A 58,563-nucleotide genomic window follows, 5' to 3' on the forward strand; every position below is an offset into this window, starting at 1 on the left:
AGGCAACTGCTGGACCATTCCAGGTAACTGAGGTTTCACAGATCAACTCCTTTCTCTGGAGTCTGCTATGTTCTGTCCCTAATATAACCACACTTTTAATTTTGTCCATTTAAAATGTTTCTTTAAAGTTGCAAAATTAAAATCAGATTGTTAATTCATCCTTAACTTTGTTTGATTTGTACCTTGTTTAAAAGCAGCACAAGAAGTTTTTTTCCAAGATGAGAATGTTTTCTATCTCATCTAAGCACCAATTTTGATTAATTACAGGTCTGGTGAAAACACCATTCCTTTTTTGCAGCTGGCAGCAGGGTTTCAGAAGAGAGGCAGTGATGTTTCCCTCTGAAGAACACAGATGTGAGAAGGGCTGGTCCCAGCTGCACACAACTGTCCTGATGCTCAGAGCCCCTTAAGGCTTTTTCTTCCTTGGGGCAGAGAATGAGAAAACACTGATGCTTTTTTCCTAAATTTGATCCACAGTTTGGCTTTCTCTCTAAGTCCTGAGACTTCAGTTATCTGAATTTTACATTTTCCTTCACCTGTGCTGCCTTAGCAAATAGGGGGAGCAGGAGCAGAGCAGAGCAGAGCAGAGCAGGAGCAGCAAGGCTGGAGCAGGAGAACACGAGCACTTTGCCTGTCCTGCAGGAATTGCTTTGGCTGCTCTGTATCTTTAAGGGGCTGACCCTATCCCACGGGGAGCCGCTATAAAGGCAGGTAGGCAGCAGTGCCCTGCTCAGGGAGCTGGAGCCAAGCAGGGGCAGCTCCCAAAATGACTGGCCACCACAGTTGGGGATATGGGCAGGCTGACGGTAGGTTATGGCATTTCCGTGCTGCATCTCTCTGTCTTCCCCCACTCGTTTTCTTTCTAGAGCTGTTGCCTGAGCCCTGCAGAGCTGCCTGCATTTTGATGTCTGCAAGAATCAAGTATATGCAGCAGGTAATTAATTACTTTATTGATAATCAATAGCACCCAGAAAGTGGCACCAAAAGATGTGCAAGTTTACATCTGCTGCCTTTCAGTGTTGCAATCAACATTCCTAAACTGAGGGAAGCAGTTTGAACGATTTGGTTTTTTTTCCAGGCTGCAGATATTACAGATGGGTCCCTTTCCAAAATGCTGTTATAAAAAAAGATTACCTGTGTCTCTCTCCGAAAGCAATTCTGTTAGGTAAAGACAGTTTAGTAGAGCAGTAATAGATCTCCTGGTTCTGTGCAGTTGCTGAAATGTGATATCTAGACTTTCATAAAAGTGAATAAAATAAGCTATATGTTATGTATGTCTAGTATATCAATAAATTGTACAGATCAGTATCAGATCTCTTACAGAACAAGTTATGCTTTCTGATTTGACAGTTTTTAATTTAGTCCTCCTCCTTTGCTTCCCACCTCCAAGGCTGCGTGTCACAGCGCAGGGGGGATGTGCAGCTCCTGAAGGATTGTCACAGTAGTGTGGTGTAGTGCCTGGATCCTTTACAGACACCGGGGATAAGTGGCTGGTGCTGGCCAATGAGACAATTGCATAACTTGCAGGAGTCTCTCTCCTTGCAGCAATTATTTTAGCTGCTGAGTGTCCAACAAGAGTCTTTTGTATAACCTTCAGGGGCCATTCTCTTCCTTAACAGCAATTCCTTTAGTTTCTGTGAGTCTGAAAGCAAGTTTGAATACCAAGCAAAGCTGGTTAGTGCTAGTATGTAACGTTATGTATGTGTGCTTGTAGCTAGGAGTAATAAAGGTGCGGGTACTCTTATGAAACTTGTGAGAGCCAAGTGATATTGCCTTAGCTTGTGTAAGAGCATTTAATTCCTAGATCTGCTTTCTAGGCAGGATGAGAAAAGATGATTTTATAAGCTAAGCAGAAAGTGTCACAGCCAAGTAACAGTGTAATAGATCACTGTCGTGTTATGTAAACTCAAGGACGCTAAATACCTGTGCTTGGTTTAAAAAAAAAAGCTTCCCCTTGTGAAAGTAAGTGAGAATACTGCAATTAAAAATGTGCTTCTTGAGAATCCCGAAGTACAATTGTTACTGTTATGCTTCATGCAGAGAAGCAGCAGAGGAATTTAATTGCTGCTTTCACTACCACAACAAAGTAGAAAATGAGCAATAAGAAACAGGAATTCTTAGATATGGATAAGCTTTTGTTATCTCAAATGGCTTAAGAATCTTCCAGTTCTGGCAGCAGAGTTCTGCTATTAAACTGGGCTTTTTCCCTCTCTCTATTGAGGTCAGGAAGTCCCAAAGTATTAATTATCATCCTGTATCCTTCACTCAGGTTAGAGAGATACCATAAGGGGCATGAGTGAAGAATGGAGCTGTCTCAAAGATTTACTGCAGTCATAAAATTATTTTAAAAATAACTGCATAGTCAGTAGCTAAGAGATTGAGTCATCTGCATCTAATTTGAATTGCTGGAGCTTTTACACTCTCTTTCCCAGGGAGAATTAAATGCTTTTTCTTTGGGAAGTGTGTTTGTGCATGTAAGTGTTTACACCTGTACCCACCTTGGAACACCCTATCAAGGTAACTACAGGCTCTGCAGACAGAGTGGCACAAGTGACTGGGGGTACAGCAGTATCTGCCATGATCTCCTTAGTGTGTTCTGGCCAAAATATTTGAATCCCCATCTTGTTGCAGCCTGCTTGTGCTAATAAAACCACACCAGCCTAGAATTTAAATTAATTTCTCACATTCCAAACATTAGAGTCACTCTTGCTGAGCAAGCTTTATTTCAAGCCTCCTGCAAACCCATAATGACCATTCTGTGTATGGTGGGAAGGAAATAATGCTGCTTTGCTTTGCTTGCTGTTGAAGGCCCTTCTGAGTGGCACAAAGCTTACCCCATTGCCCAGGGGAACCGCCAGTCCCCCATCGACATTGACTCTGCACGGGCAGTGTACGACCCCAGCCTGCAGCCCCTCGTCATCTCCTACGAGTCCTGCACCTCCCTCAGCATCTCCAACACCGGCCACTCCGTCATGGTGGAGTTTGAGGACACTGATGACAGGACAGGTGAGACTAGCACAGCCAGCTAACTCAGAACACCAGCTTGAGACTTAGTGGGGGAAGTAATTACGTACATTGTGTATGGAGTAAATTCTACAATGTATAATTTCAGCTTAGAACAAGGCATGTGACTGCAGCCGTTTATATTTTGTCTTCACTTGGAGCCTCTCTAGCAATGCAATATCACAGATCAATAAGTGTTTCTTCCTTAGGAAAAGCTCTTGCCTCATGAAAATGAGACATTTGATTGCAGTCCTTTTCTTTTAGATGAGCATTGAATTTTGCTAGGCATCTCTCCAGCACTGCCAGACCACATCCAGCACCCAGAGCAGGGATGTAAGCTCCTCAGGGCCCTGGTTTGTGATCACCCCAATCAAAGATGCCAACTCATGTGCCAGCTCTGGCTCAGGGCCAAGCTCCCATCCACAGGGAAGAGAAGAGGATAAGCAGAGCTGGGTCATGCAGCACAGTCATCATAATCACTGCACCAATTTGTACCTGGACAGGTTGCTGTTACCTTGCATTTTCTTTTTTCCTCTCTGACTTGTAGCACTCTGGTTTCTTCAGAAATTAGAAAATCTTCAGTTCATCCTGGGTTCTGAGTTGGTAGCAGCTGACTTTGGATGTTGGACTGTCTGCAGTTGTACATTATTCTTGTCTCAGCCCTTGGCAGAGAATGTAAATTCTTTAAGTGATTGATTTCTTCTTTAGGCCTGTTTCCATGGTGGACTGTGCTTTTACATCTGGGGATAGGTGAAGAGCATTCAAATGGAGAAAATAAAGCAGCTGATAAATGGGAAGAGTGCATTAAAAAAAAACCAAAAAAACAAAAAGAACTGGAACAATTTGTAAGCCTATCAGCTGATTTCATCTTCCTTTTGGGTGTGCTGATTGATGCAAGCTAAATAGGACACCTTGATTTTGGAAACAAATTGCTTTTTCTGTGAAGTGGCTTGTCTGCCCTTCTAAATTAGGGGTGAAGGTTAATATTCTGGACATCTTGTTTTAAAATTTCTCTTCTGGAATGAATTTAAGAACCTGTCCAATGGGATGGTCAAGTTTTTAAGCATCTTATCTTTACTGAATTTGCAAAGAAGACTGGGTGAGCATTTTCCACTTTTACTGCACAGATCTCTTCAGAATGCCACCTTATAAACAGAATTTGTAAAACCTCTCTGGAAGTATTATGTTAGCTTGCTAGCTACTTTAATGCAATTTTCAGCTGAAGTGAAACAGTGAACTTTATTCAGCTTTAGAAGTTTAAGAACATGTATTACTCTGCACTCAGTGACACAGACTCAGAGCACCTGCCAGGAATGAGACCCTTTCTACACTAAGCGTGTCTTGTTTCAATAACAATTTTTCAGGGAAGATGACTGCTAGGAGTGGGAAACATGGTTTAAACTGCTCTTAGTTGTGTTGAAATAGATCTAGTGACTCAAAGCTCTGCATAAATGACACAACACAATTTTGACAGTAATCCATAATAGCTAAATTTCTTAAAGTATTAGGGACAGGTGATGCATTCTTTTGCTAAATTTAGAAAAAAGTACTAGGAGTATTTATATCCTTAATTAATATTAAAACCTTTGCTTTGGCAAGGCCAGTTTCCTGCTTAAAGGCCAGCTGGAAGCATGCACATGTGGTAGCACCGTGCAAGTCCCATCTTTTACTCTTTAAATAAAATGTTATGAACTGCACTGAGGATACAAGATTTACAGATATGAAAAGTAATTTTAATTTTCTTAATGTGAGATTCTGATCAGGTCTTGAGGTCTGTTGGGCAAAGTGTATTAGATGTGGTGGCATATAAAATTACAGGATTACTGATGCTGTGATAAAATATCTTCTATAGGTGGCATCTTAAACATTTATCTGTGCATAGGTGTTACTTCTAAATGATGTATGAAGTGTCTCTGCAATGTCTGTACCTTTAGAAGGTGATTTGAGGTTGAGTGGTGTCATGTGAAGTACCAGCTATTACATTTCCTCTTTTATGGGATCAGGTATTTAAGGGAAATGGAATATAGATAACCTCCACTGAAAGTAAAGATACTGTAAGAAGAAAATACTTACCTGATGTTCAGGGTGTAAGGTTTCCTTGGAGCCCTCTCCTCTCCAGGTGAACAATCCCAGCTGTGCCAGCCTTTCCTCCCAGCAGAGCTGCTCCATCCCTCTGCTCATCCTGGTGCCTCCTCTGGGCTCTCTGCAGCAGCTCCAGCTCCTTGCTGTGCTGGGCCCAGGGCTGGGGCAGCTCTGCAGGTGGGGTCTCACCTGAGGGGCAGAATCCCCTCCCCTGCTGCCCATGCTGGGCTCAGCCCAGGATAGGGGGGTTCAGGGCTGGGCCAGGGCCAGCTCTCACCCACAGCACCCCCAGATCCCTCCCCCAGGGCTGCTCCACCTGTTCCACTTGTATTTATTGTGTTTAACAGGAAAGGCATAACCATAAGGGTGGTTACCACAACTTCGTGTGTCAAATATGCTCTTTCTTGAAAGTTACAAATTCTGTACAGGTAGCCATGGAGTGGTTTTAATTTACATTTTTTCAAATGAGTTTTGATGCTGTCTGTTAAAAAATCCATTCTTCGTAAATGCCTGGATGATGCATCTTTTCCATGCTGGCAGCTTGGAGAGGCTGCTGCCTTTTTTCCACTGTTGTGCCAACAGTGGTTAGTTTTTCTAGCAAGAAGTTAAAAAGGCAGAATGTTTAAGCTTTCTTCTCCTGGTTGTTGTTTTTTTTTTTTTTTTTTTTTTTTTTTTTTTTTTTTTTCTGCCCAGCAATCAGTGGAGGGCCCTTTCAGAATCCATTCCGGCTAAAGCAGTTCCACTTCCACTGGGGCACCACTCACAGCCAGGGATCAGAGCATACCATTGATGGAAAACCCTTTCCCTGTGAGGTAAGGACGTGTTTTCACAGATGGCATTATTTTATGCAATAATGCTGTCACATGACTTTGTCTGCAGTGGGGCAGGATTAGGATTCTGATTCCTTGCTCACCATAGGTACGTCGGCCATCCTCAGCTGAATGGGGAGAGGAGAGATAAGGAGATAAGGAAAGGCTTGTAAGTCGGGATAAGGGCAGGAAGAGCTCCCTCACCAGTTAATGACACAGCAAAACAAAAAAATCTATTAACAACCAAATCAGAGTAGGATAATGGCAAATAAAAACTAAATCTTAAAACAGCTTCTCCTCACCCCTCCTTTCTTCCTGGGTTTAACTTTACTCCCAGCTTTCTCCACCTCTCCCTGAGTGGTGCAGGGGGATGGGGAATGGGGGCTGTGCTCAGCTCATCCCAGGTTGTCTCTGCTGCTCCCTCCTCCTCAGGGGAAGGGCTCCTCACATCTTCCTGTGCTCCAGTGTGGGGTCCCTCCAAAAGGGGACAGTGAGCTCCTTGAGCTTCTGCAGGCTGAGAGCTTCCCATGGGTGCAGTCAGTCCTTCAGGAGCTGCCCCAGCCTGGTCCTTCCCATGGGTGCAGTCAGTCCTTCAGGAGCTGCCCCAGCCTGGTCCTTCCCATGGGTGCAGTCAGTCCTTCAGGAGCTGCCCTGGTCCTTCCAGGTGAGTCAGTCTTCGAGCTCCAGCCTGGTCCTTCCCATGGGTGCAGTCAGTCCTTCAGGAGCTGTTCCAGCCTGGTCCTTCCCATGGGTGCAGTCAGTCCTTCAGGAGCTGTTTCAGCCTGGTCCCTTCCTTGTGATCACGAGCTGGGGAAGCTTCTGGCAGTTTCTCACAGAAGCCACCCCTGTATCCTCCCACTCCCAAAGCCTGGCCATGCCACCCCCGTGTGGGCTGTTACAGAAAACTTGCTGGGTTCCTGCCCACACTCATGGACCTGTCCAAAGGATTGCACTTCTTCATGTTTCCAGCAATGCCTTTGACACAAAACTGTTCTGTTATGGACAGCTGTTAGTGCTATCAATGAGAAACCACGTTCATAACTTTGATCACTAATTTAATTCTTATTTGTTATTTTTCTTTAAAGCTCCACTTAGTACATTGGAATGCCAGAAAATATGCAACATTTGGAGAGGCAGCAGCAGCTCCAGATGGCTTGGCAGTAGTTGGTGTTTTCTTGGAGGTAAGAATTGCAAAAATAGCATGTTTACATGATAAAAAGCATTATGCTGTAAAGTGTTTGAGGACTATGTCACATATTTAAGAAGTGCTTAAGGAAAACAGATGACTTACTGGAAGCATTAATGCATTGCAAATTGCTGAAAACTTTGGTAGGAATGTTAAGATTTGAGTAAGAAAGCAACCCCTAATTAAAGCATAGTTATAGTCCTTCTTATTTAACCTGTCTATTCCATTCTTTTAGATTGGAAAAGAACATGCCAGTATGAACAGACTCACTGATGCTTTGTACATGGTAAAATTTAAAGTAAGTTCTAAGCTCTTTAAATTTGCTTCTGGGATATCCTTTAAAAATCATGCTCATGTACATCTTTGAGACAAAAATGAAAAATCACCCGCCCACAGATCCTCCCATAACTAGAACATAACTGTAGTTGTAGCTTCTTTTCCCCCTCCAAAGTTCGTATTCTTTTCCTAATCTCAGGTGCCTCACAAGGCCATGCTGACGCCACTGGTCATCCAGAGGTTCTGCCTTACCCTAGAAGTCTAAAATCCCCAGCTCCCTGACCCTTGAGACTCAGCTCTTAGACTCAGCAAAATAATCCTTTTCCATTGAGCCTCGGCTGGCACAAGTAGAAGCTGCCTGTTTGTCTTTGCTGCAGAGCTCTGGCAGGGATGATTTCACTGAGGTCCAGAGTTTGTTCCTGAGGTGTTTTCTGAGTGACTGAGACCCTTTTGGATGCTCCTACAGCCTGAAGAATGTTGCTCTAGACTGTGGTACTGAAGGCAATCACTACTTTAGGCAGCACCCCCTTCTATTTCTACTAATCTTTTGGTTGATGTATCCCTTCCTCTAATTTTAGACTCTAAGGTTTGATTTTTTTTTTTTAAGCCAGTATTTACCATGGCAGACAATAATGATAGTATTTAAATTTTCCAACAAAAATAGATGAGAAAGTAATGAAACAAGGAACTCTGCCATGATATTATCTATACTCACACTGAACACTATATGCAGAACACACTTCTTGCATTATTTTTGGGCCTGCTGTGACAAGAGCTGAATTTTGGTAGAGACAATGGTGCAAGACCTCAAAGTCCAGTAAGCCAGCATTAGACATCACACTTGCCATCTACTTTTGGCTGACAGTTATAAGGCAGCCAAACCTTTACAGAATTTTCCTTTCCCCTATTTTTAAAGTTAGTTTAACATTTTCTTCTCTTTCAAAAAAGTTATTTTACCTGGTCTTAAAAGTAAAAGGATAAATTTCAAGTCTGTTTTCTTTTCCCAGGGAACAAAAGCTCAGTTTAGAGGCTTCAACCCTAAATGTCTCCTGCCCACAAGTCTAGATTATTGGACATACCTCGGTTCTCTGACAACCCCACCCCTTAATGAGAGTGTGACATGGATAGTGCTGAAAGAACCCATAAGAATCTCTGTAAAACAGGTAAATTTCTAATACTCTGTCATTGTAGCATTCAGTGCTGGATAAGCAGGCAAAGACTTTTGATTTGCAATTAGGCTAAGTTAAATGTCTCTGAATATTTGGCCTGTTCAGTCCTCAGGGCTTCTGTTAATTTCCGTTAATACTCTCTAGGAGCTTTGTTTGAACCTGTTCCATTAAAGGATTAAAATATATTGAATATTTCCCTTTAGTCCTTTTTAAAAAAACATTACTGTTGATTGCCCCCTTGAGCAGTGAATTGTTTCCCCTGAACTTCCAGCTGGAGAAATTCCGCATGCTGCTCTTCACTGGTGAGGAAGACCAGAGGATCCAAATGGCCAATAATTTTCGCCCCCCTCAGCCTCTGAAGGGGAGAATTGTTCGAGCTTCCTTCAAGGCCTGAAGAAAACTGACAATGGCCCTGAGATATCCAAGAGCTTCCACATGTGACATACTCTAAACAGAAACTCTGGTCTACAGACCACTCATGGAACACACAAGACAGACATTTCCATGAACCCTCTGCTTGGAAGGGGACAATCTTCTGGCTTTCTATTTTATTTGAAGTGCTCATTCTTTGGAGAAATGGCATCTTTTTAACCAGCACTATTTAATATTAGGGATAGCTGAGTGAACTAGGTTGCTATACAAGACCTGAAAGTTTTTAAAATTAAAATGACATTAAAATCCAACTTGATATCAAGGAGAAATTGTGTAGTGACCTACTAGTGCTGATGGCCACAACTTCTACTTGTCTCATTTAATACATGAGGAAACAGTAATCAAGAATTTTGGATAAACTGGACTTAAATTTTCCTTACTGATCTTTTGATTACCATTTGCTGAGCTCTGATTTAAAGATTGCTTTCACTGTACTGCTTCCTGATGACACAGTGTGTATGAGCAGCACAAGAAAAAAAGTTCTTTACTTGCCTCAAGCAGGCTCTGGTATGAAAATTAAATCTATATTTAAAATCTACTGTTCTAAGATGCTACCTTACAATGTAATGCTGTGTTGAAAAGCAGTTTACTGCAATGTAATTTAGGTATTTGTCTTTTCAGCCCATGCAGAACACAGGACCACAGTGCCCTGCTCAGGGTCAGTTTGGTTGAAGAGTTCCTCTGTAGTGATCCAGGTGTGTTTTGTGTTCCTCAGTTGCTCAGATTCTACCTCAGCTCAGTGCTATGCTCTGCAATATGATCTCCTTTGGTGTCTGCCCTACAGAGACCAGGTATTTTGTTTCCTTTAGGGACCTAACATGTCTGCCCTGGGTGAGCAGGGCTGCCTGCTCCAGGGCTGCCTGGCAGGAATGCTCCCTGCACACATGAGGCTTCAGCACTCCTGAGTCCTTTTACCTCTGCAAAAGTTGCTTTAGAACAGCCACGTGTTGGTTCTGCAACTTAGGGACAAAATTCTGACTCTGGTACTCGATACTGTGATGTTCTCTGTGACTGCCCACAGTGAGTTCCCAGCTCCTTGAGTTCTGGGCCCCACATGGCCTGTTCTGTCTGTGTAGTTCAGGTAGAAATTGCTGATGTTGATCACTCTGCATCAGCTGAGATGGAGAAATCAGGATGTACAAGGCCAAGGCAAGTGGGGAGAAGGGAGAAGAGTGGCTGCTCCCCTTTCTCCAGGGAAGGATGACACAAGGTGTGGAGCACAGTACAAGGAGTGAAAGACTGGAATTCTGCTCCTCAAATCTCCATGGTTTTTCTAGTACACTGACCTAAAACTTTGTTTCTCAGTTTCCTCTTATGTAGAAAGAGGGTACCACTGACCTCTACCTCACAGGGCTGTTGTGAGGGCTAATTCAGCATTGTTTTAGATGTGAGATTCTTATCCAGGAGATGCTAAAGGCAATGGAAAATACTTACAAAATGCAATGGTTTTAGCTATTATGAATGTATTATGAACTTTGCTAGTAATGCAAACTGGTATTGTAGAAATTCTATTTAATGTATCTTAATTTCTTTAACGAATTAAATAAATGAGACTTTAAAATCAGATGTGCATATCTTCATCCTTCTTTTTGAGAAGACCCATCTCTCCATACTTACAGCATCATTTTTCTTGGATTTTCATTAACAGAAATTGTTTGTTTTCAACAGTTGCATCTCTTTTGGATCAAGGAATGCTTTGACTGTTTGTCTTCAGTTCCACAGAAACCTTGCCTAAGCTACTGTGGAATTATCTAAGGGATAAGAGTTATCCCTCTCAAGTTTGTGGACATGTTTTTAAATTCTAGAAATTATTTCTGACACCTCTTTTTAGTCTATATCACAGTTCTTACCATCTTCTAGGATTAACACTTTCTGTTTCAGCTTAATCCTTTTACTTAAGTTCTAACATACTGTGTACCTTGAATGGCTTCCTGCCCAGAGTTAAATTATTATCATTAATCTTATGTTGCTGTTTAAATTTACATTAAGAGATGCATTCTAAAATGTAAAAAGTATTTTAAGACACCTTACATTTTGATAGCAAAAAAAAAAAAATTATTGGGGCAAATTTAAAATATTTTAATAATAAAATATAATTTATTTACCATATGTACCATAATCAAGCTATCCCAGCACTGCTGCATTAATATTAGCACAGGTGTTCACAGAGCAGCGCTTTCAAGATCAGCACTTTCAGTGTTTTTCTCTCATTTTAGGCATAAGCAGAGGTTTCTGCTCCCTGTCTCTCACAGGAGGTAAGGAGGGCTTGTGTGCTGAAACTTTGTCCAGTTTTCCCCAGTTCCAACCCCTCAATCTTAAAAAAAGTTTATTTATGCCCAGGATGTGCCTGCTGTGACCTTGCACACTACTTAAGCTTCTTTGAGGGTGGTTTATCCATGAACAGCAGAAGGATAATGTTTAGCTTACACAGTTATTGTAAAAGCTCAGCCATTGCAAAGAGCTTTAAATGCTGCATTACCCCAGGGTGTTCAGTTCCAGGGAGAAGCTGAACTGTACCTTCCTGCAGAAATAAATTTGATTTTGCTTACAGGATATTTTGGTTGTCTGGGTTGGGTTTTTTTTTTTTTTTCAGTTGTTGGAAGCAAGAACATAATTTTACTACAGGGAAGTAAAATATTAAAGAAATACTTTTATATCCTTTGCTGTTTCTTGAGACTGATCATCCAATAAAAGCCACAAATATTGCATTGGATAAATACCTATTCAATGTACTTAATTTATTTTGAGGCTGAACAATTCTAAAACATGAGCTATCCTTACCTTTTACCAAGTTGTTCTGTTGAAGAAAAGATGGCAGTTGACTGTAATTATTCCAGCAAGAGTTCCCTTACCTTCTCCTGGGATTGCAACCATCCTGATGGAGAGAACAGAGACCTCACGTTTAGGACAGCAACTGAACTTGCACAGTGGTAAAAGCTGGATTAAAAATGCCATCTAGTGGCTCTCCTTCCCTTTCTTGCCACAATGCTTAAAACAATTGTTAAGGCCCATTCAATCAGAACACAACAGATGAGAGAATTTAACTCTGACCATAATAATTTGTAAAGATATGAGTGATTGCCATTGAAAACCCCTTGCTGGCTCTGTATATGTAGTCATTGAAACTCCTTCCTCAGATAAAGATCAGTCTGACAAAAGAAACTCCATAAACCAGTTACAATTTTTTGTTCCTCATTTCACTGCTGAGCAGAGAGATCCTCTGCTTGTTGAGCTACACACCTTCTTAACTTTAGCTTTTAAACTTTAATAGCTGTAGTTACAGTTTAATTTTGGGATTTTCCCCCCAATCTCTTGCAAGCAGAGATTTTTAGGCAGTTGCTATGAAGTAGGAGATTTATAATGGTATGTTTCACGATGAGGGTAAATGAATCCAAATACAAAAATTAGGGAAGGGTTTTGCAAGGTACCTGAACACCAGATGGTGCTTTTGGCAGGGTTCAAAGGTCAGAAAGATAAAAAAGCGAGCATTTCAGGAAAAAACAGAGATAAGCCTCAAGAAAAGGGGGTGTTATCTTATATCTCAGTGTAGCTGCTTTCCTCTCTGAATTCCTCTGCACGCAGAAGTGACCATTTAGTAACAGCACCAAGTATCAAAGGATTGTCTCTGCTCTGCCTGGGAGAGTGGGGGTCTTACACTTTTTCTCACTTACCCTGAGGAAAGCACAGCAGAGGACAGAACCTTGCACAGAACTATTTCCAGCTTGCTCAGCTGTAAGGCAGGGAACTTTCATTCCTTGGGGTTCCATTTATGCGCTACCTACCTGCAGGGCATTTGACATTTAGTAAAATTTCAGCATGTTGCTACAGGTTGTGAACGGCAACATAGTAATGCAAATCATTTAATTTCATATTGACACAGTGGAATATTAAATAAAATATAGGAGCCAGCTCACCCTGTTTGTCTGTTGGAGGAGCAGAAGGTGGAAGGAGGAGAGAGAGGAAAGGAATATAATCACTTTTTTACACATGAGCACTTCTTCCCAAGACACAAGACTTTCCTGGACTCAAAAGCTCACTCCAAGAAACGTAAATTTACATTTATAGTGGCACAGAACCTTAATGAACATTTGTTTGTTTAACTGAAACCATTTAAAGCAACATCCAATAAAAATGATCCATGTGGCATTCAGATCCCATTACAGCAACTGGGAAGACCTTTGTACCAGTGCAATTACATTGACTTAAACTGGGTCTTCAGATTAACCCCTGCAACTGCAGACACTGCTGAGCCTCTGCTGCAAGGAGAGCTGCAATGGCACCTTTCCTACAATTGTTCATGGCGTTTACCTCTGTTCATCGATGTTTCTTGCAGCCTGCCTTCTTTCCTAGCATTTGAGTGTTTGGTTTAACACTCCTAGATAACTTAGGAAGACCAGACAGGAAACAGCTGCAATCAAACTAGAAAGTGCAGTTGCTCTAACAGACCTAGAGTCTCCTTCATTTCTCCATTTGTTTGTGGGTTTTGTGTGTTTATAATAAGAGATTTCTGCATCTGTGGTACCAATTTGCCTTTTGTGAAAATCCAAAATGTCACATACAGCAGATGAAATGTCATTATTCACAGGGCAAGATACAGCCAGCAAATGGGACATTCTTAAAGGTGCTCAGCAAGAAGGTGTTTTGTGGGCTGGTGCTGTTTCCTTTCCAAAAGCTGGTTATTAGACTGTAGAGTTTTTTGTGCAAAAAGCACAAAACTCAGTCTGTGTTCACTGAGATGGGCCAGAGAGAGTTTGTTCAAAGGAGCCACTTTCCTTTGCATGCTCACAAGTTTCCAAAGGGTTTGGATATATTGCTGTTTTCTAATCTGTATCACTAGGCTGAGTCTCTTTATTGCAGAAAAACTTCTGAAAACTAGGAAACTACTTTTAGTAGTAGTTTACCACTTTTTTTTTTTTTTTAATTCAAACTTTTTGCTGCTGGTCAGCTTTTTGACAAAAGAATTAGCTATTTATTAGAAATATTAGTCCAATTTTTACCTGGCTTTCTTAGGTATATCTGGCTTATTTGGTGTTTCTGACCTTTGTGTGTCCCCATAACAAGAAATGTTTACAAAGCATCAGGAGTCACAGATTTTTCATGAATATCAATGAAATCACAGAAAATCATCCATGCTAGCACCTGCTGTGAAGGCAGTGTGGATGAGGGGCATCTGTTTGCAGCCTCTGGAAGCAGAATATGTTTAAATTGCACCAAAGTAGCCACAGCCAGTTTTCCAAATGAACAAGCAGGGAGAAAAATAATATTCTCTGGGAAAGAAGGAAACCCCAAACAGTGCAGTCTGGCCTAAACAAGAACACAGAAATGAGTTCAAAGATGCATTTCCACAGAAAACCAGAGTTGCTGACTGTACAAGTCAGCAGATAAGACTGTTCCTTGAAAAAAGTCTAAATATAGGATCTGCTATATTTTAACATATAGCTGCGCCTCAACACAATATCTGGAATTAGACTCATTTTCTTATAAATACAGGTAAAGATTTTCTTCTGGCACAGGACTAAACATTGCTCACCTGTAATCAGCAAAGTCAAAACCAAATCTGAGCTTTTTTAAAAGAAACTAGAGTTCTAATTTTTTCAATGCAAATTAAGAACATAGAGCACTATGGCAACCAAGCATCGTTGCTACAGAAATTTGCCTTTTTTTTTTTGATATTCCTAAAGGCAAAACCACTGCAAGCCTGAGCAATACAATTTCTTTCCTCAGATGATATTAGAGAGTAGCATTTCTACTATTTATTCCTTTAATTATATATCACTTTAGTTCATCAGCATAATCAAACACTCCAAAGCAGAATCTAAATCTCAATTCAAGTTGATATTCAGCCTGGTCAAGTACCTTCAATATGGTATTCCTTCTTGTGTTTATAAAGTGTGGAGTGAAAGGGACATCTCCTGCAGGACTGTCAATTGTTTCACCCTCATTTACGTGGTTCCTAAGTCACTTCAGCTTTATGCATATGAATTTATGAAATTACTTCACATGTGAGCAATAAGTTACAGTTTTCAGTTGAAGAGAAGTATTTAACCACGGTGGGAGCACAGGAAACATACAGCAGTCAGGCTTGTTTCCAGGCTGCTGTGTGAGGCTTTGTCAGTTTTGCAAACGGTACAAAAGCTGAAAATTGGTAGGGCAGAAGAACGAATCATTAAATTATGGAGTATCCTGAGTTGGAAGAGCCACAAGGGTGATTGAGTCCAGCTCCTGGCCCTGCACAGACCCCCCAACAACCCGAGCCTGTGCATGCCTGCAGCGGGGCCCAAAGGCTCCAGGAGCTCCCGCAGCCTCGGGGCTGTGCCCATTCCCTGGGGAGATCCCAAGCTGCTGTTGCTGTATCCGAGCACTGCACAGAGCTGAGAGATGCAGGTAAGGGCTGCTGTGGGTGTCCTCTTTCAGCTCAGATTTGTCAGGCAGATAAAATAATTACGTCAAACTTAAGGTGGTTTGATTTTTTTGATGGGTTTTGGGTTTTTTTTTTTTTTGCATGTGCTGTAATATTGTTCTGAATTTTTTTTGTTAAAAAGACCTACTTTTGTGTATGTTCTTCCATGCAACATAAAACTATTGTTTCATTGTTTTAATAAAAACAAGAAACAAGAGAAAGCTCAGAGTCATTGAAGATGATCGGCATTTTTCCACGAGATAACCTGGGAGCACCCTCATCTCATCTAGGATACTTGCACCACATAATTGAACTAAAATTCCTTCAACACAAGAAGCCAGGCGAATTTAAAAATACACTGATAGTATCAAAGCCTCTTGTGACTTGCGAGCCTCTGTTTTTGCGAAAATGATTGTTAGGGGTTTTAAAGCAGGGACCACGTAGTAACCACTGCGTTAACATCAGTAACTACTGATTAACCTCCATGCACTTTGGGCCCATTCCTTCCCCTCGTTACACCGGGCTTAGAACCGCTCAGTGGAAATGTTAACCGAGACAAGCAGTCATATGAAACCAAAATACCAGGGCGTCAGCAAAATGAGCCCTTTTGTTCTCCACAATTTATATGGCGAGTTAATTACGAAAGAGCTTTGCGATTTTGAGCCCCTTCAGCCTGTGTCCTCAGCGCTGAAAGGTGTGGAATCGTAGTGAAAATAAACCGGAAAAGCCGAGGGGTCCTCGCTCAAGGAAATAGCGTGGTTTTGAACGTTATAAATGAGGAAGAAACCCCTGCTGGTGTTTTTTCTTCCTAACACGTGTCACTCGCTTCCTTTTTGCTCTCGTTATTGGGCTGCCCAGGGCGGCGCCCGGTGCTCCCTCAGCGCCTCAGGGGCGGCGGGTGCGGGGCGGCGCCGGGAGCGAGGGGGGCCGGGGCCCCTCAGCCGGGCGGCCGCGCCCGCCGCGTGCAACATGGCGGAGGGGCGGGGCTGCGCTCACCCCGCTGTGTCCTGACGGGAACCCGCGGCTGGGCGGTTTGGGCGGCGGGGCTGTCGGTCAGCGCCGTCCCTCAGCCCCGCCGGGGCCAGCGCGTGGCCGGCGGGCTCGACTGGTGGCTGCTCGGCCGGTGGGTGCGCCGGGGGCGGGGGATGGGGCGGGCAGAGAGCGGCCGCGGCCGGGGCAGCCGTGCCGGGGCACAGGGAGTGGAGCCGGGCCTGGCGCGACGACCGTGCGGAAGCGGGGAGGTGGGAGTTGTGCGGGGCACGGGCTGCTGCGGCGGCGGTGGTGGTGAGGGGTGTGTGCGCGGGGTGAAGAGTGTGTGTGCGGAGCACAGGGCGTGTTTCGTGCGGGGCAGGGTGGGTATGTGTGCGGGGACGGGCTGTGTGCAGGGTGCGGTGCGGGTGTGCGGGAGCAGAGGGGCGTGTGCGTGACAGGGGTCTGGGGGCACGGGGCGTTGGGGAGCAGAGGGGGGGTCTGTGTGTCGGTGCGTGGGGCTGGGGCAGTGCGGAGGTGGCGCGGCAGGGATCGGTGCGTGTCGGATATGTGTGGGATGAGGGGTGGGTGTGGGCAGCGTCAGGAGGGTGAGTGAGGGGAATGTGGGGATCTCAGAGGGGCTGTAAATCCAAATGTAACGGGTATCTGTTATTTCACTGGGAAAAGCGGGCGCTGCTGCGCTGTGCGGTCCGGCAGCTGAGGACCATGCTGGGGTGGCCGGGCTCAGCCCGGGCCCCGCTGGGACACCGCGTCCCCGGGGAGGCAATGCCGGTGCTGGAGCGAGTTTATGTAATAATTGGCTCTTACATAATGGTGTTTAGCACACCGCTTTAATTAGCACCGCTCCCGGGGGCGTCCTGGGCAGCAGCGTCTGCACACTGCGTCTGGGGAGGACCCCGAGGATGGGAGCGCAGAGAGCAGGGCTGGCACACTGGAGCTCCAGGGCTCGTCAGCGGTACCTGACCTTAGCAAGCGCAGGGTTAACCGGTGTTAGTACTCTGCTGCTGGGCGGAAAACCATACCGGCCTCACACTGTCAGCCAGCCGGGGGACGTTTCTTTAAACACTGTTTCAATCGGGTTTTTTATCAAGTATTCGAAAGTCATTCTTTTTTCAGTGTCATGACTGAGAGGGGCAGGAAGAGAATAAAGGAAAAATAGAATAGGTGAATGGGCTGAAAAAGGTTGGCAAACCTTGTCTTGTCCTGTGCTATAGGTGCTTTTTGGGTTTAGCTGTTGCTAAACCCAAAAGGAGTTGGTAGTGCCAGCTGTCTTCCTATTATTTTGGTTGCATTCTTTTGGTAGGACAGCAAAAGGCATTGTGTGTGTTGGGAGATGCAGTGTCCCAGGAGACTGCAGGCGAGCCTTGGACAGGGAGCTGGCACTGCCTTTTCCATGTCCTCTCCTGACATTAGCAGTGAAATCATGCTGTGTCTTTGCCTGTTCTCACCAGAATCATAGTGGTGGGGTCTGTTGGAGTGCTTGTCTTTTTTGCATTAAGTATGGGTAGCACACTTCAGAAATGTTTTGTAACATGTTGCTTTGGGTTCCAAACAGGATTTTAGCAGTTCTTGGGTTGTATCAGTAGGCCTTCTGTTTAGAATAGCTCAAGGTGACTTTTACTTCCTGCTGATTTCTTGGAAACATTTCCACTCATCTGATCTGGCTGGTTTGTTGTTATTTCTTGTGAAGCGTGCTGCTAAAAAACTGGTGTTGTGGCAGCATGTAGTGTCTTTAGCCTGAGGGGGTGGTGTCACAGGCCACCTCAAAGTGTTTGAAAGCTCACAGAGAACTCTCTTGTTCTCAGTGGCTGCTAGTGGCATCTTTTGGGAGTAATTGTACCTGCAGTGCTGCATACACTGAGTTTCTTAAATCCATGGGGCAAAATTCTGTTAGAGTGAACATCTGGTTGTACTTAGCACTATCCCACAGCTGGAATACCTTATTGAAAGCAGGAGACAATGTGAGGACCTCCCCCATGGCAACTGAAGAGCTTCAGCTGCTGAAGTGCCCGAGGTTTCAGTGCTGTTGGCAGCAGAGGTCTTCCCTGCAGCTTGTTCTAATTGCCTTCCAAATGAACAAGCCAAATTGTGAATCTGTAAAAGTTGTCAATGTCTTATACCTTTCACTGCACCAGAGTGCACAATGCTTTAAAAAAAGCATTCATTAACCAGCAGTAGAATTTGCCTTCAGCTGTGTAGAAGATCCTGCCTGCCTGAGGGTTGGTTAAGACCTTGAAGGTAAAAAAAAGAACAGCTGAGCTTATAAGCTGTAACAGAATTGGAAAGGTAGACTGGCTTGTTCTAGCTGTGAGGATCATGGTAATTCACATAAATCATTAACTGGCCACATCTCTCAGTCTTTCCACAGGGTTTAAGTACTTATCTTCTTTTGGGTTTGAAGTTTTGGGTCTATTAATAGAGTTGTACTCTAGCAGGCTTTTTTGAGAGTTGTGCAATAATTGTCACTTTAAGTCCCAATTCTCAAGCTCGTTGGATCTCTTTGTTCTGCGTTATGTTAGACGAGGCTGTTTGTTGTGCAGTTTCCAATAACATTTCTTGTAATGTTGCCATTTCTTTTTATTCTTGCCACAATGAGGAAAAAAGGCCTGTCTGGAAGGTAAAAAATTATCTTTTCTGATGAGTTAAAAGGAGCAGTCATATTCCTGGTTATAATTAAGTGACAGAAATGGTATAATCTTAACGTGCCTTTCTCCATAGCAATCTCTTTTGGAAAGAAGTTCTGAATGTTTCTAGGAGCTCTAGATATGGTTTTGAACTTCTATATGGAAAGCTTCTTATGAACTTTCTAATTATTTTCCCTTTCCTCCATTTATATTCCAGGCTGCGAGGACATTCCGTGTTGCTGAAGGAAGGTGCTCCATTTTTGGAGTGACTTATGATGTCAAGAACTGTATCATCCTGGATTTTAAGCTCAGCCAGAAGCAGCATTATTTTACAAGGGAAAGGACGTTGGTACTCCATCTGTATCCCAAATAGAAACAAGATCAAGTGGAAGCTCGTTTTCTCCAAAACATGTCCCTACCCTGCTGGGAGCTGCAGCTTAGACAGAACTTTCTCCTTTTCCAAAGCATTCCGGCACACTTCCACCGAAGAAGAACACTTTTCTTTCCAACTGTCTCCATCACAAATCAATGACATACTCAGAGCGGGTGAGCTATCCCACAGAACGCTGGATTTGAAAGGCAAGAATGCAAATTCTGTGCTGAGGTTTGAAAGCAACCAGCTGGCCTCCAACAGCCCCATAGAGGACCGGCGGAGCGCGGCCACGTGCCTGCAGACGGCGGGGATGATGTTCGGCGTGTTCGACGGCCACGCGGGCGCCGCCTGCGCCCAGGCCGTGAGCGAGAGGCTGCTGCACTACATCGCCGTGTCCCTCATGCCCCGCCAGAACCTGGAGGAGATTGAGCTGGCCGTGGAGGCCATGAAACCAGTGCGGCCCATCCTGCAGTGGCACAGGCATCCCAACGATGTGAAGTACCAGGAAATCACCTCGCAGTACTTTGAGAACCTCCGGGTTTACTGGCAGCACTTGCTGGACCTGGACACTGAGCCAGGGTTTAGTTTGGAAGAAGCCATGATTTGTGCATTCAAAAGGTTAGACTCAGACATATCACTGGAAGTTCAGGCTCCTCAGGAAAATGAGTTGATGAGAAACATCGCCCTGCAAGTGGCGTTTTCTGGTGCAACAGCCTGTGTAGCTCACATTGATGGTGTTCACCTACATGTGGCAAACACCGGTGATTGCAGAGCGGTTTTAGGGGTCCGTGAAGAAGATGGAACATGGTCTACTCTCCCTCTAACCCGAGATCACAATGCCTATGATGAATTTGAAATTAGAAGATTGAAGCGAGAGCATCCTAGATCTGAGGAGAAAACCCTATTTGTGAATGACAGATTACTGGGGATTCTCATGCCCTCCAGAGCTTTTGGAGATGTGCAATTAAAATGGAGCAAAGAATTGCAGCACAGCATTCTCGAGAACAGCTGTGATGTTGAGGCTCTAAACATTTATCAGTACGTTCCTCCAAACTACCATACCCCCCCTTATTTAACTGCAGAGCCTGAAGTCACATACCACAAGTTAAGAAGCAAGGATAAGTTTCTCGTTATTGCTTCAGATGGGCTATGGGAGATGCTGAGTAACGAGAAGGTTGTAAAACTTGTTGCCGGACACCTTACAGAGCTCAACATGCAGAAACCACCCCTGACTTTTAAGAAACCAGTTAATTTGGGTTACATGCACAACTTGTTGCTGCAGAGGAAGAGCAAAGGCCTGGCCTCCCTGGACCAGAACACGGCCACCCATCTGATCCGACACGCGATCGGCAGCAATGAGTACGGCGAGGTGGACCCAGAGAAGCTGGCTGCCATGCTGACCCTGCCCGAGGACCTGGCCAGGATGTACAGGGACGACATCACCGTCACCGTGGTGCACTTCAACTCAGAAACTATTGAAGATTACTACAGGAGCCACGAGTAGAGCCTTGCACTGCTGCAGTTCAGTACCACTAGGGAACTTCGATCCTGAACCATTCCTCTCCCTCTCTGCTAGTCCAGAGAGGACTACCAGTCCTGAAGAGCTGCTACCAGTGCCTGCAAGTTCCTAAATCTTTTTGTTACTTACTGGCTTTGAAAATAACTTTCTAAAAGGTGAAATTACCCTGGGTTTCCAGGTTTCTATACACTGAAGAAAAATGTTTTCATAAAACCTCACTGAAATGTGATTGAACTAAAGATTGTGGACCATTTCTGATTCCATGAGAACCTCTGGTAAAACTTCCCGATGAACAAAAAAGGCAAATTTCACTGAGACTGGTTCAATTTAATAGAAATGGATAATAGGTGTAGCTGCATGGAGTGTCAGGCTCTGCTCTTGTGGAGAGTGCGTAGCATCCTGTTGAAGCACTGTAACTGAATTAAATAAATTAACTACCAAATCTTTTTTGGACGTGTCAGATATTTTAACAAATTGCTCCATATTTATAAAATGACATGAAAGAAGGCTGTTCAAAGAGCCCTGGGATTTTCAGATGTCTTTCCTGATTCTCTTCCATATGCAAGGGAAAAATTGTATCTTCTTGTGCAGTTCTTTTCAAGTGGGAATTCATATTCTCTTAACTCTGTGTGGACTTATGTGACAGCTTAGAGTTCAAACACATGAGGGCCTTCACAGTTCACTGTTCAGGATTTAACAGTACTAGACTTAAGCATTTGAGTCTTTTGCTTAAACAATGTACTCTTTATTAAAGTATTGATAACAGAAATTGTTTGTCAGATCTAGAAGTTCAAAAATTCACCTAAAAGTAAAAACAGCAAAAGAGAGCACCTTTCTCTCCAGATTTAACTTACAAGAGATAACAGTGCTGATACTTCTCCAAAACAGGTTTAATCTTTCGTTCTTGCTTCTCCTTATAGGTACGGAGTTATTTTTCCTAATAAATGTATGTTGTAGTCTCTGAACATACACAAAAGTGTATTTTACAATGGTTTTCCTTTATACTGAGCTTTCCAGAGTGCCGTCCAAGCTTGCAAATAAGCTTTTACATATGGTGTTCTCTGGTGCCTCTTCCTTGTTTACACTCCACAGGAGCTGTTTCCCACAAGGATATACACGCTGGGAATATAGACCTGTTTACTGTTCTTGCTGCTGAGTAAGAACCCATGTGGGTGCAGAAGAGCAAATAAAAATATTACTTTTTTTTCTTAAATTCACTTAAAAACATTATTCTCCTACAGTTTAGCAGATTAAAAAGTTATTTTTTTTCCTCAAGATCTTTAGTAGACAAGGTCTTGGGGCTTAAACTGGTAGCATTTTTTGATTTGGGGCTCTTTGAGTATTTTTCCTTATACATAAAATTTCTTAGTACTTCTTTCAGGCATTTAATAATCTGTTTTGAAGATGGGATTAGAGGGAGAAGGAAGCTAAAACTGTTATTAAAGATATTCATGATTTTGACTTGTCAGGATTGACTAAAATTAAGTGCTACAATTGCAGTCACTAAATGCATCCCTAAAAAAAAACACCTTCTGAATTTACCGGTGGTTTTTTTTTTTTGTCTAGTACATTTTAGAATACATCCAGCCATTCAACCTGAAGGCAGATTCAATGAGTAGGTCTGCTCCCCTTGATACCAGCAAACCAGGATTTACCTCAGGAAATCTGCCCCTGATCTGGGTGATAAGGGCTGCAGGCAGACTTTGCATTTGTGCCAGATGCTGCAGAGGTCGCTCTGAGTTCTTGGTGCTGGGGTCCAGCTTGCTTTAAAGGGTGCCCTGCTCTCATCCCCTGGGCTGGTGCTGTGGGGACTGAGATTCCTCTGCCAGGAAAGGCAGCCAGGGATGCTCAGGAAGGGGCTGCTCTGCTTGCAGGGCAAGGGCTGAGGAGGGGAGAGCTCCTCAGCAGCATCCCTGAACCCTTCTGGCTTCACTGGGCTTTGTTTGCTCTTAAAATCCTCTCGTGGGATCAGTTACAGGCTTCACTGCCTGAAATTTAGCCATAAAGTAGTGAAAAAGCATTTCTCAGATAGTTCTTAATTGAGAAATTACTTAGCAGTGTAGCCAGAGGCACAAAGGTGCTAAACCATTATCAAAGGGATGTGAACTGAGACTTGTCTTATGAAGGTAGTGTAGAAAACATTTGATGTAGAGCCAATCTGCTGCTGCAAGAGTAGTGTAGCAAAGCAGCAAGTGTCTAGTCATAAAATAAACAGAAAGTTCTGTTCCTTTCACCATCCAGTGGTGAAATCCTGGTCATCTCTTGAAAGAGTCACTGTGGCATTTTTCATCAAGTCTAAGTCCTGGAGACATTGTGTGTAGGTTGTAACTGCACCTGCAAATTGGTGGTGATTGTTTTGGGAAGCGTGTCCAAAACTCAGAAAGTTATTTCCTGTTTCACAGTAGGTTTGTTCAGTTTTGATATGCAGCACTATAATCATCTGTGATGAAAAAGGATGATGTTAAACTACTTAAAAGTTTGATCTAGTTTGGTTGGTTAGTTTTTCTAAATAAAAATCATGGATTCAGCTGCATATTCCCTGGAATTTGTTGCTGTCAGTGAAGGTAATCCATCCATACTTAGAATCATTTAGGTTGAAAAAGATCTCTAAGATTGAATCAAGCTGTTAACCCAGCAGTGCCAAGGCCACCACTGAACCGTGTCCCTAAGCACCACATGGCTTCAAATGTCTCCAGGGGTGGTGACTCCACCACTGCTCTTGGCAAGCACTCAGGGAATTTGCCAGAAACTCCTCCCCTGCCACAAAATGAGTGTGAACTAGGACTAATTAGGATGAGAGAGCCCCATCGTGAAAGGTCCACCCATGTAGAAGTGTGTGAGAGCTCTGGAAACCCAAAGCTGATTCTCTGAGATGCCAAGCACGTGGCGAAGACAACCTTCAGGTAAGCAAGGTGTTATTCTGCATTCTTATCAGAGCACTGAGTTTTGTACTCTCAGGTGATACCCCAGGACTGTGAGATGACAGAGCTGTGGATTCTTCCCACAGAGCTCCTGCTCATCCACTCTGCCACTGTAGCTGTCACAGGTGACAGGAGCAGCCAGCTGCTGTGGCACCCGGGCTGTGTCATTCATCCCACCAAAGAGCTGAGCAGCTGGAGCCACACAAGCACTGGGATTCATTTCTACTTCCATGCTCACATAAGAACAAGGTGACAATAGTGTCACCCCTCCTTTTGTGGTCTCTGACAGCTGGTTCCAGGTGATCCAAAAGAACTGCACCTGATCAAAATGAGGGGGATTCTCTCAACAAGCCTGAGGGATCTTCAGTTCTGAAGAGCTGCTCAAACAGAATAAAGTATACACTGTGCTGAAATACTGCATTCTCTTGCAATTCCTTTCAGTCTCAATTCTCTGCTGTATTAGGTGTGCATATTTACTCAGGAAATAATCACATTTTAAAGTCACTGCAGAAATGAAAGGTTGTTCTGAGCTGTGGCAGTGTATACACAGCAAAATGATTTGTGATGAATTCACCCACTGCAAGCATGGTAACTTGCATGAGTTCAACAACTTACTGCACCCTGAAATTGCCTGAATTGACAGCAATTCAATTGGGTCTTCTCTCCAATGTATTTTAACAAAGTGCCAGATTCAGCCACTCTAAATTCTCAGTAATGTGTACACCATACGCTTGTGCTGAGGAAAATTGTACCCATTTGAACTGGATCGTAGGTATTTTCATCTCTTAATTGCTTCATTAATTAGTGCAATCAGAGCTAACTGGCACTAATAAAAATAGTGTTTTGTGACTTGGAGAGCCAAAAATTTGTAGAAATTAGGGAGTTAGTTTTAGAAAACTAACTGCCTTAACCTGCTCCTGCAAGCTTGATGATGTGAAGATTTATGAGAACATTTAGATGCAACTCCTGCAAGATTGACAATCTGTTGGAATGAACATCTTTGCAGGCAGGCTGGTTTGGGTTAGATGGTTCTTCTTGCCTTTTGTGTTCTTCATTTCAGCAGCAATAAGAGATGTAATAGTCAACAGTAGTCACACAAATTCTGTCCTAAAGTTGCAGGCATTATGACTTTTAAATACAAGACCTGAGGTTAAGCATGGATGTAAATACTAAGAAACATATTATTTTCTTCCCTAAAACTTACACCTTGTGCTCAAATACACCTTTGTCACTCTGTTTCTTCAGAACTCTTAAATTATTATGCTTATTTATATTCAAGTATTCAGACCTCCATAATAGGAGGAGAGGGTCTTTTTCTTTTGTAACTTTTTTGTAGCTGGCGAGGGGGAATCACTGTTTCTGTAAGTTAAAATACTCCTTTCACACTTAAAGCTTGTCTTTGTTAAATGGATGAAAGGCAGTGTTTTGGTTGCTGCACTGGAATGCAGCTCCTAGGGAAATATGCCAGGTTCCAGGTCAGAAAGCACAAATGTTCAACCTGGGGTAGAAGTAAACAGCTTGAGTTTGCTGAAGTGTTTGTAGCTCTGGGGGTTTTCCACAACAAAAACAACCCTTAATAAATGAAAGTAAAGACATCTTGAGACCATTGAAGTTCCATTAAATTAACCAGGTAGCATCGGGGACATGAGTTCACCAGCTAAAATATCCAAACTGGGCTTTAGTTAATTTGACACTTTCAGAAAGTTATTTTAATTTTGATATGTATGTGTTCATCAGCATTTAAGCATCACTGTAACATTCAAAATGTGGTTGTAATTGTCTTAAAATAATGCAAAACCCTCCTACAACAAAACAGTAGGAGGGTTTTGCATTATTTTAAGACAATTACAACCACAATAACAAAAACAATAACTCCTTGAATTGCAATCGGCCAGTAGCAAGGCCTAGTTCATGTACTTAGTCTCTGAGGCTTAACTTTATTCCCTTTAACTCCAAGTATTTATCTGTTCTTGGAGAGGTAAAAAGAAAAGGAAATTGTTTGGGGATGATTTCTTCCAGATGAAGATACTTGTCTCAAATTGAGGAAGAGTTTTTTGGTACAAAGTTGAGCAGAGTTCAGAGCTGTAGCTGTAAGGAGAGCCAGAGGCAGAGCTGTGCACACCTGGGGGCTTTGTCAGGTGTCAGTTTGTCACCCTGCTGGTGTGTGCTCTGTACTGCCACAGGCTGAGGACTTCCACAGCAAGCAGAAAGGGAAGAATCCCAGGTGTCAGCTTCTCTTGGGGTTACAAAGCATGGTGTGACATGAAAAAATGTTTTCCCTTCTCGTATCTGCAGTGGGGACATTGACTTTCCAGTTGTCACTGTCCAGTAGAGCACTTGCCATTTTAGCAGATGCTTGTGTTTATCCTGAAGGACTGGCTCACACTGCTCCTGCTGGATCTCTGCACTGGGTGAGATCATTGCTGTGCTGGTGGCTCAGGGACATCAGCCTGGCCTGGGCCAGCAGCACAGGGCACACAGGGCACCTCTGCTGGAGCTGGGCCTCAGCACTGGGGATGCTCTAGGCAAAGCTCTTTAACATCCCCAAGGAAAAAGGTGACTAGGAGGCAGCAGTTGGGGCAGAGAAAAATAATTATGGATTTTATTTGGGTTGAGGGAACTTATCTGACATTTTTCTTAAAAAGATAAAACCTGCATGCCTTGATGAGGTTTTTTGAATTAAGCAGTGCAGAAGGGGAAACTGTGGTCAGCAGGCAATGTTTAACATTATATGGGCAGCAGATGAGTGGGTCATAAAGCACACTTCCCCTGCCTCCCTGCTGACATTTTGGAGCCAATCCTATAGAGACCTGTTCTGGGGTGGGTAGATGAGCCCAGATCCTGGCTTTGTACTTCTCCCAGACCAGCCCAGAGGTTCTCCCTGTGGAAGTTCTTCCCACCTGCAGGTGACTGCAGTGCTTTAGGAGCCAGTGTCCCGCTGCCAGTGCAGGGGGTTCTGAGCTCCCAGGGTGGAGCCTTGGGCATGGCCCTTCCTGTTTGTGCTCCCTTGCTTTTGTTTGTCCCATCTGAAATGCACTTGGTTGCTTTGAGGTGGCTCTCACAGCCCAACTTCACACTCCATAGTTCTGTGCTGATTTTCTCGAGGAGCCGAATTCCGTGCATTACTGGATAATCCCTGCTTGGTACCTGCAGAGCCGGGCTTGGCCAGACGATGTCACCTGAGTTTTGCAAAAGCATTGCTGTTCTGTGACCAGTCTCTCCTTGCTCTTAATTTTCTTAACATAAATTTCAAATGCTCTTGAAAATAGAGAAAAAAATCAACAACCACCTAGACACATCTTAAAAATTCTGTGTGATTTATTAGTTCTTCAAACTTATGAACGGGGTAATCTGAGCAAGAGTTTGATTAACTTTAATTCTTTTTCAAGACCAAGTTTGAATGGCCCGAGTACCCTAAGGGGTTAAGCTTTGTCTCCTTGTCCTGGCACTGAGGTACAAGAACACCTGGACACAAGGACACACCTGCCTGAGCTTCCTGGGGTGGCTGCAGTTGCACAAGAGGAAAAGATGCTTCCGGAGCTGGGGGAATGTTTGCTCAGCCACAACCCCGGTGTCTCCTCCTGCTGCTGTGCAGCTTCAGCTGCTGCCCCAGAGCCACGCTGTGGCTTAGGTTAAAACATTTTCATTTGGACAAATGTCTAGTCTGGGAATTGCATTGGAATGCTCCTGGAGGAATGGGTATGCATTGTTAGTCCGGGTGTTCAGAGATGTTTTGCTCCAGCCTCTTTGTCACCTGGCACTCCTGAGTAAAATGAGGGTTCCCCACCCTTTACCCTTTTATCTCCAGTTCTGTTTTTCTGGACATAGCTGCCTGCACTGGGTGCAACTTACCAAAACTTGCATTTTCTGTGTATTCTTGCTGTCACATTTCCCACATCCCTCTCCCCCTCCTGTTCCTGTTACTCCACGGTATTACATTTTCTGGTTATTGTTCCGAGCAACTACATCTGGAAAAAGGGACAACATTGTCATTTTAGAGCAATATGAAAAGGGAGACAGGACTTTCTTCCACAGAGGAGGGTGAGGAAATTCCACAGTGCAACCAGATGTAATTTCAGCCATGTGCACAGCTGAAAAATCCACAATTCCATAGAAAAGCTTCTCCCATTTGCTGGTCTCACAGGAATGCAGAATTAACACAGCAAGTAACCCCCATCTGAAGGGCTGGGGGACAGAGGAATAACTTTGTCCTCATTGTTATTTGATAAAAGTAATGCTTCATCCTCTTAGACCAACTTTACCTTTCGTGTAATCCCAAACTTCAGCCTGGGATTTGTTTGAGTCTGTTTCTAACCACTTACCATGAAAATAAAATAACCAGACAATGAGTGGAACTCAATAGAAGGATTAGGATGCTGGGCAGTGGTGGAGCAGGGCAAAGTTTTGGGTTCTGGTCTCAAACCCATTTGGAGTCTTTACTAACCAGATTTTTCTGTGCTCTCACTCTATCAGAAGTGAAATCCAGTCATTTGGCCAGATTTTCAGAGGAAATAATAGGTCATGATTAAAATTTTCCAGAGTTGGGGCTCATGATGCTTCATTCTATTAAAAAAAAAAATTGGAATAGTTACTTCTGACTGGAAGCATATGTAAAGCAAATAAAATCAGTACAGCCAGCCCTAATTCTGATGTGCCATGCATTCAGGAACCTGCTCTTTGCCAGGGCTTTCCTCTGCTGTGAAATTCCCTGTGAATTCCCAAAGCAGGCACATTTGCAGAGTTCAGTTCATGAATAAGAGACAATTGCTGTATTATTGAAACTACATAGTAGTAAAACCCTAACACTGCTGAAAAAGGGATCTATTTATTTTTATTATGACTTTGTGGTGAGCCCTGTGTCTGAAATCTTTGGCCAATAGTCTGAGTTTCTGTGGTGAAAACCCCAAAACCTGTGAATCCCACAGAAACAATGGGACATTGTTGCCCTCCTATGACCATGTGACATAAAGGAAAAGGGGCTTCAATTTCATTTTGGCTTCAATTTTGTTTTGACTTCAATGTGTGTGTGGTTTTTTTAATCACATGGTGTGCTTGCTTATCGGGTTATCTTTGTTTCCTTTTCTGGAGTGAGAGTTAATTGTTAAATGGCTTTTTCATTAATTTTTTTTTCCCCCAGTCAGGCTTTTAGAGGCATTCTAGTGTCATTCTCAGTGCATGCTAGTAATAAATATTTCTACTTGATTCACCTGCCAACTCATCTTTTATTCATCCTGCTGATGAAAACAATCTCCCACAAAACTTCTGTTGCTGAGAGAGTTCAAAAACTTTCCAGTTATGGATGTAATTGATCTCCTTTCCAGCCTAGTGAAAGAACCTTCTACTGCTTTTTTACACATTTTTGAAGAGGTCAGGAATTGTAAAGTTCTGATGTTGATTGGAGTGAGAAGAAGAATGTAACCCAGGAAATGTAGCAAGAGGTGAACCTGTTCTTCTTTTATGTCTTTATTGCAAAATACCCACGTGATAACCAGCCAACAACAGCTGAAATCAAAGAGCTCTCCCCCAGCTGTATTTTGCAATTATGTTTTGTGAAAACTGCAAATTGTGGCAGGAGCCTACATATGTAGTTAAAATGTTACAAAAGGACCAAATAAATTTGAACAGGTTGTTCTATTCACCAGACCACGTGATTTCTGCAGCTCTATATTTATTATTTTGGTGTAAGTGTGGCTAAGCACATCACTTGATCTACAGAGGAAGAACAAGACCTGGAGGCAGGCTGGGATCCTGGGCAGCCATGAGCACCAGGATCTTCCTGCTTTAAATAGATTTTTGTGATACAAATATGATTTTTATGTTCTGTGAAGAAAAAGGAGAGTTATGAGTATGCATCCATTTGAATTTTCTTTTTGCCAAAGGAGGTTTTCTTGACTAGATGACATTTCAGCTGCTCTAAGGACTTTGCCATGAGCTGAGAGGCAGGGCTGTATTTCTGACATTTCCTTAGGAGCACAGCAAAGGCTGGCTCTGGTTCCCAGGGTGGTGTTGAATTAAAACCAAATGATGTAGGCATTGCACAGAAGTCAGACCTCGTGGTCAATAGGGCAACTCTACTGGGAAAGTAGAAGGAAAGCAAATGTCCACCTCCAAAAAATCACAGGATTTTTGATTCCTTGGCCTAGAGCAGGAAATGCAGTGTTGTGCTCTCCCTTGAGCTCACATAAATTTTCACTACCATGACACCCTGGGACTGTCCAGAGTCAATTGACCTCTCCTTGGAAAACTTGGGAGGAGTAAGAGAGGGACCCCCTGGATGTGCACAGTGTACCTGCACTCTAAGTCTGAGATACTCATGATGCTTAAGGGTCTCTGGTTTTATGGCTGATCTCTATTTTGGCTATCAGCTGATGGAGTACACTTTTGTTTATTGCTGACCACTTTGTGAACTTTGGTCTCTCTCTCTCTCTTTTTTTTTTTTTTTTGTAGCAGAAATAGATTGGATCAATAACCTATTAATAACCTATTCAAGCCCCAAGTTCTATTCATCTGCACTTTCCAAACAAGAGATATTTCCATTGTTCATTATTACGTGCCACTTCCATTTCAACCCTGAACTCATAAATCATAAATGAGCTTGAAGTATTCATTTCCCTCTTTCAGCACTACCTTCATCTGCTATTTGCTGACATGGCTCATTATAAGTTATTTTTGAGCACAGTCCGACCTTGTTTTCTGAACAGATGAATTCATTGTTGGAAAATACTCTATAAATAGAATTTAGGGGCCCCCAAAATGAGAAAGTCTAGCTCATTAGGATCACAGCTGGAACAATGTGATCAGATATACAGACATTTTGAGCTGGTGAAATGAAAGCAAAGTCTTAGCTAATTGGTTCTGAAGCTTTAAACAACACAAGGGTGATAGAAACCATCTGGAAAAGGAGATTCAAGGCAGCATATACTGCTTGAAGGAGAGAAGAAAGGAAAAACGAGGGCAGTTAATGCTAAGGAAAATAAATTAAGTGTATACAGTGGGATAAACAAATTATTTCTGGTATCTTCTGCTATTCTGAGCTATTTCCACGTGAGGCTTGCATGAAATTAAAGTCTTATCAACCACTGCCAGTCTTCCTCATATGTAAGAGGCAGATATGTCTCCTGTATCAACACTTAGTGCTGGAGTGGTGAGGCAAATTTATGGATGAGTGACTCCACTTCACTGTCTCGAGCAGTATTGCTATTGGAAAATGCATAAATCCTCTGAACTATCTACCCTCAAGGAAGAGTAAAGACTCACTGCATCAGGCCACAACTAATTCCTGTGGGAGCTGCTAACTCTGGGCACACAGAGCTGGAGCTCTGGAGCTGGGCATGCATGGAGACTTTGCTCTACTTCCTCCCCTATTGGCACATTTCAAACACGGCTGGATGTCAAACCAGACAGTTTTATTATCATCAAATAATACCCTAGGGAATGTCTTGATTTCTTCTTTCCTCACAGAGGAACAAAGCTCACTGTGCAGGGTGAGCACCCTGAGACCCACCAGGCAATGAGGGGGAGCTGGAGGACATTTTTCTAAGACATGACATTTGATATTTAGGAATTCCATTATCATAAAATCCCAGAAGGGTTTGGGTTGGAGGGACCTTAAATCCCATCCAGTGCCACCCCTGCCATGGCAGGGACACCTCCCACTGTCCCAGGCTGCTCCCAGCCCCAGTGTCCAGCCTGGCCTGGGGCACTGCCAGGGATCCAGGGGCAGCCCCAGCTGCTCTGGGCACCCTGTGCCAGGGCCTGCCCACCCTGCCAGGGAACAATTCCTCATTCCCAATATCCCACCCAGCCCTGCCCTCTGGCACTGGGAGCCATTCCCTGGGTCCTGTCCCTCCAGCCCTTGGCAATTGTCTCTCTCCATCTTTCCTGCAGCTCCTCCAGGCCCTGCAAGACCACACTGAGCTCACCCCAAAGCTTCTCCTCTCCAGGCTGAGCAATCCCAATTTTCTCATCTCTTTTCAGGCAAAACCTACAAGAAAATACACATCTTGTAAATGCCTGAGAGGGAATAAAGGGCAGAAAGGGTACCCAGTGGAGTGAGGAAGTTTGCTGAGATCAGACCATGCTGGAAACAGATAAAACCTGTGAGCCCTGGCAGTGCCCAGCTCTGAGCTCAGCCACAGGGCATGAGCAGGTCTTGGGAAAGTCCTGCTTCCCCCTCCTCACTATGGAAGAGTGAAATGTCTTTGACATGAGGTGTTTTCTTGTTCACACCCAGCACTGTACAATTCATCTAGTTCTGCCCAGAATTCGATCTTTTGAGAGGGCTGTTGCAAGAGATACTTTCAATTTTGAAAAATTGTGTCAGCTACAATTTTTTTTTTTTTTAAATAAAGCATCTAATATTTGTGTCTGGAAGATAAAGAAGACTTTTCTGTGTTCACAGTACTGCATTAAGAAAAGAAGTAGTGATAATGGCAAGACAGGTGTTTGATTTCCCCAACTGTTTCTCGCCTGGCTTTTGGGTGATCAGAGCACCTGCTGGATTTAGACAAAACTGCAAATGCTTTTTTAGTCTCACTTATACCACCCTAATGGGAAGGACACAGGCAGTACCTAAAATTACTTTTTTTGGTGGTGTTTCTTGTGCCTGTCATTTCTACTGTTAATGTGCATAACTTGCCTGACTTCAAGGGGATGTCTGTCTTTCCTCCTGTGTTTTTTGAAACTTATTTTAGAAATCATTCTTTCACTTCCCTAAAACTGGAAATTTTTGAAGTACCTACGTAGTTGAATTTTGTGGCAAAATTAGACTATCTAAACTAGAGTATTCTGAAGTCAAAAAAGGAACGCTGAAGCTCAAAATCACTGAAATCCTTTGAATTGTGACTTATTACAATTTCTTCTCCAAAAACTAAAAATACCCCCAAACCCTCAACCTCCATGGGAACAAACACCATTCCCTCAAAACCAAGCAAGTGTGAATGGGCAGTCTGTCCAAGCAGATTTTTTGTATTCATGAAGCTCAGAAGACTTGGAGACTATGGCAAACATCCCGTGCACACAGTTCAAAACCACCACCTCACATTCAGCTGGCTTGCTGTGTGTGTAGGATCCGAGCTGAGAGCACAAACTGTCTTCTAGAAATCTATTCCAATTTTAGATTAAATTAGTGATCTCAATTACTCTATGGGTAGTGTAAACTAGGACTGATTAAGGAAAAGAAAGTAAAGGAAAATCATGCACTGACCTGAAAAGTAAATTTGTCGTGCTTGTTTGAAAAATTACTGAAGTGCTTCTTGCATGCTGGTCTTTTTCCTTTGGTCTCTGAGGATTTGCAAACTTTTTTTCCCTCTGGCAAAGGATGTGTTGATTTACATCATACACAATGCTTATAAAAATAGGAGGTTAAAAATAATACATAGCCTAAATCCTTTAGGCATACACACACAAAGCTGATAAAGACAAGTCTCAGCAAAAGCAGTGAGGAAAGAATGTAAAATACTCAGGAAGTACAAAACACTGGCAAGCAGAAGTAAATTTGGTTTATTCTAAATGAAAGTCTCCATGGTGTATCTTGCTTTCTCATGGTTTGAATGCAGTAATAGCCATCCATAAAACACAGATGCTGTGCTTGGAGTGGCTTTCTCTGATCCAAGCTGCCTGTGACCATTAGCTCACTGAATTTCTCCAGGAGCTGGTGCTGCCCTGCCCAGCACCAGCGTGGGCTGCTCCCTCTGCTCACCCCGTGTTGGATTGATACTGGCAGGGGAGGGAATAGTTTCACACAAATTACAAACTGGTGGGGAATGCTGTGCTGAAGGAGGCCCTTCTGCTCCATGGCAATGTCCCTGGAGGTGTTTAAGGAAGCCTGGATGTGGCACTCAGTGCCATGGTGGCCTTGGGTCACAGGCTGGACTTGGTGCTCTCAAAGGTCTTTTCCAGCCTGGGTGACTCTGTCCTCCAAGACTCTGGAGTTCTGTGATGTTACCCAGCCCAGGTGACAGCAGGGGACATTCCCACTCTGAGGGTGTGGCCTTGGGAGGGGCAGTTCCAAGCTGCACATCAGGGTAATTTTGGGACATTGGAAAAAACTCCAATGGCTCTCCACCATCTCAGCCATGCTAGAGCAGAGCAGCCAAGCTCAGGAGCCAATTTTAAGGAGCTGTTACATTTCCCCATTTAAAATCTTTTAAAGATGATGATTCACAATCTTTATTCATTAATGGACAGCTGATTCATTGCTGGTTATAGGGGAAATAGATTTTTATCTTGCAGCATAATTGCTCAGATTGCTTTATAAAGACCATGCAATCACTTCTGTGATTGATGTCTGCTTGGAAGGTCTACAAGTCGTCTGCAAAGCCTACAACCTGCCAAGTCACAGCATTAGGGCAATCACTAAAGTGATATAAAGTGGTAAGTTTTAATTTATGAAAAGGTTTTTCTTAAAAATAACAAAAAAAAAAGTTTTAAAGCATTCACAGCTTTTTCAATGGCCTATAAAGCTCCAATTTTAATTTAAAAATGAGATGTACAATAATTTTCTGTTGGTTTAAACAAATTGGATTGTTCAGTCACACATTTTACAGTCTTACATGCTGATTTTCACAGGATAAAAACTGGAATGTTTGGAGGTCATCAGCAAAATATTAGAGGAAAATAAACCCTGCAATAAATTTCCCCCCCCTCAGGGTAGGGATGAAAAATCCTAATTTTGTATGAAAAGTCAATTCAGAATTTCCATCAGCACTTTTAAAATGCCTTATTCAGGATCAGCTTCTATAAAACCAGGTATAATTTTAAAAGTTTCTCTGTCTAAGAAGGCTGACAGAGCAGGCTGATTCAGTGCCATGACAGTGCCATTGGCTCTCAAGGGCACATTTACTTCATCTTCCCTTGGGAAGAAACTCCTGCCATGGCTGGGTTGGGAACGTGCTGCTTCCTGCACAGCACAGACAGGGCTCATTCCTTAGGGAGAGCTTTACCAACCCCTTTGGGAATGGCCACTGGCCACAGGCTGACTTCTCTTAGTGGCTGAGTGATGTTTTGGGGTTTGGTTTTTTTGGTGTTACAGCACATTTCCCTAATTTCCCTGGTAATTCCAAGGAGTTACCATACTGCAGGGAGAGCTGAGCTGACCAATGGCACCAGGCTGTTCCTGTTTTTTGTGTTTTAAGATTAAAGAAACTGGCTCATTTGGGGATACTTTCATTCATCATTCATTCACCACCATCATAATTATAATATAAAAAATATAAAACATTATCATCATTATCATTATTATTCCTCCAATAATTTGCCCCAAATACTTTGTTGGGCTTTCAGCAAGCCTTTGGCCAGCAGTAACTCTAAGTTGTCTCTCACTGTGGGTGTCTGCAGAGGCTGAGACTGCTGAGCCAGGGTGTTCACAGATCTGGGTGTTGTGAGCTGAGGGAGTTTATGCCAGTGATACTGTGAAATAGTTATCTGAGAACAGATTTGTCCTGGTAACAAGGACAGAAGGCTTTCCCTGTTGTTAGGAGGTGATTGCTAGGAATCACTGCTCCTTCTGAGTTCCAGCATGCGTGGGGAGTGGGTGAGAACACAAACTGGAATTCTGTGGGAAAAAGGAAACCCACGAGAAGTGTTCAGACAGCCTGTCTTCAAAATCTGTTGGTGTCCAAAGGCCAGACAGTCCAGCTTAAAAAATGCTAACTGTAAACTTGTAGAAAATGGAGAAATCTTGAAGCCAACTGATTCTTTGTGTGATTCTGATCTCCCTTTTCAAATACAAAATCTCTGTGTAAGACTGAGTGTAACTGAAATATAACAGCTCTCTCTGCAACACTGAAAACTCCAAGTAGCTGAGTGAAATCCACTTGTGTCAAGGCAAGGATTGATGGTCTGCAGCTGATGGTTGGTGTGGAAGCTTTATCTCTGTCCCCTTTGATAGGTTCTCCTTAAAGTTTCCATCTCTGGCATTTAACCCTCATGTCGATTTTCATAATGTATTTTTTACAGTTTTGATGACAACTCTATTTCTGTTTCATGGGTTGCTCTTTACTCTCCAGCGCTTCTTACTTCTATCCCATTATTGTAATTCGAATTTTGTGAGAAGAGAGTTCACCCAGTGAGAAGGAATTTTTTTGGTGGTAAAAGCCCAAAATGGGGAGCCATGAGCTATACTCAGGAGATGTGACTGACTAAAACTTTGTTTATGTGAGTAGAAAGCAGCCGAACCTCTGAACATCCAAAATGCCACAGTGGCTCTTCAATAAAAGGCTCTTCCTTTTATTGGAGCCCTGAAAATTTCCACTGTCCAGCTTTGCAGAATTCCTATTACTTTAATAATAAGTGTGGAGGTGTAGTTTGTGTAATTCTGACTTTCATCACAATCCTCTTTGCATTTCTTATTTCATATTAATACAATCAATTGATATAAAATGTCTTACTTTTTTTGTTGTCTTCTGAACTAAGAACTGATATCAAAATGACAGTATAAGGAGGGTGGGGAGGAAATATCTGCATAAAAGATAAATTAAAGTGTGTTTATGTAGATAAACAGATATATTTCATAAATACAACAGTAAGAGAGCTTAAATTATATCTGCTTTTTTTGTTGTTGTTGTATTTCTTTGAATTGGGAAAAATTCAAAGAAATACAACAAATTGTGCTCTTTTTTGTCACAATTTTTTCTGAGGCTCTGAGGACTGTGAATTGTTTAGGGGCAAAGTTAAAGGGTAACAGCAGTGAATGAAACCTGAGTTTTCTACCACACTTCAGACTGCTCAAAAAGAACTGTTTTCATACGTGAGTCTAGGTGGGAGATACAGAATGTGAAGATCCCTAATTCAAATTTGTGCTTTTTCGGAAGCTTTGGCAGCATCCACAGCTTTGCTCTGATGCTCTGGTGTCAGATATCTCTTTTCAACCCCTTTATTTCTGGTTCTTCTGTCTGGCGTTTCACCTCCTGGGAGGGAGCACAACAGGATTAATGAGATAATCTTACCTGCTACAAGGCATTGGAAATGGCACAGAATGGGATGTATTAATACTGCCTTTAGCCTAATGTACAAAGGAGTTTAAATTAATTCTGTGGTAGGGTTTGCCTTGCTGCAGTTAACTCAAAATGCAGATTCAAGCCAACAGTTGTGCAGAAAGAGAAATGGAACAAGAGGAACATCCCTGGGTCACAGCTCAGAAGGGAAGGGTTCAGCTAAAGGGTGCCTCTGAACTCTGTTAATCCACAGCTGTCAAACAACTGCAGTGCCAGGGACTGCAGTGCCAGTGACTGCAGTGCCCTTGAGTGCAGTGCCAAGGACTGCAGTGCCAGGGACTGCAGTGCCAATGATTGCAGTGCCAGTGAATGCAGTGCCAATGATTGCAGTGCCCTTTAGTGCAGTGCCAGGGACTGCAGTGCCAATGATTGCAGTGCCAGTGAATGCAGTGCCAATGACTGCAGTGCCAGTGACTGCAGTGCCAGGGACTGCAGTGCCAGCAGTGCCCAGCTGTGCTCCGGGGCTGTGCTGCTGCTCTTTGTGCACTGCTGGTGCAGGTGGGATCACTGCTGGGATCAGAGCTGGAGTCAGTGCTGGGATCAGGAGGGATCATTGCTAGGATCAGGTGGGATCTCTGCTTTGGGCTGCTGGGATCTTCACCCCAGCTCTGCTGACAGTGTCCTGAGGGAGGTTTGCCCATTTTTATTGAAGGGGAAGGCATTACCTTCAGCTCAGAGCATCTTTGTGCACTGGTTTGCTCTCAGGAAACCAGCCCTCCTGTGAGCTCTCCTGGCCCACAGGAGGCTGTGGAACAGCTAATCAGCAATATTTGCTTACCCTGACTTGCTGGTCCTGCTGTGGAGAGCCTGGAGTCACTCCTCAGCAGACACCCCACACTAGAAATGTTCAGCAAAAGAGCTTCTTGCCCTTTCATTTCCTGTCAGATTTTATAACACTAATAAATTGAGAGAAAGGTGGTTTATGACAATGCAGCTCCTCTCTGATTATGGAGGCATCTCTCTTGAGCTTTCATATTTACCAGTATTTTAGTACATTTTCTGACAAATGGCAGGATTAAAAACCACTTCTGAATTTCTAAGGGAAGGGAAGGGAAGGGAACTTTCTCCCACCCAAATCAACTCATTGTGTTACTATATATCTTTCTGATGCCTGTGCTCTGGTTGACAGTGTGAGTTATGACTTAATTTTAGTTTGGCCTATTTTCTGTTGTTTTCCCAAATAAAGCCATTTTGGCAGATACAGCACAACAAGATAGATAATCTTCAGTGGGCTTTCCCTGGAGCCAGACCAGACTGTGGAGACCTGGAAAAGGTAAAGAAGAAATCTGCTAAAGCATAGGGATACCCATACACAGATATATGGATACTCTTTGTAGATCAGCTTTTAAAATAAAAAGCAATTTTGCCCCCCTTACCTTAACCTTAAGTGTAGTAAACCTTTCTACACTTAGAAAAGGTGTAGAATCCTTTCAATCCTTTTGTTTTCATTTATTCTTTTCATTTTAGTGCTTTCATTGAAGGTCACAGTCCCTCTTCCAGGATTTGAAATGGTCAAATGCTAAAGGAGAGGGAGATTATGTGCAGAGGAACAATTTCCTAGTTGGATTAACATCCATGAGTAAATCCATTAGAGTGCCTTAGGGGAGAAGGACTGAGTTTTCCTTGATGACCAGGGGATTTCACCATCAGGGAACAGCTGAGACCCAGAGGTATGTGAAGATACTCAACTACAGCAATTGCTGCCCAGGCTTTGAATCTAATCTGGTCAGGTTTTTAATCCTTCCAAAGTAATTGGGAAATGAATTGCATTCTGTAGTCTTAAAGCATACCTTGGGTATCCTCTGGTAAAATAGGACAAGTTGGAATCACCCTGCTTCCAGCCTTAAGCAGCCTTAATGCACTGGTATGTAGGACCAGGCCTTATTCATAGACTTCTTGTGAAATTAAATTAACTTTTAGATTATTTCAAATATTGTGGGTTTGTTTTTTTTTTTTTTTTGCTTGTGCATTTGTTGCCTAGATTTGCTATAAAGTCATATTGAAAGGTAACATGAGCAAGAAGCTTCAATGAGAAGTTCTAAAGTACAGATGGGGACCTGTTCCAGCTGTTCTGGTGCTGAGCCATGGATTTGTTTTTGCTGTATTTCTGTGTCTGTCCTGGACCATACAGAGGCTGCTCTCTGTTCTGTGAGTGGGGCCAGGTGCAGGCAGCAGAGACTTTCTGAGCTGGAGCCATTGGACAGCAGCAAATCCCACCCTGGACACAGAATTCCAGATGTGGCAGCTTACAAGACCTCTTCTCTCTTTTAAATGTGTCTCTCCAAAGTGTCTGCTTGTTCCTGTCTCTCCTGGTGTCATGTTTTCCTGGGTAAAAGTTGATTTATTAAGTTGATTTATTAAGTATTTAATCTGCTGCAGATGACGTGGTTGTCATGGAAATAGCAATCTTCCTTTGAAAAATCTTACCAGTGGTGCTAAGATTTGTATGTACTGTGGTAGACTAGGTCTGATCTGGCCATCTTTGCTCAAGCTACAGAACATTGACCATCTATACACCTTTCCCTGAGATTTGGCTCCCACTACAATGGTAAAGATCAGAAACACAGTTCCATAGGATGTTGGTAGTAATGACTAAAGCAGGTGGTGCTGCCAAAATGTTCCTGTTCTGTCACCCTGCTGCACTGAACTGATGTGAGGTAGCACAGCAAGGGCTCTGCCCACACAGGAGATCCTAGAGCTCTTTAGGGCTGCTAGATAGAGTTGTACCACAGGTACATTCTGTTTTTAAAAATGTGTTGGGAAAAGGACATCTGCACTATGAATAAATAGTGAACTTCTGTCTGCCAGAAGGGTGAACTGAACATCAGCCATTAGTGCCCCATCCCCTTCTCTTACTAATATATATATATATATATATATATATATATATATATATATGTGTGTGTGTGTGTGTGTGTGTATCTATATCCCCTCCTGGCCATTAAATGAGGATATACATCAAAGTCATCCCATGGTTACATTTCACTTTTAGTTAGCTCAATTCAAAATTATTCTTTTCAGTTAGTTAGAGTGTCAAACCATCAGACATCTTAGGACTTCTTGAAGTGACAAGTCCTTTAGACCCCAGCAACAATTTGGAAAACCTCATGTGATAGCACAGCCTCCATTTTCTAGGTTAGTTATCCCTCTGTGAGTACAAATGTCCAATGGGATAAAAATATTCCATATCTTCAAGAGGAGCCACGACAGCACCTGTGTGCAAAAGCAGTCATGCAAGCTAAAGATCATGAATGTTTCCCCAAGCCTGTGTGCCCAGAATAGCCCAGGTTTGGTATCTGCAGTCAAAGGGCTGCTATAAAAAGCTGCCTGGGTGCCTGTGCAGCATCCCTGCCATCCGTCAGGGGATATTTCTGGCCCGAGCGCTGACACTGCCACTCAGGGCCAGGGGGGCACGGAGCCCTGAGCTCCCGTGAGCACAGCCAGGCCAGGCTCTGACCCAGGCAGTGGGGATTATATAACTGTGCCATTCCTGGGGGAGCCTCCCAAGGCCTGCATTCCCAGGGCAGCTCCAGCCCCGTGGCTGCTGCCCCTTCCCCTGCCCTGGGCCAGGAGGCTGCGCTGTCATCGGCCACAGGGCTGGGCAAGTGTCACCAGAAATGTTCATTGCCCGCAGCACAGCTGGGAGGCTCTCTCTTATCACAACCCTCACACTTGAACTCTGCTGCAGTTGAGGGTTTTTTGTTTGCTTGCTTTTTGTTTTTTTTTTTTTAATAAGTGAAGTAGAAAGATGTGTTTCCAAAAAAGTTTGTCTGCTTTTCTCATCATCAACACCGTTGTATTTGGGGCTGTGCAATCTCATCCTCAAGAACCCCTGGAAATGTTTTTCAGGCAGCAAACTGAGACCCAGACGAGCCAATCACTTGTTCAAGGTCACAGAGGCAGACGTGAGAGTTCCCACAGTGTGGCTGCTCTCTGCAGGACTGCCAGCCTCTGACAGAAGCTGTCTGTCCTGTGCTGGAAGCCTTGGCTGGGACACACAGGCTGGGAGGGTTTATTTTGCTGGGCTTCTGGAATGGGATTTTACCCCAATCCCATCTCCTGGCCAGGATGTTCTGCAAATCCAGGGTGCCATTCCAGCATGGTGGTGATGAAGGATGTCAGAGTGGGAGCAGAGCTCTGCTGCCTGCTGGAGCTGCTCTGCCTGCCTGGGGCTGATCCCTGGGCTCAGACTGCACAGGGCTGGTCCAAGGCAGGGTCTAGGCCTTCTCCTAGGGACCAATGAACTATCCATCTCCACATTCCAGTTTCTGGCTGAGGCTGAGGAAGTTGAGGAGGAGCCTCAGTGCATAACAAATGGGCAAACCCCAGCTGATGATGCCATAGCAAATATTTTATATTGCTTATGGGATGTGGATATTCTCCTTTCAGGGTACTGAGTTAAAGGCAGTGTTTTTAAAGATCCATAATAGATTTTTGTACACATTCTTGCATTCTCAGAGTGGTCTGAACCCCCTCAGCCATTTATTGAGTCTCATATATATTCAGCTTTTGCTGGTGATGATCACTCTAATCCTGCTCTTCTTTTCTGTCCTCTTAATAAGTTTTTCTAGAAGAGACTCTTCCCTAAAACAAGGCTTTCCTCAGAAGCCAGCATGTTGCATCTTTTTCCACTGGATGCATTGTGATGAGCTCTTTACTCCACCTCGTGAGGCCACAGTGTGGTCTGGCTGGGAGCAGGGTGTGAGGAGCCCCTGTGCTTGCAGAGATGGTCTGGGAGCTCTGGGGGACCACCAGTGGTCACTTGTGCCCCACTTGCACCTCTCTGCTCCTGGCAACGTGCCCGGCACACACAGACACTTCCCACTGAGAATGTGGGAAAAATGACAAGAAGCAAAGTCTGGGGGGGATTCCCTCCTTCCCACAGGTTTTTAGGCAGACAGACACAGGGTTCTGACCAAGTCCTGTCCTTCTGCAGGGCTCTGTTTTCATTTGAGCCACACTTCTGTCGCTTCTGTGCCTCTGGTTGACGTTAGATCCTCTGTGGACATGGAAAATTGCATCCAGCCCTTGCACTGTGTATCACTCTGTGTTTGCCTCCAGCCTCACTGTTATCACCTTTAAAATGATGTAAAAAATTTAGTTTTAGTTTTCTCCCTTATGAAATTATTAAATAGACTAAAATAAATCTTAGTGGTGTAAATGCAGCATGCTTCTAGTACAAACGTGAAGCAACTCTACCAAAATTGGTCAATTAAATGGATTCCAAATCAATTTAATGAGAGCAAAATTAGACTTTGAAAGCTGCAGACAACAAATTTTCTGTTATAGGTTGGTCATGCAAATCTCTTTCTGCACAAACACTGAGAAATTTAAATAAGTCTCAAACAAATGCCATTAATTTGCGCCTGAATTCTTGTAAAAGGAAACCCCTGCCAAGTTTCCAGGGAATGTGTTTGATAAGGAGGAGGCATCCTTGTGACCTTACTAAATACTCTCCTAGTGTGGGAATAGATCTTGCACGCCGTGCCCAGTGAGAATAGCAACGCTGCTAACTCTGTCCCAGAGAGCTAAAAATGGGCTGCTCACACCCTGGGCAGTCACTGCAGAGCCCCAGGGCCAGCGGGGAGAGGGAGGCTGGGCTCAAAAATGAAGGGTCAGGGAAGGAAGGCTCAACCAACCACTCCTGGGTAATTAAAACTGCCTAATCTGGCTCCTTTCTGCCTCTGGAGTCACTCCTGAGGGTTCACAGACAGCCCAGCCCATGGGTGATGGGTCACTGGCTGACAGAAAAATGGCATTTCCCAGATGAAACCTGAGTGACACCAAAGGTGCAGGTGACACTGCTGAACAAAAATACCACAGAAACCCCTTCCACGTTATGCTGGGGTCTAGAAACCACCTCCTTTCCTCTCCCCTCTTCCCAATTATGTCCTGTTTTTAATGGACTGAACTCCAGAACCTGCCATGTAGGCACAGAGGTCTGGGTGCTGCATTCAGTAACAGGTTGGTAAGAAACTGTCAACTCCCAGTGTCTAAATCAAGCACAGATGTTGGGTTTTTTAATTCTAGTTGTACCAACTCTGCTTTGTAGCACATTTAAGACATCAAATGAAATGTTACAGTCCAGCCCAGGTGTAATCCTCAGTGAGCCTGTTATTGAAGATAACTCTGCAGACTGTAGCTGCATTTATTGTTAGACTACAAAGTTCACTTCCTACTGAAGAGTACAGTTTGTTCTTGGGTAGACTAGCTAACCAGCAAACCAGTGAACAGAGTTTCACTGTCTAAAATAGATTGGGACACCCCATCAATAATCCACTCCTGAAATTAATGAATGCACTGGCATGAAAATTATCTCTGTTGGTTATATTTTTGAGCAGACTTGACCCAAACTTGTGTCTGTATTTGATGTTTCAGTGAAAGCCTGTGATGGCTCAATGATAATAAACTTTCTAATAGAATTATTAATCTATTTTGCTTTTGACAAAACAAATTTTCACAATGGGTCTTCTTGAGCCTGACTTCCAGCTATTCCTGCTTCAGTGACAAACCATTTAAAAATTAAGAATAAGATGGCTCTGCCAACTGACTGATTTCAAAGCATAAGAGTACTTAAAATTTACATAGTGCAAGAGTTGGGAGAAAATAAATAGATGCAGGTGTTTGCAGTGGGTTTCCATTGAAAACATGGAATACGTATTTTAGAGTGAAATATGTATTTTACTTTTATATCCATGTGGCTCTGCTACTAAGTTGCTTTTCTTGGGGATTATTAGGTTTTTAAATATCACTGAAATATTTTATGTGCCAGATTTATTATTTGGTATTTTCAACATGGAAGTGTAAGAAGTTTGTGACGTTTGCAAGGCAAAACAAGATTTCACTGAAATTTCCCATCCCAGGGCTGAATGGAAAGCAAGGTACTGCATTTTTTCAGAAATTTGAAAGCACATTGGCATTGAAATATTGAAATTCAGGTATTCTTGTCCAAATTATTCACATTCTCTCACACTTTCTAAAATATACTGTCTTAAACATCTGAAAGATCTCACTTTTCAATCAAATGAGCCATTTGTGTTGGGCTTTCAGGCTTTTTTAAATGCAACTAACATTTTGGGTTTTTTTTAAAGATAGAAATTATCAAAATTACCTGGCAAACAAAAGAAAATTTACTTCTTTATTGTATGGAATCTATCCAAATTTACCTCAGCTTTTCTGTAGCTTTAACTGCAAGAAGCTCATTCTGCTAACAACGGGCTTTAAAAAATATTGCTTGATATACTCCAGGCTGTGCAGATAGAATTTCCAACTGGAAATTGTGTTCTGGGAATCCTTGCACAATCTGGCAGTGCCTGTAAATAGCTGAAGCCCTGGGTGGCAGGGACGTGGGACTCGTTCAAGTCACCGAGTGCTCGCCACAGCCCGGCTCCCCGTGCTGCCAGGGACTGCCAGGGGCTGCCAGGGGCTGCCAGGGACCCCCAGCCAGGGCAGCAGGGCAGGAGGGAGGGTCCCAGCCACTGGTGCCAGTCCCTTTCCCGGGCTGTTGGTGCCTCCAGTGTGGGATATCCCACGGTGGGACCCAGGAGGGGCTGCAGGGCTGCCCTCAGCTGCAGCCCTTGTCATGGGACAGCTGAGCCTTTGCCACTCAGAGGGTGATGGGGACATCATTCATGAGCCATTGTACCTTCACCCTGCTCCTGGGGGCTGCTCACAGCCCCTGAGTGGCAGGAGGAGGGTTGGGCCAGGCAGGAGCCACACAGAGACGCCCCAGGCGCCGGTGCCCAAGGGAAGGCACAGCTCCCAGAAGGAGCATCCTGTTCTTTTCCAGGTTTCTCAACCCAGTTCTGCCAGACCTGGAGGCAGGAACAGGGAGAGGAGACAACAGCAATGCAAGAAGCAGCAGTGGAGTCCAGATCTCTGTCTGGCTGATGGCTTGCTTGCTTCCTCTGTATTTGTTAGGTGCCAATGTTTGAAGGGCATTTTGGAGGAAGAAGGTGGCTCTTTTTGACCTTCTCAAATCCGTGATCTCAATGTGTTTTCTGTCTTAGGTCTGTTCTTGTGGATCTCCCTGAATCTGTACAAATGACTTGCTTCTGCAGTTGCTATGGAAATCTCTGAACTGCAGCTCCATTTTGTGTCATTTCACTCGCTTTGTCCGTGAAAGACAATTGCTTCTTCTCATTCCTTTCTGTGAGTCACCACATTCTCTACTGCCAGGCCATCAAATAATTGCAAAAGCCTACACTCCCAATAGCTGAAATGAAAAAAACAGCCTTTCTTACCTATTGTCTCCAAAACTCCAAAGTACCAAAAGCCCTAATCCTAAAGGCTGCTGAAGTATAAATCAAATTGGGGATGACAGGGCAAGCGGAAACTCATTCCCATGTCCCGGCTTTCTGAAGGTTTCACTGACACAACTGGATTGTAGAAGCATGAAAAGAACAGGAGAAGGTCATTTTGGGTTTCTGTCATCCTCTCTCAGTGAGGGGAAATGATATTTTGCAGCTAAACCATTGCTAGGAGGCAGCCCCTCTTGGGGTTACAGTGAGATCACCACAGGAGGGGAATCCTGGGCCTGACATTCCTGTCCCAGCTCCAGTGCACTCCTTTCCTTCCCTGCCAGGAAATTTAGTGTGGCTGCAGCACTTGTCTTAGCTATTTCTATTTTAATGGGCCTCTTGAGCCTGCTGGCACTGCTTTCACTGGGGGCAGAGCTTTGTCCCTCTGCACCTGGGCACGAGTCCAACTCCAGTGGGAACAGGAGACCTTTCCTGCAAAACTGCAGCACTCAAAGGTGTGACAAGACACATGGAAACTCCAAAATCAGTTTGAAAGCAGCTTCCAGGAACATGGTTGCAGCTGGGAGAAATTTTGGTATTTTTCACAGCTCGGTGCTGTTTTGATAACGTGCAAAGAGAATCAGCCACTAATTTCAAATGAGTCCTGTAAAAGTCTCACCTCTAGAAATGAGAGCTTGTACACAAAACACAATGCTAGGCTTCTAGGAAAGAGTCACTAAAGGGATCTACAAGCTTGCCTCTTAAGTGGGTACGATTTGCAATTTTTAAAAAATTAATCAAACAAATACTCTGTTATTTTCAAGGCTTGGAAGCCCCAAGAAACATTTGTAGAGCCATTATTAGCACTGGTCCTCAAGCCTGAACTGTCAGCCCTCTTCTTTAGTTCCAGTCCAGTCCAAATCAGAAAAGGAGCATTTTTGATTAATTAAATAAATATAGCAGACAACAGGCACCCACTCATCTGAGACCTGCTAGAGTGTCAGGCACTATTCAGGTTCTGTACCCAGATAAACATTTTCTGGGGATTATTAAGCTGTTTTCCACCAATACCCAGGAAAGGTAAAAGTGTAAAAATAGAATAGGAACTGGATCCAGAAGCTCTTCACCAGGCCTTCCCATGGTACACACTGGACCCTTTTCCTTCTGTCTGCGGTCAGTGCCTCTGGAAAACCTGCAGAGCAGGAGAAACATTTTCCACTCTGGAGGTGACTGTCCCTGGAATTTCTTAGACAAGATGGTGAAAATGCTCTCTTTGAGGACAGTGACTTCAATCACTGGATATTCTCAGCCAAAGAAAGAAACAAGTCTAGTGATTCTTTCCCAGATTTGCCTTCTGAGATAAGGAAACCAGCTGAAGTCCTGGGAGAGCTCCTCTGAACTCATTAAAATCACTGAGAGCCATTTTCTGTATGGCTTAGCTTCTTACAAAAATGACATCTATATTATCTCACTCTCAGCAATAACATCATTCTCTTTCCCTGGAGATGCTTTATACTCGTGGGACAATTTTAGCCAAAATATGACAAAAAATATGGAAGTCTGATTCATAACTGAGTTCCAGTAAAAGTGGAGGCTGTGCAGAAGAGAAAATCTGTGCTGGGTGAGGGGAGGAGAGGGACACCCTGAGTGCCACACTCCCCTCAGCAGGGCCAGCAGCCCAGCCACAGGCAGGGACATCTGAGAACACAGGGAGAGAAATGAGGGAATGCAGTGGTCTAGGTGAGCATCTAGGAGGTGAAGAACACAGACTGATAGAAAGCAGCTCTCCCATCTTTTCCAGTCCTCACAGAGGAACTTGTTTTCCAGCAGTGGAGTTTTTAGAAGGTTGGAGACCTGCAGAGGTGCTGGAATTCTTCTCCAGAATTACACTTTGACTCTTAGCAGCACACCAGTTTGGTCAAGCAGTAAAATGAAAAGCTGCTTTTGAAAATTTGACACAGAAGTTTATCCTCAGTAATTTAGGAGTTCCTTCAGCAAGACACATGCATCTATCCTGAAATATATTCTAGCAGTAAACACTTGTTAAAGTACCTTGCTGAATTATAGTCAAATACCATAAAAAGGTGCATGTAATATTCTTCACTATAAAAGAGTGAATCCCACTACAAAAGAGTGAATTACAATAATCTTGATTCAAGTAGCTTAACATAAATAATTTTTCTAAGATCTGGATAGAAAACCCGAAGTCCTTTTAAACTCCCACCAAGCTGTATCCTTGGCAGAAGTCGATGTCTTGACGTGCAGCACTGGAAGTGTGATTCCCAAAATAGCCCATGGCTGCCAGCCATGGCTGGTATCTAACTGGAACAGAGTCTTTTCCATTTTATCAGGCATATGATTTTTCAGAGAAGCTCAGCTGGTTGCTGTGACCACATGAAAGGTTCCCTACATGAGGCAGGAATGGGCACCAAAAATTCATTAGTGCTAAAAGAGACCAGGGTTAACCAGGGTTGTGAAACCAAGTCTTTCTTTATGATTTATTACACCCAGCCTGGGGAGCCTGCATCACATTTATAGTACATTGAGTCTTTTTGTGTTTTGCTGAGTGTCTTTAGCAATGGTGACATCAGAGATTGTCCCTGTCCTTTATCAGTTCTGGCTGTGCTCAGACTGTAGCTCAGCCAGGTTCTATTTGTATCAGGGCCCACCAGAGTGGATTTCTTATTTCACTTCATGAGCCAGGATGCTAAGAAGCTCCTGTTCTCTTCAGAAGTAATGTTTGTCTAGTACTTAGAAAGGAAGGCCAGATCCTGGATAAGAAGCCCAGTTAATTCCTCCAGTTGCTTGTGTTCAGACCCATGATCAAACCATAAACAAGAATTTCATTTGCTCTTTCAGAAAAAAAGAGTGTGACAGCTAACAGAAACCTCTGATTGACAAGAGAAGACAACCCCAAAATCCTGTGTATTTTAACAGTCTTGACTGGTATCTCATCACCTTTACTGGGGTTTTCTGTGTTCTGCTGTCACAGTTTTGGGGGATTGTATGGAAGGAGCTCACTTACCTCCAGAGCTGTTTGGATGGAAGGAGCTCACTTACCTCCAGAGCTGTTTGGATGGAAGGAGCTCACTTACCTCCAGGGCTGTTTGGATGGAAGGAGCTCACTTACCTCCAGAGCTGTTTGGATGGAAGGAGCTCACTTACCTCCAGGGCTGTTTGTACCCTGCAGCCATGCAGGAGGTGCAGCAAGCTGGGGGTGGCTGGGTGCCCACTCCTGCTCGTGCTTTCCAGCCAAAGTGGGAAGCACAGGGCTGGGGGCACACGGGAAAGGGGTTTGGGATTGAGCTGATCAAGTGTTTAACACTTTGGGATTGGCTGGAAACAATAATATTCCAATCTTAGCAGGGAATGAAACGCACTGGGAGGTCGGTTACTCTGAGTAGCTTTAAAAGAGATTTAAATGTAAAGTGCCTTCAATAAATTCTTCTGAAATGAACAACATGAGTTTCAGTGAGGTGAGGTGGGACTCCCTTCCTGAATTCTCCTGAATTTTTCCTAATTTCAGCAGCTCCCTGGAAAGTATTTCTGCTTCTAGGAGCCAATCTTCTTGTGGAGCCCTTGGGAAGGGAATCTCAGTGGGCACCACAGGCACCCAGTGCAGCCCCAGGCACCTGCTCCCAACCCAGCTGGAGTCATGCCCCAGGGATTTAGTGGGGAAATCCAGGTGAATAGGCTGTTTGTGAGACTATCAGCCATGAGAGAAATAAACACACTATGCATAAACACACAAATAGACCATCTTATAATCAACAGGTTTCTGTTTTTTCTGGAAGGTTCCTTTTAAAATGTAAAAATGTTTAGAGTTTACTTTGTTAAATCAGTGCTTCTGGATGTGGAGAATAACTTCATAGGGTAAATGAGAAAATTATTAAGCTATTACATGTCTCAATACACTGACATGTCACTGTGTTTATTGAAGATTCCTAACTCCTAGGGAGGAGCAAAAGAAATAATTTTAGGTCAAATTCAAGATCTCTAACATAGAAAGATGGTTTTTGAATGTGCAGCAGTAACCTTTTCAACTTTGGTGTTTTGGGGCTTTTTCTGGTGTCTGTTAATAGTGAAGTTTTCAAAGAAAATGTTGTGCAGCTGCAGTGCTGCTTTTACCTGTTCTGCATGATGTAAGAAGTTTTCCCTTTTGACTTCCTGGAAAAGCTCTGGCACTTGGGGGTTGATCCATGTATGAGATTATTAGTTCAAAGAGTATCTGCTTCAAGTAAAGTCACTCCCTAAACAACCAAAGTTGCTTCATGTTTTTCTTTTCATCTGAATAAGAAAGGTTTACTGCTTTAGCACATGTATAGGGCTTCCTTTTTTTGTCTGTTCAAACTCCACAACATATTTATGTCCAGGTATCTTCACACAGGGCTCTATTGAATTTATATCCACTTTGTTGCATTCATGAAGGAAATTTATGTTTTGTAAAAGAAATATACTGGATAATTCTTATCCATACCCCAAAATCAGATAAATAAAGATTGTTAGGGAAAGATAATATGTTTAAATAAAGCCGTCAGAGAATGGGGGTGGTGTGGACAGAACCAGCAAACAGGCAGGGGCATGTTGAGGGGTATCTCAGAGGCAAAAATGTCCATACAAATGGGCTCGTCATTAATGTCCATACAAATGGGCTCGTCATTACTCCAGCAGAGATTTATCAGCAGCTGGAGACCAAGCCATTCTAGAAAGTCAAAGGGAGCTGTTCTAGGAAGCTTTAGCTTATCCCCAGCTTCATCCCTCAGCCTCATGGCAAGACAACTGCCCTGTGCCTTTCCTCAGCAGTGTCCTCAGAGAGCTTCAGTGCTGGGAACTAAAATATTCCAGGGCCAACTGCTCTGAAAATTCACTATTATCCTTGGAAAGCTTTTCTGATGTCTAACCTGAACATTGGTGGGGGTTTTATTTTGCTGAGATTAAATCTCTTTTTTTTCTTTTCCCGTCTATCTGGGGAGTATTTATTTGTTTTCCCAGGTTTCCATGCTTTAGGCAAGACAATCCCGTTTAGTTCATTCTTGCACAGAATTTAAAAGGTCCTTCATTGTAGGTCTCCTCTGAATTTTCTAAAACTCAGCAACAGCTTTCCTGAAGAATGGCCCCAGGGCCCAGAGGTGGCACCATTGCAAAGTAGAGTAGGAGATTCCTTCACCTTCACCTAAACCTCTCAGGCTGCCACATCCCATTTTTGTGACTGCATTGGCAGTGCTGGGTCCCTGACTCACACCCAGAGGGAGTCACTGAGGTTCAGCATTATTGTTCCCTCATCATTTATTCCCCTCCTTGTGTTTTTGCAGTTGACTATTTCTGTTTGGACCAGTATAGCACTTCTTCCTATTGACCTGCATCTCTTCTCAGACATTTCTTTATTTCTATTTTTATTCATCCTGGGCACCTGCAGGCTCAGCTTACTGGCATTTGCAAATTTAATAAGGACACTCTCTATTCCATCTTCCAAGTCAGCACTGAGAGCACAAACAGGACTTCTGGGACAGCATCAGGCACAAGCCCTTCAGCTTCTCTGAACCACTCAACGTTGCAGTCCCAATGTCCTTTCCCTGCTCAGCTCCTGCAGGAACTTCATCCAGAGGATAATTCCTCGTGTGCATGTTGCAGGAGACAGCAGCCAAGGCTTCACTGGAGCCCAGACATTTGCCTCCCACTGCTTTTTCTCCATTCCCAGGGCTGGCTGTCTTTGAGAGAGGGGAATTAGATTGGCAGAACTTGTTCTCAGTAAATCCATGATGCCTGTGAGTCTCTGGGTTTCCCACATGCTTTGATAAAATGTTGGAAAATATGCCAGTATTTTCCCAGGAATTTTAATTAATGAGTATCATTTATAATTCCCTAGCTGCTAAGTGCTTCATTCTTTCCTAGAATAAGAACTGTGTTTCTTTTTCTTTTCCCCCTTGGTACCTCGTGCAGTATTTTTGAAAGAGAACTATTGTGAGCTGCAGCACTGCTTCAGGTACTGCATTAAATAACCAGGATGACAAAATTCTCCAAGCCCATATGAAATCTCCCTAATCCCTATTTTTCCTTTTCTAGTTAAGATCCTACCCCTCCCTCTCTGGTACTAGTTTTGTAAGGCTCCTGCTATTGCAACCAATCTTTTTTAATAGGGTGATGACAATAGCTAATAAACACCCCAGTCTTTCCCAGAGCTGCCATTTGTTGATCTCTTCCAGTCAAGCACAGAGATTTTCCTTGGACTTTTTTTTGCAAGCAGTCTGTGGGTCACACTGGCTCCCACTCCAGGAGATTCTGTTCTGGAAAATGTTTTTACTGCTATTGTTCAGATTTCCAACCAAGTGTTTCCTTTTTGTCCTCCAGTGCCTGAAGCAGTGAGAGTTTGAAAATCTCTTTGGCCAATCCTAGCAAAAATCTTTGTCTTCAACAGAGAACATGATCAATTTCTATAATTTCTAAAATATGGCTTTACTTTAGGCTGCATACACTTAACTGTACTGTTTTCAGGTTTCAGACAAACAGAATTCTTCAGAGAGAATAAGCAAGCAGAAATTAGGAGATTATCTTCAGAGGGATCATGAATTTAATCACAGGATTGCTCACAAGAACACAGATGCTCAAGTAAGAGTCACGTGGAGGATGGAAATGTGCTCATCACCAGGCTAATGGCATCTTTAATTGCTTTCTTTACTTACAAACAGAATTGAATCAGTGGAGAGAATTACAATTTAGCTCTGGTTATACCATGAACAAGTGTAGATCATGTTTTATTTATTTTGGGCAAGATAAGCTCCTAGGAGCATATCTCCTATATTGCCTTAAACCCTGGGAGATGCATCACAAATTCTCCAATATGTTGCAATATATATATATATATATATATATATAAATTACATCATCTAGGTCCCTTTTTCCCTAGGACTGGCTTCAAGGCCAGATCAATTCCTAACATTTTGGCAGGAGCAGACTCTGTATTCCAGTGCTGCCAGAGAGTCTGGAAGAGCAGCAGAAGGGACCTGGAGAGTCCCACTCCAAGCAGGCAGCTGGGAAGTGCTGGGGACCAGCTGGATCTCACACCCTGAGTTAAAAGAGATTTTATTCTCCACACTCAGGGGGGAATCTTTTCTCCATTGGGATTCCAGAGCTCTGATTCCCCTTCCCATTGATGCCCCTGCTGCTGCTCACCCTCAGAACAGGGCAGGGATTCCTTTTTTGTCCTGGGAGGTTCCCTGAGAGGAGGTGGTGTCTCCTTTTCTGGTAAAGGCAGCTGCTCAGGAAGGAGCTATGGAAATGGCTGTTATTCATTCTTTTTGCTTTGAATATGTCAAAGGGAAAGAGCTCAAAACTGATTTCCATATTCCCTGTGCTACAGAGTTTTTCTATCTTTATGCCTCTCTCAGAAAAACAGGGAAAACTAAAAATATCAAGCATCTCCAGATGGCTGACAAGAATTCAGAATCACTGTTTTGGTGCCCATTTTCAATTAAACCCAAGGTATTTTTAGGCACCAAAGGCCTGGATCCTCTGAGGTTTATCTTCCTAAGCCCCATTGGACTTTCATGACAGTTCAATGAGAGTTAAGTGCCAAGTTACTCCCATAATTCTGGGCAAGTGAAGTCTTTGATTTACACAGTTTTGAGCAAAAGACCCTTGGCATTTTGCAAGATCCCTCCTGGAGTAGCAAGGTAGGGACAGAAAAATGTGGTTTTTCCTTCCTGTTTGATTGCCCATTACAATTTTTCTTCAGCTACAGGAGTTCATGTTCTTCAGCTCTGGGAGCACCTCCTGCCTCTGGAACTCAACTGCTCAATGTAGCCTGGACCAGCTGAGGCTGCTGCCTCCCTTCTGAGCTGTTTATGTGCTGCTCCCTTGTCTTTGCTGTTGGGCAAATGCTAAAAATAAGAATTTGCTTATCTAATTTGTATGGATCTTTACAGTGAATGTGATTTCACTGTCTCCCTTCCCCTGGAGCACTGGACAGATTTTCCAGGCCTTCTGACTGTGGACTCTGCCTTCATTGCTGTCATAAGTCCCAGGATTTCTTCATTTCAATCCTGACATGTTAAAAGAAGACACTCCAGTTTTTCCATAGGGAATACTTAGAGTTTACAGTTTCTTCTTGTTCTGATTGAGCTCTGTCCCTAATACTCTGTTCTGATTATATTTGTTTCATGTCCTGGAAGTCTAATTAACACCTTGCAAAATTGTTTATAAGTAAGCATGCCTGAAAATGTGCTCACACCTATGAAGTGGTTTTTTCAAATTTCTTTGGACTGGATGGGTAAATGCTGCTTGGTGTCAGCTGAGCAACTCATCAGACAGAAGAAGAATCAGGGTAAGCTCCCCTGTGCTGACAGCCCCTGTGCTGAGATGCCATCTCAGAGAAAGATCAGGTTATTCTGCCTTCAAGCTTGTCCTGTCACTGCCCATTCCACCAAAAGTGCTCAGTGTAACTCCCTGTTTGTCAGCTGCCACACTGCTCTTTGGAAAAGCAGCTGCAGCACAGAGGTCACTGAACAGGCTTTTTCTGGCCTGGCTTGGATTAATCAGAATAGGCACAAATTTCAATTATCTCCCTCATGAATCACTGGGGGTTTAAAAGGTCACCTCAGGATGGCCCTTTGGGACACAGAGATGGCTGTTTAAAGTTACATGGACACAGCTCTGTCTGCAGCCTTGCAGACACCCCAAACACAGCCAGTTTCACTCAGTACCTGATACAAACTCTGATGTTTGCTGTGCTGAGTGTGTGTCTGAGGAGAGCCTTAGCTGTACATCCCCTAGGAACTCTGATCCTGAGCACAGTCACACACCCCTAGAAGCTCACAGGTGGGAGGGAGCATTAAAAATGCCCCTCTCTGCTTTCTGTGGAACTGGGGAAATGATATTTACAGAGCAGTAAGCTCTGTTTTGGCATTTGGAAGTCCTTGGTATGAGGTCTCCAGCTGTGGAATGTTTTCCCATGGAGCAAACACAGCAGAGCAAGGACAGGGCTCAGGTGGCAGAGCTGCCTCAAAGGGCACAGGGCTGTGATGGTCAGGGTGGGCTGGAATTCCTGTGAACACAATAAAATCAGCTGTGAGACCAGTCTAAATAAATACATTTTCTAAGGGTTGCACAAGAGAAATAAACAAACTGTGCTATGGAAGGAAAGCAGGGCTGAGGGAGGGTCCTGGAGGAGCCAGCCTCAGCCCCGGGAGGACGTGAAGGGCAGGGACACAGCAGATATTTGGGGGTTCTAGGGCTGTACAGCTAAGTGCCTAAGCCTGGGCACCCCAAGGTTCTGGCTCTCATGGCTGGGACAGGGGCAGAGCTGGCCCTGGGCTTGTTGCTCAGCAGGTGCATCAGAGATGTCATCAACACCAACACCCACACCTGCCTGGAGCCTTCCTGGGCCAAAAGCATTCTAAAAGCACAGCAGACTCAGTTTAGTAACCAGCTGGCAAAACTGCTCTTTTGGGAGCAGCTCTTTAGCCAGGTCCTGCCCTGAGCCACACCAGCACGGACACACATTCACTCCCAAGACTCTGGATCTGTCCAGTGAGTCCATTGGCCCTGAAAACAGAGTTTGGTCCTTCCCTTGCAACCTTGGGTTTGTTCTAGGGTAGGTCAGATTCCCTGGGGGAATAAGGAAACATCTCAGAGCCTGGCACATCTCCTCTCTGACAATGCTAGAGGGGTAAAACAGGTCAGAGCTGTTCAGGGCTGATGTTGAGTCTAGGAGATAGAACACACTGGAGTTTTTCTCATGCAGGAGCCTGAATCCTGGGCAGAGAGAGATCCCTTATTACAGGGAAGATGTAGAGAGAGAAAACAAAGCTCTGAAAAAAAAATTCAGGAGATTCTAAGGCTGCTAGACATGATTAAATAAATTCATTACTTTAAAGTAATTTAGTACAGAGTTGCCTGCCCTTTACAAATGCTTGAAGGAGGTACAATTCTGATAAAACAGTACAGTACAGAGTGTGTATGCCAGGGGCATACAGCACATACCTTACACATACCTTACACATACCTTACACATACCTTACACATACCTTACACATACCTTCTGGACCCATCAGTGTACCAAAATACAAGAATAACTAAAGAGAAGTTTAAAAAGTTAAACCTAAGGACCAGGTCCTGGCAGTAACATCTGGAGGGGTCTGCAAGCACACGCAGCTTGTAGTTTTTAAAAGCAGGTAAATCACTGCTCCAAACAACATGAGTTTTTCTCTTTAAATAGAGAATTAAATCCTGATTCCAAGAAATCTAATACCAACTTTTGGAGCCTTCTGAAATTACCCATAGCTTGCAAGGTAATTTCTGAAGGTATGTCTAAAGGAAGCATTTAGTCTATTCTAATAACAGACCCAGATCTTTTTTAAAATCTGCATAATGAAAAAGTACAAGAAAAATAACCATTAGCTAGCATTAGGTCAAGACCTACAACAGAATATTTAATTTGGCTCAATGAAGGGGCTTGGATTTATCATTTGTTGTTAATCTGGGCACTCTGCTTGCCCTCGTTTATCTTCCCTTCAAAGCTGCTGAGCAGAGCCACAGAAATGCACTCAGCACATTGTGGCAGCAGCCTATGCTCACAGCTAGTGATGAGGAAATAATGCAATTAATTGCTGTTATGCAATGGCACTTGGCAAATTAACGTGGACTGCCCCACAGTAAATAAAACCATGTGCTATTTCTGGAACTCTGCTTAGAAATAGCTTGACCAAAGACCTGGAGCATCCAGACATTTGGCTGCTGGGTGTTTACCCAGAAAATGTTGGCATCAGTGGCTGCTGGGTGTGAGGAGGACTCTGGAGACGAAGAGCCTGTGTGTGCCCAGCTGCCCTGGCAGCCCTGCAGCTCCTGAGCCCCCTGGCAGGGCCATTCCAACGCCCCAGAGCTCCTGGGATGCAGGGCTGGGTCTGACCTGGGCCCCAGAGCACAGGGAGCCAACAAAATGTCCCTTTCTGGGAGTTCCCTGCAGGGCCTGGTGCTCCTGGGTGGAACCTGGAGCTGTCCTGTGGAGCTCAAACCCTGGGACCTTTTCCTTTCCTCCCCACGAGGGAATTCACCCCGGCTGCAGCCCAGGAGGGCCAGTCTGGGAGTCTGGAGTGTCCCCGAGCTCACAGCCACCCACAGGGGCACCCAGAGCCACAGGCTGGGCTGGGCTGGGCTGGGCTGGGCTGGGCTGGGCTGGGCTGGGCTGGGCTGGGGCTGGGGCAGGGCTCCCTGCCAGGACCTGGGGTACCTGGGGTGGCTGCCAGGCTGCTCTGGCTCAGCCAGGAGTCCCCTGGCCCAGAGAGCACTGGGCACAGACTGGGAGCACTGGGCACAGACTGGGAGCACTGGGCACAGACTGGGGAGCACTGGGACACAGACTGGGAGCACTGGGCACAGACTGGGAGCACAGGGCACAGACTGGGAGCACTGGGCACAGACTGGGAGCACTGGACACGGACTGGGAGCACTGGACACGGACTGGGAGACTGGGCACAGACTGGGAGCACAGGGCACAGACTGGGAGCACTGGGACACAGACTGGGGAGCACTGGGCACAGACTGGGGAGCACTGGGACACAGACTGGGAGCACTGGGGCACAGACTGGGGAGCACTGGGCACAGACTGGGAGCACTGGGACTGGGAGCACAGGGCACAGACTGGGAGCACTGGGGCACAGACTGGGGAGCACTGGGCACAGCCTGGGGTGTCCTCCTGTCTCCTGGCACAGCCCCTGGACCTTCTCCACCAGCAGAGCCTGTGACAGAGTCCAGCCCGTGCTTGTTGTCATCCCCATCTTCATCCTAAAATCTAAACCAAAATTTATCTTTCTGGTTGTGGAAATGAGTCAACAAGCTGTAATGAGTAAGAGATGCATGTAGCCCTTTGCCTTGGTTTGAGAAATGCTATAGTAGATTAAATTATTATTTTTATTACTACACAGATGTATCACATGTATTACTACACACATGTATCACATCCTGAATAGATTAAAATATTTTGAGGGGATAGCTTTTTTTATTATTATTAAATTAAAGCTCTTACAACATTTCCAATATACTATTTTAAAATTTTTAATCTCCCACTTACACTGATTTTTAAATTCCTTCTTCCTTTCCCATTCATACAACAAATCCCAAATAACAAATTTAAACTGCTATTTATAAAATGTAAAGGATGAGTTGGGGCTTTAGCTGATATGAACTGAAATTTATTGAGTTTTAACCTCAATGTTTAACCAGTAATTGTTTCTTTGCTGTTAATCCTATTGTGACAGAAAACCAGCTGCACTGGGGAAATCTGATTTTACACTGGGGATGCACTAACTTGTGATGTGATGTCTGATTATTTGACTGCTTGCCTTTTTGTGTTGAGAACTCCTTCCCTTTGGGACTCTTGGGCTGAAGCTGCTCACCAGAAATTGCTGGAATGGTGACAAAGCCATAAAAGTGGACATTGCCTGGCATGCCAGCCCAGGAGCTGCTGTGGGACCCAGGTGGGTGCAGGTGGTGCCACGGCCCTCGGCTGCCCTGGCTGTCCCCAGGGCTCCAGGGGGGCTGCAGCACCTGGACCCCAAATGTTCAAATCCTGCCTGGCCCAGGGAGGCTCCTGCCCTGGCCCTGCTGCCCCTCCCAGGGAGCTGCTGGTGGGCACTGAGGTTTCCTTGTCCCTGGGATCTTTCCTTGTCCTGGGATCTTTCCTTGTCCTGGGATCTTTCCTTGTCCCTCAAATATTTCCTTGTCCATTTCATGATTTCTTGTCCCTGAGATCTTTCCTTGTCCCTGGGATGTTCCCTTGTCCCTGGGACATTTCCTTGTCCTTGGGATCTTTCCTTGTCCCTATGATGTTCCCTTGTCCCTGGGATGTTCCCTTGTCCCTGGGACATTTCCTTGTCCCTGGAATCTTTCCTTGTCCCTATGATGTTCCCTTGTCCCTGGGATGTTTCCTTGTCCCTGGGATTTTTCCTTGTCCCTGGGATGCTTCCGTGTCCCTGGGATGTTTCCATGTCCATTTGATCCTTCCTTGTCCCTGGGATGTTTCCCTGTCCCTGGGATCTTTCCTTGTCCCTGGGACATTTCCTTGTCCATGTGATGTTTCCTTGTTCTTGTGATGTTTCCCTGTCCCTGGGTTCTTTCCTTGTCCCTGGGATCTATCCCTGTCCCTGGGACATTTCCATGTCCATCTGATCCTTCCTTGTCCCTGGGATGTTTCCCTGTCCATGGCAGGGTGTCAGCAGGAGGAGGGAGGAAGCCAAGGGAAGGGCTGGAGCAGCCCTGGGCTCACAGCCTGCCCCTGCTCTCCCCAGTTCTGGAGCCTCTCTGGGCTGACAGGAGCCCTGGCAGCTGGAAGGACCCTTGCAGTTCCCTCTCCAAGGCTCCCAAATAAGCTTCCTCCTGGAATGAGCACGTGGCCAAGGGACAGGAGGGAGAGAAGGATCAAGGACAGCTCTCCTGCTCAGGGTTTGATCTACCCTAAGACTGATCTTTGTTCCACAAAAAGGCCACTCCATTGCCCAGTTTTAGAGACACGCCTCACTTGGTAACTTCAAACATACCTGCAGAATTTTTCT

General features: G+C 44.0%; 2 protein-coding genes across 5 annotated transcripts; both read left to right on the plus strand.

Annotated features, from left to right (window-relative positions):
- Positions 1-766: 766 nt before the first annotated feature.
- Positions 767-8,919, plus strand: CA7 (carbonic anhydrase 7). The gene is made up of 7 exons (XM_009095956.4): positions 767-806; positions 2,809-3,006; positions 5,779-5,897; positions 6,980-7,075; positions 7,316-7,378; positions 8,364-8,519; positions 8,797-8,919. The coding sequence occupies exons 1-7, from the start codon at positions 767-769 to the stop codon at positions 8,917-8,919; spliced, it is 795 nt and encodes a 264-aa protein (XP_009094204.1).
- A 7,378-nt stretch (positions 8,920-16,297) lies between these two features.
- Positions 16,298-21,310, plus strand: PDP2 (pyruvate dehydrogenase phosphatase catalytic subunit 2). Of its 4 annotated transcripts, none has more exons than XM_009095958.4 (2): positions 16,298-16,480; positions 19,189-21,310. In XM_009095958.4, exon 2 carries the CDS (start codon positions 19,244-19,246, stop codon positions 20,846-20,848), a length of 1,605 nt encoding a protein of 534 aa, XP_009094206.1. In that variant the 5' UTR covers positions 16,298-16,480; positions 19,189-19,243; the 3' UTR covers positions 20,849-21,310. The 4 variants fall into 4 exon arrangements, with proteins under 4 accessions (XP_009094206.1, XP_009094205.1, XP_018776310.1 ...); XM_009095957.4 differs by lacking the exon at positions 16,298-16,480 and adding an exon at positions 16,505-16,598; XM_018920765.3 differs by lacking the exon at positions 16,298-16,480 and adding an exon at positions 16,527-16,641.
- Positions 21,311-58,563: the final 37,253 nt, after the last annotated feature.

The sequence above is a fragment of the Serinus canaria genome, chromosome 11 (genome assembly GCF_022539315.1).
Source record: "Serinus canaria isolate serCan28SL12 chromosome 11, serCan2020, whole genome shotgun sequence".
In the NCBI taxonomy this organism is placed as follows: domain Eukaryota; kingdom Metazoa; phylum Chordata; class Aves; order Passeriformes; family Fringillidae; genus Serinus; species Serinus canaria.

Excerpts from the sequence above, each read along its gene's own strand:
- CA7 (XM_009095956.4), top strand. The coding sequence starts at position 767 with ATGACTGGCCACCACAGTTGGGGATATGGGCAGGCTGACG. Across the intron at positions 3,007-5,778 it reads GGACACTGATGACAGGACAG|CAATCAGTGGAGGGCCCTTT; the intron begins GTGAGACTAGCA and ends TTTTCTGCCCAG. Across the intron at positions 7,076-7,315 it reads TAGTTGGTGTTTTCTTGGAG|ATTGGAAAAGAACATGCCAG; the intron begins GTAAGAATTGCA and ends CCATTCTTTTAG.
- PDP2 (XM_009095958.4), top strand. The coding sequence starts at position 19,244 with ATGATGTCAAGAACTGTATCATCCTGGATTTTAAGCTCAGCCAGAAGC.